This window comes from Salvia splendens, chromosome 4, assembly GCF_004379255.2.
Source record: "Salvia splendens isolate huo1 chromosome 4, SspV2, whole genome shotgun sequence".
NCBI classification, from domain to species: Eukaryota; Viridiplantae; Streptophyta; class Magnoliopsida; order Lamiales; family Lamiaceae; genus Salvia; species Salvia splendens.
The window spans coordinates 33,363,152-33,424,099 of NC_056035.1; the positions used below are offsets into that span (position 1 = coordinate 33,363,152).

The 60,948-nt window shown below is 40.2% G+C and overlaps 5 protein-coding genes across 9 annotated transcripts; 1 reads left to right on the forward strand and 4 right to left on the reverse strand.

The window, feature by feature from the left end:
* The first annotated feature begins 11,099 nt into the window (after positions 1-11,099).
* On the forward strand, positions 11,100-13,942 carry LOC121799532 (phosphatidylglycerophosphate phosphatase PTPMT2-like). The gene is made up of 6 exons (XM_042198928.1): positions 11,100-11,553; positions 12,226-12,348; positions 12,765-12,858; positions 12,975-13,057; positions 13,156-13,245; positions 13,337-13,942. The coding sequence occupies exons 1-6, from the start codon at positions 11,356-11,358 to the stop codon at positions 13,661-13,663; spliced, it is 915 nt and encodes a 304-aa protein (XP_042054862.1). The 5' UTR covers positions 11,100-11,355; the 3' UTR covers positions 13,664-13,942.
* A 217-nt stretch (positions 13,943-14,159) lies between these two features.
* On the reverse strand, positions 14,160-18,044 carry LOC121799531 (palmitoyl-protein thioesterase 1-like). Its single transcript, XM_042198927.1, has 12 exons — positions 17,792-18,044; positions 17,052-17,136; positions 16,661-16,712; positions 16,550-16,570; positions 16,421-16,474; positions 16,240-16,290; positions 15,750-15,812; positions 15,453-15,518; positions 15,148-15,186; positions 14,840-14,956; positions 14,660-14,752; positions 14,160-14,542 (listed from the first exon to the last, which is right to left on the reverse strand). The coding sequence occupies exons 1-12, from the start codon at positions 17,886-17,888 to the stop codon at positions 14,306-14,308; spliced, it is 975 nt and encodes a 324-aa protein (XP_042054861.1). The 5' UTR covers positions 17,889-18,044; the 3' UTR covers positions 14,160-14,305.
* A 1,544-nt stretch (positions 18,045-19,588) lies between these two features.
* On the reverse strand, positions 19,589-22,141 carry LOC121799533. Of its 5 annotated transcripts, XM_042198933.1 has the most exons (5): positions 21,831-22,141; positions 21,697-21,759; positions 21,011-21,124; positions 20,615-20,905; positions 19,589-20,433 (listed from the first exon to the last, which is right to left on the reverse strand). In XM_042198933.1, exons 3-5 carry the CDS (start codon positions 21,116-21,118, stop codon positions 19,891-19,893), a joined length of 942 nt encoding a protein of 313 aa, XP_042054867.1. In that variant the 5' UTR covers positions 21,119-21,124; positions 21,697-21,759; positions 21,831-22,141; the 3' UTR covers positions 19,589-19,890. The 5 variants fall into 5 exon arrangements, with proteins under 5 accessions (XP_042054867.1, XP_042054866.1, XP_042054868.1 ...); XM_042198932.1 differs by lacking the exon at positions 21,697-21,759 and having other exon boundaries at positions 21,970-22,141; XM_042198934.1 differs by lacking the exon at positions 21,697-21,759 and having other exon boundaries at positions 21,917-22,141.
* A 9,995-nt stretch (positions 22,142-32,136) lies between these two features.
* On the reverse strand, positions 32,137-35,070 carry LOC121799534 (heat shock protein 90-2). Its single transcript, XM_042198935.1, has 3 exons — positions 34,851-35,070; positions 34,224-34,365; positions 32,137-34,121 (listed from the first exon to the last, which is right to left on the reverse strand). Exons 1-3 carry the CDS (start codon positions 34,971-34,973, stop codon positions 32,284-32,286), a joined length of 2,103 nt encoding a protein of 700 aa, XP_042054869.1. The 5' UTR covers positions 34,974-35,070; the 3' UTR covers positions 32,137-32,283.
* Positions 35,071-37,497: 2,427 nt separating this feature from the next.
* On the reverse strand, positions 37,498-38,661 carry LOC121801012 (phospholipase A(1) DAD1, chloroplastic-like). Its single transcript, XM_042200489.1, has one exon. It carries the CDS (start codon positions 38,659-38,661, stop codon positions 37,498-37,500), a length of 1,164 nt encoding a protein of 387 aa, XP_042056423.1.
* Positions 38,662-60,948: the final 22,287 nt, after the last annotated feature.

Sequence of the window (60,948 nt, forward strand, 5' to 3'; positions counted from 1 at the left end):
GATCTGAATATGGGTATATCCGATTTGAATTTCGGACATCAAACCACACATCACACATGTAAAGTTTTCGATTTTTGTGGCTTTCCGTTTTTCAGCAGATTTAGTTGAGCGAAAAGGAAAGGTAGAGAGAGAAAAACTGAAGTAGCGTTACATTGCATTTTTTTTTGGGTCGCACACATTTTGCAAGAAAGCTACACTCAACAACCATCGATAGCCCTCTCCTGGAACATGCTCATTGATGGGGTACGAACTAAACCCTAATGGCAAGCCCAATAATAGTGACGGCCCATCAGCCCAGAGCCCAAGAAAGAGTATCTGTTCGGCACCAAAGAGTTCGGCACGACCAAAGAGTTCGGACTCAGCCTACAGCTCGGTAAAAGCCGACCAGTCAAGCTCTCCTCTCAGATCGGCAAGAGCTGATCGGTAAAGTTCAGCAGTTCGGTCTCAGCATTCGACCGAACTAGGAGTTAGTGGACTCATGAAAGGCCTCCACGACCTCCGCTATACCCACGATCTATTTAGTGGTACGAAGCAGTTATTGAGCAGTTATTGCTCACCCACGATCTTGTTAGTGGGGCTGCAAACCACGACCTTAGTTCAATGTATAAATAGAACTTAGATCAGATAGAAAAGGGTTAAGCTCTCTAGAGATAAAATACCATATAGCAAGTCTGTGTTGTAAGCTGTAATCCCAGATCAAGCAATACAATCTTGCCCTCCCTTCTTCCCGTGGACGTAGATTTACCTCAGTAAATCGAACAACGTAAATTCTTTGTGTCGTAATTTTCATTTTCTACCAGCATTTACTAACGTCAGAAATTCGCGGATCCATCACTGGCGCCGTCTGTGGGAAACAGAGAACAAAATTTGTGATAAAGCGAATTTTTGATCCATTTTTTCCACCCAAAAAATGCATACCAGATCGCAGAGTACCCGTATTCCTGCCCGTGAGAACCAGGAGGAAGCCAATCCATCCCACAGGTCTGGAAAACAGCCTAGGGATAAATCCACCACCAGTTCTCATGGCGAAGGAACAAGCCGCTCCAAAAATCGTCCCACTGAGTCTTCCCAGCAGCCCGATTTGAATGAGGCTGTCAAGCAGTTTTTGGAGGCGAAGCAGGAGGAATTCTTAACCTTCCTGCGAAGAAGCCAAAAGCAGCCGGAGACGAAAACGACGGATTCTCCTTCCCCCTCCGCACAAGAAAGTCACTACCGCAGTAGTGTCGCATCTCCCAGGAGAAAGAATCCCCGTCCCCCACATATTCCAGCTCCTCCTCGGTACCGGAATCACAGGAGAACTCAATCTCCTCCATACCGACGAGATATCGGATTCGCCGTGTACGGAGCACTGAAGACTCCGTTCTCGGACGACATCACCCGAACTCCCCTACCACAGAACTACCGAACTCCGTCGATGACTTACGACGGGCTCGTGGACCCTCACGATTTCTTGGGGCGCTATCAATATAACATGGCGAACCAGGGTCTCAACGAGGTCCACATGTGCAAGCTGTTTCCCGAGCTGCTCATCGGGAACGCGAGAAGGTGGTTCGATAGCCTCCCCCAGGGCAGCATCAGATCTTACCGAGATCTAATGGATGCCTTCCACAGGAGGTTCTTTCAGAAAGCGGAAGCCCGAATCACTTCGGCTCAGCTGCTTTCCATTCGTCAAGGTCGCGACGAAAAAATTAGCGACTTTATGACAAGATTCCACAAGGAATGCCTGCAAGTAGACGATCTCAACGATCTGCTTGTCATCTCGGCATTCCAAAATGGAATCCTGCCCGGAGCTCTCTACAGGAAGCTCGTTGAGTGCGGTCCGCAGACAGCTCAGGAAATGTGGGACATTGCGGACCAGTACTCCCGGGCCGATGAGGCAGACCGTCGCAAACGGTCGTTAGACAGCTCATCGTCCCGAGGAGACAGAAGGAAGCCCGATCATAGCGATCAGGGGCATCCTCGCCGGACTCCATTTGAAAGAATTCAAAGGGCTCCGGTGCAAGACAGATTGGGACCTCGTCTCAATCCCGAGAAGCCGCCCGCTCAGTTCGTACCGCTGAACAAGCCGAGAGCGGAAATTTTCGAACTGCACTCTGACCTATTCGAAAAGCCAAAGCGGATGACGAAATCAGCCGCGCGCCGACCACAGGATAACTACTGCTCCTACCATCAAGACCACGGTCACGATACTGAGGAGTGCAGAAACTTGGCTGCAGGTATCGATGTTCTTGTGAAGGCAGGGACATTGAAAAAATACCGAAGTAAGCAGCCAAAGAAGAATAAAAAGCAGAGTGGTGCGAACTGCGCTCCTCAGGATCCGAAAAGGCAGCCGGATCCCGAAGACGATGACGAGCCGCAATATGATGGAGTAATCCAGACTATTGACGCGCTCCCTGCCGGGAAGACCAAGTCGTCCCTAAAGTCAGAACGCAGAGGCTCCAATCGAGAGGAGCCAACGCATAAAAGGCTGAAGCAGGACGAAGTGATTACGTTCTCGGCTGCTGATCCCGTCCCGGCCATCTCTCCTCACCAAGACGCCATTGTCATCCAAGCCGGAGTGGCAAACAAACTGATCCACAGGGTGTTTGTGGATACAGGAGCGTCGGTTAGCATTCTTTTTAAAGAGTGCTTCGACAAACTAGAAGTGGACCCAGCTCGGCTCAGTCCGGCTCCGCTTCCCCTGAAGAGCTTCACTCAGGAGGACACCCGCCCTGAAGGTATTATCAGCCTTCCGATCACGGTGGGGAAAGCGCCTACTAGCTCCAGTACGATGATTGAGTTTTTCGTGGTGAAAGCTCGGTCCCCGTACAACGTCATCCTGGGAAGAGACTGGCTCAACACAGTTCGGGCCGTTTGCTCCACCTATCACCTCACCATCAAGATCCCTACTAAAGGAGGGATAGCGGTCATCCGAGGTGACCAAAAGAGAGCAAAGGAATGTCTGCAAATTGCGCTTAGAAGTGCCGAGCAGTCAGATCGGCACCACCAAGCATAGCAATCACAGCAGCCGGAGTCAGAGGCGATGACCGAAGTCATACCGGAGCCGAACTCGATGACAGTTCAGCTGTACGAAGACGATCCATCCAGAACGGTTAAGATCGGCTTCGCGGGAACGCCCCTACTTCGGGAAAAAACCATCCAGCTCCTCAAGGAGTATAAAGACGTCTTTGCATGGTCTCCGTTGGACATGACCGGAGTGCCCCCCGAGGTAATCACTCATCGGTTAAATATTGATCCTTCAGTCCGGCCGATAAAACAGAAGCAAAGACTCTTTGCGGCAGAACGAAGTCAAGTCATCCATGACGAAGTCCGTCAATTATTGAAGGCGGATGTGTTATTCGAAGTGAAGTATCCTTCGTGGGTGGCCAATCCTGTCATGATCAAGAAAAAGGAAGGAGGATGGCGGATGTGCATAGATTTCACCGATCTAAATAAGCACTGTCCCAAAGATTGCTATCCCCTTCCGAACATAGATAAAAAAGTAGAAGCTTTGATAGGCTTTGAAATTTTTTGTTTTCTTGATCTGTACAAAGGATACCATCAAGTTTTAATGGATGAGATTGACGCTTCAAAAACGGCCTTCATTACTGATTTCGGCATTTTCGCTTATAAAAAGATGCCATTCGGTTTAAAGAATGCCGGAGCCACTTATCAAAGGATGGTAGACAAGCTTTTTCGGCACCTGATTGGAAAGGAGGTCGAAGTGTATGTTGACGATATAGTCGTCAAAAGCAAAAGCACTTCGGAGTACGAGCACAACCTCAAGTCCACTCTCAACGTGCTCAAGAAAGCCAACCTCAAACTTAATCCCCAAAAGTGTACCTTTTTGGTAGATTCGGGAAAGTTTCTGGGTTGTTGGGTTTCAAAGGACGGACTCAAGGCAAACCCCTCAAAAGTTCAAATCGTTCAGAACATGGCAATGCCGAAGTCCATACATGACGTGCAAAGGCTAACCGGATGTCTAGCCGCACTGAATCGATTCCTTTCCCAAGCAGCCGAAAAGCAACTGCCGTTCTTCAAGGTGTTGAAAAAGGCACCAAAGTTCGAGTGGGGAGCCGAGCAGAAAAAGGCCTTTGACGAGCTCAAAAGTTATCTAGCCGAGCTTCCTATTCTCTCTGCTCCAACCGAAGCCGAAGTAATATTCTTATACTTAGCGGCATCGGATCAAACCATCAGCGCGGTGCTTGTACGAGAAGAAGGCCTAAAGCAGCTTCCCATCTATTTTACAAGCCGAGCATTAAGAGGTCCAGAAACCAGGTATCAACCACTGGAAAAGATTGCTCTGGCATTAGTAAATGCAGCAAGGAGACTGCGGCCATACTTCTATGCTCACAAGGTATGCGTCTTAACTGATCTGCCACTTCGGCAAGTGTTGACCAAACCAGAAGCATCAGGCAGAATCGCCAAGTGGGCTATAGAGTTGGGAGAGCACACAATTGAATATCTACCTCGGAAAGCCATCAAGGGACAAGCCTTGGCAGATTTTCTTGCAGAAGCGAAGTTCGATCAAGCAATTCCTGTTATTGCCGAACAGAAGAATTCTGCCAATGCCGAACTAGCACAGCCCTTGGAATCCGAAGTAGAGCCGCCGGACTGCTGGAGCGGGTTCGTAGATGGAGCTTCGAACAAGATGGGAAGTGGAGCTGGTATTTTACTTGTCGCTCCCGACGGACACGAGGTAGCCTACTCACTTCGGTTCTTATTCCCCACTACTAATAATGAAGCCGAGTACGAAGCCCTCCTGGCCGGACTCCAGTTAGCGCAAAGCCTGCTCGTCAAATCTCTCAAAGTCCATTGTGATTCACAAGTCATAGTAAATCACATGTTGGGTACAAGTGAAGCCCGTGACGAGAGAATGAAGAAGTATTTGGACAAAGCGCAAAGCATCAGCCGAAGTTTCTCCTATTTTCGGATAATCCGCATTCCTAGAGCGGAAAATAGCCGAGCAGATGCCTTAAGTAAGTTGGCCTCAGATCCGAGCTCAAAGGCGGAAGAATTAATGCATCGAAGCATTGATGAAGCCGAGGTACATTCAGTATCTAGCTCGCCGAACTGGATGACGCCGATCTTGCAGTATCTGGATCAAGGACAATTGCCCGAGGATAAGAGAGAAGCTCGGAAGATCACGTGCCGAGCACTTCGGTACGAACTTCATGAAGGAGTCCTCTTTAGAAAGTCTTACCTCCAGCCGTTATTGCGGTGCGTAGGACCAGAAGAGACGGACTACATCCTCAGAGAAGTTCATGAAGGATCGTGCGGTAGCCACATCGGAGCCAGAGCTTTAGCTAAAAAAGTTCTGAGATGGGGATATTATTGGCCAACCATGGTACAAGAGGCAGTGCAGCTCGTCAAGAAGTGTACGAAGTGCCAAATTCATGCAAATGTCCCAAGGATGCCGCAGACCGATCTATACACTATGCAAAGCCCTTGGCCTTTCATGCAATGGGGCATAGACATAGTGGGACCACTTCCTCAAGCTCCTCGGCAAATGAAATTCCTTATCGTTGCCGTGGACTACTTCACGAAGTGGGTGGAGGCGGAACCATTAGCTACGATAACGAGCTCAAAGGCATTGGACTTCGTCTGGAAGAACATAGTGTGCCGATTTGGCATACCCCACATCCTCATCTCGGATAATGGGACCCAGTTCACCGACAAGACGTTCAAGAATTGGTGCCAAGAGCTGAACATTCAACAGCGGTTCACTTCGGTCTCCCATCCCCAAGCAAACGGACAAACGGAAGTAACGAACCGGATTCTGGTGAAAGGGTTAAAAGCCCGGTTAGAACAAGCCAAAGGACAATGGGTAGAAAATCTCCCTCAAGTCCTATGGTCCTACCGAACTACGCCCAAAACCTCCAACGGTGAAACTCCGTATAGTCTGGTGTACGGCACTGAAGCCGTAATTCCGGTGGAGATCGGCGTACCCAGTCCCCGAACTCTAAATTTCTCCTCAGAAATGAATGACGACGGACTGAGAGCAGAACTAGATCTCGCCGAAGAAAGAAGAGAATTGGCGTGCATAAAAGCAGCCAAGTATAAGGAGCAAGTAGCCCGGTATTATAACCAAAGGGTGAAAAAGCTTCAATTTCAAGTGGGAGATCTCGTCTTGAGAAACAACGAAGTAAGCCGAGCAGAAAAGCTGGGCAAACTCGAACCCACATGGGAGGGTCCATATCGGGTGTCAGAGGTCCTCGGCAAAGGGTCTTATAAATTGACTCACATGTCAGGAGAACAAGTACCCCGAACATGGCACGTCTCCAACCTCAAGAAGTTCCACTTGTAAGAGACAAAGTCCGGTCAGTCTGTCTTGTGTCTAGTTCGGTCATAGGGGTACATGTTTTTATTTGTTTGTTTTTACTTGTACCTTTTACTTGTCGTTTTATAAAAAGTTTAAAGTTTTTTTCTTTCGTCTTTTTCATTTTTTCTCTATGTGTTTTGTCTCTATGTGCTTGTCGTCTCTTATAAATGGTACCAAGGTATATCGTTCTTTAAAGACTGATCCCCTTTTTAGATCGATTATTAAAGACTATTGTGAGTCCAAGCTTCTAAGGAGGATATAAGACCACAAGTCAGCTTAACAAGCAGTCCGTCTGAAACGAACTGCAATAAGCCAACGATTGTGAGTCCAAGCTTCCAAGGAGGATACAAGACCGCAATTCAGCTTAACAAGCACTTCGTCTGAAACGAACTGCAATAAGGGAAAGTCCGATCCACGCGATAAACCTCGCCGAATTAGGACGACCAAGTTCGGTCAAAGAAGTTTACCTCATAAGACCGGGGACGACCATGTCTGGTCAAAGAGGTTTACTGCATAAGACCACTTCGGTTAACGGGGAAAGTCCGATCCACGCGATAAAACTCGCCGAATTAGGACAAGGGAAAGTTCGATCCCGGCGACAAAAATCGCCAAATTAGAACACAAACCAAGTCTGGTCAAAGATGTTTATTTCATCAGACCAAAGACGAGTCCGGTCAAAGATGTTTATTTCATCAGACCAAAGACGAGTCCGGTCAAAGATGTTTATTTCATCAGACCAAAGACGAGTCCGGTCAAAGATGTTTATTTCATCAGACCAAAGACGAGTCCGGTCAAAGAAGTTTACTTCATAAGACCAAGGACCAAGTTCGGTCAAAGAAGTTTACTTCATAAGACCGAGGACAAGTACGATGAAATTTTTTCGCTAAGCTGTAAATACAGTGTTAGAAGCGAAAACAAAATTTCATTTTTCAAATCTTGTTCGGCATACAACTCAGCTACCCTACAAAATGGCGTTACGCTATTACAAAGGACTATTCTACTGTCCAGGGTTGCTGAAGTTAAGCCACCTATCTGCAAAATCCTCTGGAAGCCGAGTTCGGTTGTTCCGAGCAGATGAAGAATAAGCAGGTCGACGAGATGCTATCCTCGACCCAACGCCTCTTCCCCGAGCCCGAGAAGTCCTAACACCTCGGCGATGAAGAGTCTCTGCAATAATCATCTGCTGATCTTGCTCGCTCATAGTCACAACTCCTCGGCGAATTTCAGTCCGTCCCTGTCTTGACGATTCCGGTTGCTCCTGAGCCCGTTCTCGTCTTGACGTTTCCGGCTGTTCCGGAGTTCGTTGTTGACTGGAAGTAGGATTTTGAACAAGGGAACCAGAGGCTTGATCTGGAGTGCGAGCATCTGTTGGCACGACATGCCGAAGGAATCTTTCTATGGAGGGGCGCCGAGAAAGAACAATGTCGTACCGAGAAGCCCAGCGCCGTAATGATTTCACAACTTGTTGGCAAGCCGAGCTCTCCAGCGCATTGTTCCTCCGGAGTACATGATATTCCTCCCACAGTTCGTCAACTCGACTCTGAACATCTGATATGGTCAATCCCCCGCGCACACGGATGTAATCCTCGTACGCAGTCCTCTCAGCAACGGTCGTATTCAGCTCGGCCTCCAGATCCTTCTTATCGGACTCTAAGTCCTTATTATCGGCCTCCAGCTTCACTAAACGAGCCAGAAGCTCGTCATTCTTCGTCTGATCGGCTATAGCTCTTTGCTCAGCTTCGTCTAAAGCCGAAGAGTACAGCCGTTTCCAGTGAAGTATCTCCATCTCCTTGAGTACAAAGCAGCTATATTAGTTCGGCAGCTGTACCGAGCAGATAGTAAAATACAACAGGAATAAAGGCGAGTACGAAAAGCTATACGAAGACAAGTGTAGAGAATTTTTCATTCACAAGGAAAATTTTTACACTAGGAGGGCTTCAAGGCCATTTTACAAGGAAGAAACTAGACTAAGAGAAGGGAGACGAAATCATACTCCACCAGCTTCGTCTCCGGCTCCTTGGTCTGGTTCAGCTTCTTTCTCCTGAGCTACTTCAGCCTCGGCCTCGCCTCCTGCCGGCCTCGCCTCCGCCTCCTGATCGGCTTCCTTCTCCGGATGCCCGGCCCGCTCGACTTCGGCCTCCAGCTCCAGCGGCTCGGCCTCACCCTCTCCGTTGTAAGTCGAAGCGGGTGAAACGGGTCCCACGGAGGCGAAGATAGCCTCCAGGTTCTCGTCCCGATCAGCTCGACAACTCCGGACTCGGTCTGCAGAAAGCAGGACCGAGGATGAAGCGAGCTCCTCAAGGAGCGGCAGATTCTGAAGCCGAGCTGCTATCTCTCGGCTGTACAGAGGCAGCACGACGTCGGCCCCCTGCTCGCCCTTATCGGCAATTAGCCTTACCAGACTACCGACAAAGGCCGAGAACTGGCTGCTCAAAAAGAGTTTCTCTGTGTAAACACGGAGAGCCTCCCCCTGGGCAGCCACGGCGGCAGCATCCCTCCGTTTCGTCTGCTCTCGCTGGATGACGAGCTGGTTTTTGGCAAACTGAGCTTCATCCTGGGCCGAAATCCTAGCAGCTCTGGCTTTCTCAAAGTTAGCCTCAGCCTGTTCGGCCCGATGACAAGCAGCCGCCAACTTCCTCTGCATCTCAGCATAGTCATTGGACGCTTTGGAGAGTTCGACGGCGACGAGCTTGGAGAGCATATCGTTCCTCTGAAAATGGATAAAGAAAAAAGTCAACAAAGGGGCCACAAAAAATACAGGAAAAAAGCAAGGCCAGAAAATCAAGAAGAGAATTCACCTCGGCGAAGTCCGTGGGCCATAAAAACGGCTCACAGATATGTTCCGAAGGAGGCGCCAAGACCACGTCTTTCTCTGGCGCTCTCGGGGGCTTCTGGGCCTTCCCCCTCCCCTTTGCCGAAGTCGACTCCGGCTTCTTCGGATCCGAAGAGGTTTTTTGCCTTTTCGGAGTCCTCTCGGCATCAGACGCCGAGCTGGTGGTTTTCGGCCTCTCCGGCTCCTTGGACTCCGAAGATTTGCGGCTAGCCTTACTCAGCATGTACACTGCCAAAAAGCAAGAAAGCAAAGTCAGATTTTCTTCGTTAAAGCAGTAGAGCATAAAGATAAAGAGAAATCCTCACCCTCGGCCTCTTCGTCCGAAGACGAGATGTTGAACACGACGTCGCCCTTGACGAGCTCAGACTCCGTGTATTGTTTCCTAACTATGGGAATCTTGTTGAGCTCGCCATCGAGCGCGTCCAACGGTTCAGGCCGAGGGTGACGGATAACGGACTCCGGCCCTCTCCAGGGAAAACTAGGAGCCGCGGTCCTATCATAGTAGAAGAAGCGATTTTGCCACTTCGGCCACTTCGTTTTACAAAAGGCCCTAAAGGGCTGTAAAGGGATCAAGTAAAACCAAGACCCCTTCCTCTTAAATTGAAAAAATTTAAGGATCGCCTTCAAAGACAAATCCCTTCCTAACCTACGGAGTTCGGCAGCGAAGGCCGACAAGTGCCTCCAAGAGTTCGGAGTCACTTGGCCTAAAGGAAGCTGAAAAAAATCTAGTAAATCTATAAAGGCGGAAGGGAGGGGGAAACGAAGCCCGCATTCTAAGCAGGCCTCGTACACGGTGGCGTACCCCTCCGGCGGGGAGTCAGCCCTATGATCACCGTCAGGTACCACCGCCTTCCCCCCAGGAAAAAAGTATTTTTCGGGTAGGGATATCACAGTATCCTTACTCAAAATACTATGGAAATACTCTACGGTCTTCTCCCCGGACTCTTTCCGGCCAGAAGACCCCTTATCCCCTTTCCTACCGCTACCCGACTCCGAAGAAGAAGAAGACATTTTTCTTACTTTTTGAAGGTGAAGAAAGTCTGAAGAAGCTCGTGAAAGCGGAAGAAAATTTCTCGAGAAAGAGAGAGTATAGAAGACGCAACAGCAAAGGGGTTCAAATGAGGAAAAAGGAGCATATTTATCAGATTCGGGAAAGATTTCGAGATCGTTGCGCCGTTTCGAATCCCACCTTTTCAGGATTCAACGGCCGGATTTTACTGTCGCATTTAATGCAGGCACGCGCAAGGCACGTCCCCTGACGTCAGCCTCCCCCTTACCATTATCCAGAATGCCGAAGTGACTCACCTCGCCGAAGTGATTCACTTCGCTTTTCGGGGGGGGGGTAGTGATGGGGTACGAACTAAACCCTAATGGCAAGCCCAATAATAGTGACGGCCCATCAGCCCAGAGCCCAAGAAAGAGTATCTGTTCGGCACCAAAGAGTTCGGCACGACCAAAGAGTTCGGACTCAGCCTACAGCTCGGTAAAAGCCGACCAGTCAAGCTCTCCTCTCAGATCGGCAAGAGCTGATCGGTAAAGTTCAGCAGTTCGGTCTCAGCATTCGACCGAACTAGGAGTTAGTGGACTCATGAAAGGCCTCCACGACCTCCGCTATACCCACGATCTATTTAGTGGTACGAAGCAGTTATTGAGCAGTTATTGCTCACCCACGATCTTGTTAGTGGGGCTGCAAACCACGACCTTAGTTCAATGTATAAATAGAACTTAGATCAGATAGAAAAGGGTTAAGCTCTCTAGAGATAAAATACCATATAGCAAGTCTGTGTTGTAAGCTGTAATCCCAGATCAAGCAATACAATCTTGCCCTCCCTTCTTCCCGTGGACGTAGATTTACCTCAGTAAATCGAACCACGTAAATTCTTTGTGTCGTAATTTTCATTTTCTACCAGCATTTACTAACGTCAGAAATTCGCGGATCCATCACTCATTCTTGATCCCGATTTGCATTCTATTCCTCGGGATTATCTAAATTGGTGTACAATTAAGGGACATAGGAGGTTTTGCTGTTGTTGATATTCGAGGTGATAGGGTGGTGGGTTTTTCTTCTAAATAATTTCTTGTGGTTTTGATCATTCGGTGAAAAGGCTGAATTTTTAATGTAAATTTCTGGGCCTATTGTATTCGATTAGTATTGTGCAGAGCGTTTGTTTTCCATTTTACTTTTGGGTGTGGTTGAATCGGGCTTGTAACTGCAAAGGAGATGTATATTGAGGAATTGAAAGAGGGGGATTCTGAGTGCGGTGAGCAGCAAGTTTGTGAAGGGGCTTTGGTTATTTGGGATCCGAAAAGGCTGTTGGTGGGGGCTGGGGCTCGTGCTCTTTTCTATCCCACATTGTTGTATAATGTTCTCAGGAATAAGATTCAGTCCGAGTTCAGGTGGTGGGATAGGGTTGATGAGGTATATTTTAACCACCCCTTGATTCCACTTCTGTGTATATCTTCTAGCTTTATGGCTCTACTTCTATGTATCTATTTGTCATTGATTTGTAGTATGAGTATTAGTATTAGTATTCCTCTTTGAAGTATGAGTATTAGTATTTGTGTTGTTCTTTAATTAAGACTCATTTTTCATAGAAAAAATAAAACCCTGCCTGGAAATTAATAGAGAGAATGCACTTGGTATGCTTACATAAGCCTCAGGGTCAGCCCATTTAGAGGACATGATTTTCTTGTAAGGGGATATGATTCAATCTGGTGGAGTGTTTAGGTACTTTCCTCATGGAAAAATCAGGTTATAGACGGTTGTAGAGTCTTTATTTGTATTTAGATATCTCTCTTTTGTGTCGTTTAGTTATTCCTTCTTGTTGTCATCACTGGTCTAGATTTATGATTCTGGAAACTTTTCTGCATTTTCCGGTTGTTTTAGATGATTCTTTTTACGAGTGTTGTTGGAATTTTGTAAATTTACGAAAAAATTTTAACCAGCAGCATAAAATTATGTAGGCTCCTGATACATGAAACAAAACATTTGAATTTTCTACATCGTAGTTTTTTATAAAGTAGGAGTATCTTTTATTTGCTTATCTGTTCGTTTTTTTGTCAAGTCTTTATTATTTTTCTGTTATTCCAGTATATTTTGCTAGGAGCTGTTCCATTTCCAACTGATGTGCCGCGCTTGAGAGCTCTAGGCGTGGGTGGGGTTGTTACTTTAAATGAATCATATGAGACTTTAGTTCCGAGTTCACTATATCACGTAAGTTTGTTTTACTCTCACTTAACCATTTTACATTCAACCCTTTAAAAAACTTTAATGTCTCCTATCCGACATTTATGAGATATTTCCTTTGTTATATGATAATGTAATATTTTTATCTAATTTTTCATACTATATCTCATCACAAACGTCATATATTTTCACCTCATGTCAACTTGTTAAGGATTTAACTATTTCATCTAGTTTGGCTGACATGCTGTAGAGGCTTTAAAAGACAAGCGAATATGTATAATTTGACGTCATTGAGTTGATTTTAAATAAAACTGGGAAGTTTTATCTTCTTTAGGCATTTATATTTGGAGCAATAAATAAAATGTTTATGTGATGCTAGTAGGTTTGTTTTCTCATCAGGTTTTTGTTTATGTTGATTAATGTGTTTCGTCTACTGTTTGAAGGATCATGGCATTGAACACTTGTTAATTCCTACAAGAGATTACCTTTTTGCTCCATCACTTGGAGATATATGCCAAGCTGTAGAATTTATCCATGGTAAGTTGTAGTTAGATTCATTTGTCACATAACACAGTTTTCACAGTGTAATTATATGGTCTTACTTTCAACTAGCTTTCACTGCTTTCTCACATATACTCATGCATCCGTTACAGGCAATGCACTCTGTGGCAAAACTACATATGTTCACTGTAAGGCTGGCCGAGGACGAAGCACTACAATAGTTCTCTGTTACCTTGTATACAACCTAACCTGAGAATCTTCACATAATTGCAAAATCCAGTTTTGTTTCAAAGATTTTACTTTCTTTTGAAATTTATCTTTCAATAATAACAGGTTAAACACAAGCACATGACACCTGGAGCTGCATATGAGTATGTGAGATCTATCAGGCCAAGGGTCTTGTTGGCCTCCTCCCAGCGGCAGGTGTGCTTGATTCTACAAGGCATTGAAAATATCTAAAATAGCAATCACATGGAATTAATGTAGCATTTCTCTTTTCCTTGTCAAATCACAGGCTGTTGAAGACTATTACCATAGGCTGAACAAATCTGGGATTGAGAAATGTGTGGTTAATTCTCCAATAACTAGCTTGAGCTTACCTGAGAGATCGGATGTGGAAGAATTTGACGACAACTCATTGGTGTTGATTACTGAGTCGGACCTTGATGGATACGAGGAGAACCAAGAATTAGGGGAAGCAGGCGAGAGTGAAGTGAACCTTGCTTGCAGGGTGCAGGTTGTGAGTCAGGCAGCTATATCGAGGCTGTCGTACCTGTGGGTTCGTTGCCAGACAGGGCAGAAAGTGTCAAGGAGTATGGGAGTGGACATACATGTTTATTGATGGGGAGTGAGAGTTAGGGAATAAAGAAGGGTTTTTTTTCGAGTGGTTGATGGTGGTCCGTCTAAGTGAGAGGGATCTATGTATGAGTACAATTGCCTAAGAAGAGTTGCCAGATTTGGTAAGTGTAGAGTCACAGAGGGTATGGTCGTCCTATGTTTGTTTACCAGGGTTTTATTTTGTCTTGTAACTTTGAGTTGAGCTCACTTCTTGGCTTATCTTTCCCTATGTATAAGCACAACACTTCATCTCATATAATCAGCCTTGCTTGCGTTTTTACAATCTCTCTCCCTCTCTTAGTTTTGAAAGCATTATTTATGATGAATGTGTTTGGACAACAAATCACTAGCAAATTCACTTACTCAACCTAAGTAGAGGGTGTAATGATGATTGAAGATTGCTGGTTAGGCAAAGGACAAATTACATGTTTCTGAACCTGAGGTGTAAGAACAAAGATGGCCATTTGTATATGGTTTCATAACAAATCCAGACAAGAATGTTAGAATCTGAACACAAGGCAGATCTTTATTTAGGACTGAGAATGGATACATTATCTGGTTCATGTTAGTACAACTAAAATCACAGTATCGTCGTGGTAGAGAAGATCTCGACTGATCTGAAATAGGTCTACAAAATTTAGTCTCTTCAATCAGAAGCATACAGCTTGAGCTTCTTTCCTTCATGAGGAGACCAGGCCGAGGCATGGGATGATTTAGACAGTCTTGGTTGTGCAGTGCTGTTTTCGAGCAAGTATGGGAGTATGTAGTCCTTCATTTCGCCATAGGAAACTTCTAGATGGGACCCCGATACGTTGACAAATTTCACTTTCCCAGCCTCATCCAAGGTCTTCAAGCCAATCCAATCTTCAGTGTACAGGGTAGTCTGCAAGATTGGTTTTTGGATATAAATGTAAGGAATCATAGCTAATGACCTTACAATATGTAACAATCAATATGAAAACTATGAAAAAGATGAAATATTTGACATAAATCATAACACCTCTTGTGCTGGCAAAATGGGGTCCCAGGAGCCATCCGGGAAATACCCAAACCAAGAGGTCTCTTTCGGCACTAAAACAATGTCGTTCTCAAACTGAATGAAAGTAAAGAAACAAAATCTTGAGCAATGCTACAAAAATTATAAAAGAAAAAAAAAATTAAGCACTATGTTCCACTTCACCTTGATTAGCACCAAGTTCTCCAAGCTAGAAAACCGCTTCTTGTATGTGGAATTCTTGTGAAACTCGTTGTTAAGCACAGGGAGAAATTTGCATCCGTTTTTATAGGAATCTAAATCCTGATCATGAGAAAGAAGTGTGCCCGATCCAATCAAATAAATTCGACAATGAATGGCAACTTATACACTAACTGAATGTGAAAGAAAGCTTCAATATAAGATAGATAAAAATGATGGGAGTGAGGGCGTATCGAGATAGAAGAAGAATAACTGCAGAACTATAATTGCAAAACAAGATCAAATCGACTCACTGTCGGAATCTTGATGTAGTTTGTAGGCGCTAGATGTTCCTGCAACCACATAAAGATAGACATTCAGAAGGGTGAAGTGTGTGTGATTGAATTGAGTACTTCAGCCAAGAAAATGAAATGAAGCGTGGTTAGAGATTGATCAACATGTTGGTGGCTAATCACTACGAATGAGTTATAATCGGAAGGAATATACGTATAATTAAAGTTGGCCCAGAAAGCAAAGCATAATTTCCTTTATTTGTGTGAATGTGAGCAGCAGAATCTACTAAGTATATGAATCAACCAATGTGTGGAGAATAGTGAACCTGAACGTAGTTGCTGTAAACTGCCAACTCGATCAAAAAGTCCACTAGAATGCAAAACCAAGCTGACTGCAAAATCAAGCACAATACATTATCTTAAACAATTTGTAGTCCATGAGAAACAATTGGTATATAAAACAGAGAATTGGCCCATCTACCATCTGAATTGTTCAGATCTTTCCAGAGGAACTTCGTTAAAACCCGTAATGAAGTATTAAAGCAGTTATTTTTTTAGTGATCACAAGACATTGAATAGCATGATGTCTAAGAAGATTCAACGAGTCTAAAAGGAAAACTTACTTGACAGAGAGGAATGGCAGCTATTCCAGCATGTGGACCTGCCAGAGATACAAAATTTCTGACCTGTTGCCAAGGTGACAAATATGAAGAATTTCTATATAAGTGCAGCTTGCAGATTACAGTTAGAACTTGCACAAGAACACTTCCGTTCTTATTGACAACAGAATATGCAAATAAAGCTGCTGGTTGTTAGTCGAGAATAGAGCATCGAAGCAGTCACAACAGCAATTTAAAGTCTGATTAGTATATGTGAAAGGATTTCAGATACATATACTTGTATACTCTGCAATATTAAGTCTCTTCTATTTGAATAATTTATATATATAATAATTTTAAGTCTCTTCTATTTGAATAATTTGTATATATAATAATTTTAGACACATACTACTAAAATGTCGAAAGGAAGATTTCAAAAATGTAGACTGCAGGAAATAATCCTAAATATATGTACACAAAATAATCTTTCAAAACAAATCCAGTGATAACTTACAGGGGGTGCTCCGTCACAGAGCTCAATGACGCCTCTCCCGACCAAATTACCCTGAAAAGTATAAGATCGAGATTCACATGAGGATGGAAACCGTTTAAAGATGACATTAATCAACAGGGAGGTTTCATGACTGAAAAAGAGAATAATGCTCAGAAGTCGCAAATTGACAATCTGATGTCACCTGTGAGAGCCCGACAATGTTGTATCCTCCACTGAGCTCACTCATGCTCTTGACCTGTAAGTTGAACGCATTCTATCTGAGAAAGAATTCCTTGTCAATGGAGTAACTGCTCGGACAAAGTTACTGTACCTTCTCACAGGCCAAGGCTGTCTACATCACAAAATCAGAATGCATCATTTGCGGTGTTTCAGTTCATAAGAGAGGTGATTATCTGGTCATTTCATGACGAAATAATAATACCTGTTCAAAGAAAGGCATAGTCCATGAATCCAATGCACCATTTCCTATTTCACTAAAAGAAAGGCAAGAAGAAGATAACAAGAAATAATTAGTTCCATTTGCCTCGAAATTAACAAGGATGGTTTGACATTGCAGAGTCAATAACTCTTCTGTTAAAGATATGAAGCAATGTCTACTGCCACGACTTGTTCTAAACTCCTTTGTCCTCAACTAGCAAACTCAACTTTCTGGTGATAGTCACCAAGAATCTTATTCCCTTGCTACATTCAAAATCTTATTCCCAAGAATCATAACAAGTTTGATATAATGCTAGGTCTTAAAATGTACAATGCTTCAACCATGGCAGAAATGAGTAGTGTATAATTAGACAATCGAAACAGCAATAACATACATGCAGTGTCCCTGTGCACCAGACCAATCGCTGAGAAGAGTGGTGAACTGTGAAATCCCTTTGTTATTACAATTGTCCGAGATTCCTGCAACATTAAGCCAAACAGCAAAGCCATATATTACAATGAGGATTCATAATTCAACTACTGAAAATGCAGAAAGTAAATGGTTCAGATTCTAGTTACAAGAACCGGAAACATGCTATTTCCAGAAAGAGAAAGCATGTCCTCACACACACAAAAACACCCTCGGAAATCAAGTTTCAATACTGCTTCAGACTATCATAATTCTCCTCATTAGCAACCATAACCCCATTCCCTTGTTACAGTCAAAATCTTACTAAACAACCTCAGCTTTGACCTCTGTTTACATCAAAGTTTCTAGAAATGCTTCCAAGAAAACGCCCAATGAATAAAAAGTGAAAACTCCATAAAAGAGTAATCTTTATCCTTTCCATATAGAAGTCAAAGCAACTGAAAAACAACAAATCGGCCTTCAACTCTCCCAGTGGTAGTTAAAACAGAGACACTAAAACAAATATTCCAACACTAAAGAAACAAAACGATGATGCACCAGAGGCACAGAAGCTCATAAAATATGCTAATCTGTAACTCCAACACAAATCGATCGGAAAACTCATTGATCAAATATTGCCAACAGCAAACTAAATCAAACCAAAAACAGCAAATATAACTAATACGAAACGCAGAAGTTAATCTATCACAGCAGACGAAAAATCACCATGAAAAACGACAAACGGGATGGAAAGAGAAGTTCTTGGAAGAAACGACAACAAAGCTACAGCAAACATAAGCAAGAAATGGTTGTTAGAGGCCATGGATTGTTGAAATCAGTGGCCTCTAGCTCCAGAAATGCTGGGATGGTTCAGTTAGTTTGTCGAAGATGAGAGGCAGTTGGCAGTTGGCTCTCTCCTCCGTTAATTGTCGAACACGATACTTGACCAAGAATAGTGCGACACCTGAGCCAAGGTCTGGATTTGGGAGTGCATATATTTAAATTTATATTTATTTATCTATAAAAAAATATCGGTCTAACTTAGAAATAAATGTGGATGAGTGGATAACATGGTATTTAAAGTATTTACTTACCTATAAAAATATGGATTTAGTTTAAAGTAAATTTTGTGATGAGTACATAATAACTGACCCTTAAATTTATACTCCTTATTCATTTGCCTATCAAATAACCTAAATTAAATTTTTTTTTCACCACAAAATTTCACTCCTCTATGTAAGAAGGAAAAAATAAAATAGAACTACATATTCAAATTCAAAAACATACTATAATTTTAATTAGAAAATTCATAAAAGAAAAGTATAAATATCAATGTGACCACTTTAATGAATCAACATATATATGAGTAGGGATGTCAATTAAGTCATTCCAGCAGATTTCGAATCAATCCTACTAGAATCTCATATCAATTAGGTTTGAGCTAATCGGATTGTAATTTTTATTAGATTATAAATATCATACCTAATCTTAAAGGTTCAGGTTTCAGATTAGCTCATGTGCTAATGTAGCTGCCATCGATAAAATTAACATATAATCAATCTAATACATAATGATGAAAATTATTCATATTTATATAATGTAAAATATATATTTATGCTAATTTTGAGATATATGCTTAAATTAAAAAATAATTAAGATTTGTATAAATAAAATAAAGCATAACTATTTTGAGAAATTTAAAGTATCTTTTAGAAATTAAAACTTTTTACCGTGAATTTGAATTTTCTAATCTATTTATTAAATTCATAAAAATCTAACATATATGTATATTTAATACACGATCTGTCTGACTATAAGCAACTCCTTTTTGGAATGTCCAACTTTAAATGATACTTCATCCGCCCCATAATAGATGACATACTTGGGGAATGACATGAACTTTTAGGAAATATTGCTTTGTGTGTTAGGTGGAGAGAGAAAATAGTATATTTAATGTGAGAGAGAGCTTTTTCCATAAAAGAAAATGTGATATTTTTTGTGGGATAAACTAAAAAAGAAAATGTGACATCTATTATAAGACAGAAGAATACATTTCTAAAAATAGAAACATTACTCTTTTTACTTTTTTCTTCCTTTCCATTTAATTCAAAAACAACATTACATAAAATTTCGTGCCGGATAAAAAATGATCCAAATAGAATGGGACGGAGAAGAGTATAAAAAATTGAATTTTTTTTTTGTTAATTAGTTACATTATAAAAATTATTAACGAAGGGCATCCCTATATATTTAAAAAACCCTCCGTGTGCACTGACATCCATATATATAAGGGCATTTGCAATTGGTAGGAAACGGGCTCGGTACCCGGTGCAACCCTATTTTGGGGGTAGCAATCCGGCTCCGGACACAGAGGGGGCCACTCGAGAGGTGAGAGACCGTGCATGGCTATGCGGTCCAGCACTTGATGCAGCCAGTGTTGCGGAGCTCCAAGCTGGAACGGTGTGTTTTGCGGGTGGGCAGGCTGCAATTTTTTTTTTAAAATCAAATTTTCAACTCTATAAATGCACAAACATAACACATCTCACCTTCATTTCATCCTTTCCGTATTCTCCATTTACAAATTTTTCAATCAGTGATGCGGATTTCTATCTCGATTCAATCATTCCCTAAATAAGTACTCTTACGCATAAACAGCCAAAAATGACTGGATTCTAATCCGAGATGGCATGCTTATTTCTGCATATACAATGCATATCATCATGCTCAGGTTTTTCCCAGGACATGCACATAGAATCTATCATCAGATGAATAACGATAAACAAAGGTATCAAATCCTTTAAAAACTTCCAACTACTCTCTTGAGCTTAACTAACATCCAAGGCATCAATAATTTCAAAATGCATCTGCATATCAGGGAGTTTACTTGGAAAGTATAGTCTCTCACGAAGATGCAATTTACCAGCATTTCGTCTCGCAGCAAGCTTCACAAGTCGAACAAGGGCGTCCTTCTCTTTACGGATCCAAATCCGCCTTTCATCACACCACTGTCTTGGAGTTCCATGGAACAGAAACCTGATGCCCAGCTGCTTCTGAGCGAGACCTTCCGATATCCTGTCAATCACATCTTTATTGGTGAGATACGCTCCTTCAGAGTTCAAGCCGACATCCACATAATGAATTTCGGATATGCTGTTGAAGAGGCGCTCCTTTGATGTGGGTACAATCCAGTTGTCTTCTTTGACAGCAGATTGAGATTCTGAGAAGAAGGCAAACTCAGTTATGAGCTGATTAAGCACTGTACCGCCCTTGCTGAACCCAAGAAGCGCTGTATGTGGTTTGCATGGGGATGACGAAGAAGCTTCAGTTAGGTATGGCTCTTTTTGTTTTCCCGAAACGACATTTTTTGCCTGCAATGCAGTGGCCAATGTCATACTTAGGTTATCACTTAGCGAGCAGCATAATGTATTTTCCCAAGAAGAAGTCTCAGCTCAAGCAGACAGATGTTTTAAATTTCTCTTTAAAATGACAGGATCAAAACATACAATACAACCCGCACACGTAGATCATAAATTAAGATACGTTCATTACCTCTGCAAGAAACGTAGACAAGAGCAAGACCAGTGATGTAGAAGCTGGGAATCCAGTTGCATCATACGATTTTGGCTCTCCGTACTCATTTACAGAGGGGATGAAATCCTTATAAACAGCAAAAGGTCCATTAAAAATGGCAGCCTCCACAACGAAGGCATTAATGGATCCACCAAATTTTGAAACTAAAATTTCAGCAATCTTCTGAGGATCAGATAATCTCTCGATCACTGGATTTTCCGTTCCTTCCACCCGATCTCCACTAAAGAATATTGCATTTCCAGAAGGTACCTATCTCACGTAAATCATTTAAAAACTTTAAGGTAACTGTTCACAACTATTTTTCTTTTTGGGTTGCTTTTTTCAGATATGCAAGACTGTAACCAAAACACATACTGCAAGCTTTTTCGAAGAAGGGGAAAGGGCAAGGGATGCTGCAATTCGGTAGAAAATAGTGCTATCCGGATGCAACCGGATTTTCAAGATGCCACTCCAACGATCCATGCTTTTCTGATCAAGTAATATTGTAATTATGTTAAAAACTCCATTAGCTTTAACAAATAAAGCTGTATAAAAGATACTTAGTATTTGTTTGGAGAAGTTAAGAGCATCCAATTAGCTAAAAGCAAAGTGTATGACATAAATGTGCATGAGAATAATTGAGACAATTCAAAGAAATATGTTTCCATGATTGAGTCCCCATTCAAACAAAACAACAACTTAGTAGAAAAGCATAACAATCAATGGTGCTAAGGTAAAAAAATCCTTATATTGGTGCTTTACCCTTACGATTGAGAAGTTACACTCTAGTCATGAAGCTACTTCTCATCCCTACCATTGATTAATGCAAAGGATGTGAACAAATCAATGTTCGTTAAGGCTAAAGCTTCTACTGTTGCTCCAGAAAAATTAACAAAAAAGTGGTGTTGAAAATAAAACTCAGTAATTACATTCAGATTTTCCTGAAAAGATGACAATTCATAAAACGTAAGATCAATTAACCGTATGATCACTTCAAGCTACAAGTGAGGGGCGGAAAATCTTAATAAGAAGCGTTCTCCATTCATGAAACAAAAACTTACCTTAGATTTATCTCACCGGTTAAGAAAATGAAAAGTCATAGTTGTAACTTGTGAATGAATAAGCTACAGTATTAAAAACTGAGTTAAAATACCAGTTTCAAATTGAAACTAATTCCATGGCAAAATTAACAGACCAGTAATCAATCCGACAGCAAAACTCGATACCCAACCAAGCCGGAAAAAGATACACCAAAATAAAAGCACGTGAAGTCAGAGAGACATTTTAACAAACAGACGGCGACACAGAGAGAAAACGGTGGAATTCGGTCGAACCCCTGGATTTCAATATGCCTGCCGCTTCATCGCAAATCTGATAGAGACGGGGGAAGAGGGAAATCCGAGTTGGGTGAGAGCCACCTAATTAATTTGAGTAGTGTGGATCGAATCTAGACTCCTGAGTTTTAATTTTCATCTGTGGATTTTAGTTATGGATAGGCGGACTGGATGGAATTAATTTCTTTCTACTCCCTCTAGTAATGGTCCCTCTTATAGTAGACAAAGTTTAAAAAAAATTTAGAAAAACAAATTAGTGTAATATGAGACCTACTTTTTTATATTTGTTTTATAATAAAATGTGAATAAAGTGAATTTGTGGAACGTGAGACTTACTTATCTGGTAAAAATGAAATGTGATAATTATTGTGAGATGGACCAAAATGGAAAAGAGTGACAATTATTATGGGACGGAGAGAATATATAAATTTAGAATAAATATTATCAATAATTATTTTTCTATTAAAATGCTATTAAGATAAATATTCAAATTTAATAAAATAAAATAAAATAAAAAGTGCATTGCAGTCTAGCTCGGACCCTCAATAATGGCGGACACATATGTATCAAACAAGGGGGCTTTAACCCCAAATGAATCTATTAGAGTAGTTAATTTATGCAAATCTATTAAAGTCCCTCCCAACCAGGGGCGGACGCAGAAAATTTTGTTGGTAGGGGCTCTACTATACTACTCGTTTTGTGCTTAAAAAAGTCTCTTTTAGCTATTTTTGGCTAAAGCCAAATACGGAGTATTGTTTTTAACAAATCACAGTTACACATGTCAAAACAATTACTACTAGTTTGTATAGAAAGTGTGTGTGTTAAATGTTTGGCAACAGCACTGCATGTCTGCCAAATAATGAATACTCTATGACTTGTGATAAAGATGCATATCTCTCTCTCTTTATTGCTCAAAACACTCTTCATAAGTGGTTACACACATATAGCCTTAGTGTAGCACATGCTTATATTTAAAGAAGTTATCCACGTACAGGGGCGGAAGCAGAAAATTTTGTTGGTAGGGGCTCTACTATACTACTCGTTTTGTGCTTAAAAAAGTCTCTTTTAGCTATTTTTGGCTAAAGCCAAATACGGAGTATTGTTTTTAACAAATCACAGTTACACATGTCAAAACAATTACTACTAGTTTGTACAGAAAGTGTGTGTGTTAAATGTTTGGCAACAGCACTGCATGTCTGCCAAATAATGAATACTCTATGACTTGTGATAAAGATGCATATCTCTCTCTCTTTATTGCTCAAAACACTCTTCATAAGTGGTTACACACATATAGCCTTAGTGTAGCACATGCTTATATTTAAAGAAGTTATCCACGTACAGGGGCGGAAGCAGAAAAATTTGTTGGTAGGGGCTCTACTATACTACTCGTTTTGTGCTTAAAAAAGTCTCTTTTAGCTATTTTTGGCTAAAGCCAAATACGGAGTATTGTTTTTAACAAATCACAGTTACACATGTCAAAACAATTACTACTAGTTTGTACAGAAAGTGTGTGTGTTAAATGTTTGGCAACAGCACTGCATGTCTGCCAAATAATGAATACTCTATGACTTGTGATAAAGATGCATATCTCTCTCTCTTTATTGCTCAAAACACTCTTCATAAGTGGTTACACACATATAGCCTTAGTGTAGCACATGCTTATATTTAAAGAAGTTATCCACGTACAGGGGCGGACGCAGAAAATTTTGTTGGTAGGGGCTCTACTATACTACTCGTTTTGTGCTTAAAAAAGTCTCTTTTAGCTATTTTTGGCTAAAGCCAAATACGGAGTATTGTTTTTAACAAATCACAGTTACACATGTCAAAACAATTACTACTAGTTTGTACAGAAAGTGTGTGTGTTAAATGTTTGGCAACAGCACTGCATGTCTGCCAAATAATGAATACTCTATGACTTGTGATAAAGATGCATATCTCTCTCTCTTTATTGCTCAAAACACTCTTCATAAGTGGTTACACACATATAGCCTTAGTGTAGCACATGCTTATATTTAAAGAAGTTATCCACGTACAGGGGCGGAAGCAGAAAAATTTGTTGGTAGGGGCTCTACTATACTACTCGTTTTGTGCTTAAAAAAGTCTCTTTTAGCTATTTTTGGCTAAAGCCAAATACGGAGTATTGTTTTTAACAAATCACAGTTACACATGTCAAAACAATTACTACTAGTTTGTACAGAAAGTGTGTGTGTTAAATGTTTGGCAACAGCACTGCATGTCTGCCAAATAATGAATACTCTATGACTTGTGATAAAGATGCATATCTCTCTCTCTTTATTGCTCAAAACACTCTTCATAAGTGGTTACACACATATAGCCTTAGTGTAGCACATGCTTATATTTAAAGAAGTTATCCACGTACAGGGGCGGACGCAGAAAATTTTGTTGGTAGGGGCTCTACTATACTACTCGTTTTGTGCTTAAAAAAGTCTCTTTTAGCTATTTTTGGCTAAAGCCAAATACGGAGTATTGTTTTTAACAAATCACAGTTACACATGTCAAAACAATTACTACTAGTTTGTATAGAAAGTGTGTGTGTTAAATGTTTGGCAACAGCACTGCATGTCTGCCAAATAATGAATACTCTATGACTTGTGATAAAGATGCATATCTCTCTCTCTTTATTGCTCAAAACACTCTTCATAAGTGGTTACACACATATAGCCTTAGTGTAGCACATGCTTATATTTAAAGAAGTTATCCACGTACAGGGGCGGACGCAGAAAATTTTGTTGGTAGGGGCTCTACTATACTACTCGTTTTGTGCTTAAAAAAGTCTCTTTTAGCTATTTTTGGCTAAAGCCAAATACGGAGTATTGTTTTAACAAATCACAGTTACACATGTCAAAACAATTACTACTAGTTTGTACAGAAAGTGTGTGTGTTAAATGTTTGGCAACAGCACTGCATGTCTGCCAAATAATGAATACTCTATGACTTGTGATAAAGATGCATATCTCTCTCTCTTTATTGCTCAAAACACTCTTCATAAGTGGTTACACACATATAGCCTTAGTGTAGCACATGCTTATATTTAAAGAAGTTATCCACGTACAGGGGCGGAAGCAGAAAAATTTGTTGGTAGGGGCTCTACTATACTACTCGTTTTGTGCTTAAAAAAGTCTCTTTTAGCTATTTTTGGCTAAAGCCAAATACGGAGTATTGTTTTTAACAAATCACAGTTACACATGTCAAAACAATTACTACTAGTTTGTACAGAAAGTGTGTGTGTTAAATGTTTGGCAACAGCACTGCATGTCTGCCAAATAATGAATACTCTATGACTTGTGATAAAGATGCATATCTCTCTCTCTTTATTGCTCAAAACACTCTTCATAAGTGGTTACACACATATAGCCTTAGTGTAGCACATGCTTATATTTAAAGAAGTTATCCACGTACAGGGGCGGACGCAGAAAATTTTGTTGGTAGGGGCTCTACTATACTACTCGTTTTGTGCTTAAAAAAGTCTCTTTTAGCTATTTTTGGCTAAAGCCAAATACGGAGTATTGTTTTTAACAAATCACAGTTACACATGTCAAAACAATTACTACTAGTTTGTACAGAAAGTGTGTGTGTTAAATGTTTGGCAACAGCACTGCATGTCTGCCAAATAATGAATACTCTATGACTTGTGATAAAGATGCATATCTCTCTCTCTTTATTGCTCAAAACACTCTTCATAAGTGGTTACACACATATAGCCTTAGTGTAGCACATGCTTATATTTAAAGAAGTTATCCACGTACAGGGGCGGAAGCAGAAAATTTTGTTGGTAGGGGCTCTACTATACTACTCGTTTTGTGCTTAAAAAAGTCTCTTTTAGCTATTTTTGGCTAAAGCCAAATACGGAGTATTGTTTTTAACAAATCACAGTTACACATGTCAAAACAATTACTACTAGTTTGTACAGAAAGTGTGTGTGTTAAATGTTTGGCAACAGCACTGCATGTCTGCCAAATAATGAATACTCTATGACTTGTGATAAAGATGCATATCTCTCTCTCTTTATTGCTCAAAACACTCTTCATAAGTGGTTACACACATATAGCCTTAGTGTAGCACATGCTTATATTTAAAGAAGTTATCCACGTACAGGGGCGGAAGCAGAAAAATTTGTTGGTAGGGGCACTACTATACTACTCGTTTTGTGCTTAAAAAAGTCTCTTTTAGCTATTTTTGGCTAAAGCCAAATACGGAGTATTGTTTTTAACAAATCACAGTTACACATGTCAAAACAATTACTACTAGTTTGTACAGAAAGTGTGTGTGTTAAATGTTTGGCAACAGCACTGCATGTCTGCCAAATAATGAATACTCTATGACTTGTGATAAAGATGCATATCTCTCTCTCTTTATTGCTCAAAACACTCTTCATAAGTGGTTACACACATATAGCCTTAGTGTAGCACATGCTTATATTTAAAGAAGTTATCCACGTACAGGGGCGGACGCAGAAAATTTTGTTGGTAGGGGCTCTACTATACTACTCGTTTTGTGCTTAAAAAAGTCTCTTTTAGCTATTTTTGGCTAAAGCCAAATACGGAGTATTGTTTTTAACAAATCACAGTTACACATGTCAAAACAATTACTACTAGTTTGTATAGAAAGTGTGTGTGTTAAATGTTTGGCAACAGCACTGCATGTCTGCCAAATAATGAATACTCTATGACTTGTGATAAAGATGCATATCTCTCTCTCTTTATTGCTCAAAACACTCTTCATAAGTGGTTACACACATATAGCCTTAGTGTAGCACATGCTTATATTTAAAGAAGTTATCCACGTACAGGGGCGGACGCAGAAAATTTTGTTGGTAGGGGCTCTACTATACTACTCGTTTTGTGCTTAAAAAAGTCTCTTTTAGCTATTTTTGGCTAAAGCCAAATACGGAGTATTGTTTTTAACAAATCACAGTTACACATGTCAAAACAATTACTACTAGTTTGTACAGAAAGTGTGTGTGTTAAATGTTTGGCAACAGCACTGCATGTCTGCCAAATAATGAATACTCTATGACTTGTGATAAAGATGCATATCTCTCTCTCTTTATTGCTCAAAACACTCTTCATAAGTGGTTACACACATATAGCCTTAGTGTAGCACATGCTTATATTTAAAGAAGTTATCCACGTACAGGGGCGGAAGCAGAAAAATTTGTTGGTAAGGGCTCTACTATACTACTCGTTTTGTGCTTAAAAAAGTCTCTTTTAGCTATTTTTGGCTAAAGCCAAATACGGAGTATTGTTTTTAACAAATCACAGTTACACATGTCAAAACAATTACTACTAGTTTGTACAGAAAGTGTGTGTGTTAAATGTTTGGCAACAGCACTGCATGTCTGCCAAATAATGAATACTCTATGACTTGTGATAAAGATGCATATCTCTCTCTCTTTATTGCTCAAAACACTCTTCATAAGTGGTTACACACATATAGCCTTAGTGTAGCACATGCTTATATTTAAAGAAGTTATCCACGTACAGGGGCGGACGCAGAAAATTTTGTTGGTAGGGGCTCTACTATACTACTCGTTTTGTGCTTAAAAAAGTCTCTTTTAGCTATTTTTGGCTAAAGCCAAATACGGAGTATTGTTTTTAACAAATCACAGTTACACATGTCAAAACAATTACTACTAGTTTGTACAGAAAGTGTGTGTGTTAAATGTTTGGCAACAGCACTGCATGTCTGCCAAATAATGAATACTCTATGACTTGTGATAAAGATGCATATCTCTCTCTCTTTATTGCTCAAAACACTCTTCATAAGTGGTTACACACATATAGCCTTAGTGTAGCACATGCTTATATTTAAAGAAGTTATCCACGTACAGGGGCGGACGCAGAAAATTTTGTTGGTAGGGGCTCTACTATACTACTCGTTTTGTGCTTAAAAAAGTCTCTTTTAGCTATTTTTGGCTAAAGCCAAATACGGAGTATTGTTTTTAACAAATCACAGTTACACATGTCAAAACAATTACTACTAGTTTGTACAGAAAGTGTGTGTGTTAAATGTTTGGCAACAGCACTGCATGTCTGCCAAATAATGAATACTCTATGACTTGTGATAAAGATGCATATCTCTCTCTCTTTATTGCTCAAAACACTCTTCATAAGTGGTTACACACATATAGCCTTAGTGTAGCACATGCTTATATTTAAAGAAGTTATCCACGTACAGGGGCGGAAGCAGAAAAATTTGTTGGTAGGGGCTCTACTATACTACTCGTTTTGTGCTTAAAAAAGTCTCTTTTAGCTATTTTTGGCTAAAGCCAAATACGGAGTATTGTTTTTAACAAATCACAGTTACACATGTCAAAACAATTACTACTAGTTTGTACAGAAAGTGTGTGTGTTAAATGTTTGGCAACAGCACTGCATGTCTGCCAAATAATGAATACTCTATGACTTGTGATAAAGATGCATATCTCTCTCTCTTTATTGCTCAAAACACTCTTCATAAGTGGTTACACACATATAGCCTTAGTGTAGCACATGCTTATATTTAAAGAAGTTATCCACGTACAGGGGCGGACGCAGAAAATTTTGTTGGTAGGGGCTCTACTATACTACTCGTTTTGTGCTTAAAAAAGTCTCTTTTAGCTATTTTTGGCTAAAGCCAAATACGGAGTATTGTTTTTAACAAATCACAGTTACACATGTCAAAACAATTACTACTAGTTTGTACAGAAAGTGTGTGTGTTAAATGTTTGGCAACAGCACTGCATGTCTGCCAAATAATGAATACTCTATGACTTGTGATAAAGATGCATATCTCTCTCTCTTTATTGCTCAAAACACTCTTCATAAGTGGTTACACACATATAGCCTTAGTGTAGCACATGCTTATATTTAAAGAAGTTATCCACGTACAGGGGCGGACGCAGAAAATTTTGTTGGTAGGGGCTCTACTATACTACTCGTTTTGTGCTTAAAAAAGTCTCTTTTAGCTATTTTTGGCTAAAGCCAAATACGGAGTATTGTTTTTAACAAATCACAGTTACACATGTCAAAACAATTACTACTAGTTTGTACAGAAAGTGTGTGTGTTAAATGTTTGGCAACAGCACTGCATGTCTGCCAAATAATGAATACTCTATGACTTGTGATAAAGATGCATATCTCTCTCTCTTTATTGCTCAAAACACTCTTCATAAGTGGTTACACACATATAGCCTTAGTGTAGCACATGCTTATATTTAAAGAAGTTATCCACGTACAGGGGCGGACGCAGAAAATTTTGTTGGTAGGGGCTCTACTATACTACTCGTTTTGTGCTTAAAAAAGTCTCTTTTAGCTATTTTTGGCTAAAGCCAAATACGGAGTATTGTTTTTAACAAATCACAGTTACACATGTCAAAACAATTACTACTAGTTTGTACAGAAAGTGTGTGTGTTAAATGTTTGGCAACAGCACTGCATGTCTGCCAAATAATGAATACTCTATGACTTGTGATAAAGATGCATATCTCTCTCTCTTTATTGCTCAAAACACTCTTCATAAGTGGTTACACACATATAGCCTTAGTGTAGCACATGCTTATATTTAAAGAAGTTATCCACGTACAGGGGCGGACGCAGAAAATTTTGTTGGTAGGGGCTCTACTATACTACTCGTTTTGTGCTTAAAAAAGTCTCTTTTAGCTATTTTTGGCTAAAGCCAAATACGGAGTATTGTTTTTAACAAATCACAGTTACACATGTCAAAACAATTACTACTAGTTTGTACAGAAAGTGTGTGTGTTAAATGTTTGGCAACAGCACTGCATGTCTGCCAAATAATGAATACTCTATGACTTGTGATAAAGATGCATATCTCTCTCTCTTTATTGCTCAAAACACTCTTCATAAGTGGTTACACACATATAGCCTTAGTGTAGCAATGCTTATATTTAAAGAAGTTATCCACGTACAGGGGCGGAAGCAGAAAAATTTGTTGGTAGGGGCTCTACTATACTACTCGTTTTGTGCTTAAAAAAGTCTCTTTTAGCTATTTTTGGCTAAAGCCAAATACGGAGTATTGTTTTTAACAAATCACAGTTACACATGTCAAAACAATTACTACTAGTTTGTACAGAAAGTGTGTGTGTTAAATGTTTGGCAACAGCACTGCATGTCTGCCAAATAATGAATACTCTATGACTTGTGATAAAGATGCATATCTCTCTCTCTTTATTGCTCAAAACACTCTTCATAAGTGGTTACACACATATAGCCTTAGTGTAGCACATGCTTATATTTAAAGAAGTTATCCACGTACAGGGGCGGACGCAGAAAATTTTGTTGGTAGGGGCTCTACTATACTACTCGTTTTGTGCTTAAAAAAGTCTCTTTTAGCTATTTTTGGCTAAAGCCAAATACGGAGTATTGTTTTTAACAAATCACAGTTACACATGTCAAAACAATTACTACTAGTTTGTACAGAAAGTGTGTGTGTTAAATGTTTGGCAACAGCACTGCATGTCTGCCAAATAATGAATACTCTATGACTTGTGATAAAGATGCATATCTCTCTCTCTTTATTGCTCAAAACACTCTTCATAAGTGGTTACACACATATAGCCTTAGTGTAGCACATGCTTATATTTAAAGAAGTTATCCACGTACAGGGGCGGACGCAGAAAATTTTGTTGGTAGGGGCTCTACTATACTACTCGTTTTGTGCTTAAAAAAGTCTCTTTTAGCTATTTTTGGCTAAAGCCAAATACGGAGTATTGTTTTTAACAAATCACAGTTACACATGTCAAAACAATTACTACTAGTTTGTACAGAAAGTGTGTGTGTTAAATGTTTGGCAACAGCACTGCATGTCTGCCAAATAATGAATACTCTATGACTTGTGATAAAGATGCATATCTCTCTCTCTTTATTGCTCAAAACACTCTTCATAAGTGGTTACACACATATAGCCTTAGTGTAGCACATGCTTATATTTAAAGAAGTTATCCACGTACAGGGGCGGACGCAGAAAATTTTGTTGGTAGGGGCTCTACTATACTACTCGTTTTGTGCTTAAAAAAGTCTCTTTTAGCTATTTTGGTTGATCGAACAAAATTAGTTCAGTTTGACAGTTAAACCTGTAATGCTCCCAAAATCTATGTATTTAAGAGATAAAAAAGTACTCCATTCGTCGCATTCAAGATGTCCACATTCTTGAGGATATGAGATTTTGGGAAGTATTATTAGGTGGAACAAGTAGAGGGAAAAAGGTAGTTGAATATTTTAATTAGGAAGAAGAGAAAAATAGAAAGATTTATTTCCAAATATAGAAAGTAATCAATTTTAATGGACAAACTGAACAAGAAATAAAGGAAATATAAATATAGAAATATATAATCTCTCTTGTGTCCATTAAAAAGGAAAGAAAAGGTGGAGAACCTATCATTTATTAAAATTTTGTGTCCAACTCCCTAAATACAAAATAATACACGGCGCATATAAAATAAAGAAACGTCTTGTTTTAAGCAAAAAGATTTTAACATTTAAAAAGTACTAAAACAGTTTATAATATGAACCAATAAATGAACAACACCTCATTTCAAGGTGGTCAATGTTCTCACTATTCACACATAAGCATTAAAATATTATTAAACTATTAATACTACACGTTTGTGTTTTAAAAAAGCGGGCCATCGTCTTCCTCAACCACATACAACCATTTTTGCTCCATTTTATCTCTGTATGTTTTGTTTTCTTGATTCAATTCAGCCATTTTTACATTTCTAATTCAGATCATTTAGTTGTCTGGTGCAATAATTTAGTAAGGACTAAAGATCATTTTTAAAAATTCTAGAAATTTTAGAAGTAGAAAAACTAAGAAAATGAAATTTTGGGTGAGGGCTTAAGCCCTCCCCTCATTACACGTGTGTCCGCCTCTGCTCCCAACAATCCACAGCACCTAAATATATGTTTTTGAATTAATTTCAATAGACATAGCTCCCTCCAATCTATTTTTCTGCCTGGATTTTAAAGATTTTTAAACGTGAAGAACCCACTATAAAGGGTGCTCGTCATTGATGTTATTAGACGCGCAAAATTAATAGTTTTGGACCAAGAACCGTGCATCAACTTGGCCCAATAACATAGGCAGACCAGTCGAAAATTACTTGGCTACAAATATTAGTATTATGCAATTAGATTTGCAAAATGATGAATCAACAACTGCAAGTAGACAAACTTTCAAAAGACTAATTAAATACATACTACAAATTCCATCAGTAGCATGTAAGTTTTGTTCAGTTAAAATAGGTAGTAGAGAAAGGAAATGCAAAAGACAACCAAAACTAGAGTAGCGGATTTAGTCTACTTCCTCCATCTTGCTGCCATCGGCATCAGCCTCAGCTTCCTCCAGGGAAGGCATATCAACATCGGCTTCACCAGCATCATCATCATCAATGCTCAGTCCCAGCTTCAACATCCTGTGTATTCTGTTGCCAAAGGTGTTGGGCTCATCCAGACTGAAACCAGAGGTGAGGAGAGCAGTCTCAAACAGCAACATAACCAAGTCTTTCACAGACTTGTCGTTCTTGTCAGCATCAGCCCTCTTTCTCAGCTCCTCCATGATTGGGTTCTCAGGATTTATCTCCATAGTCTTCTTGCTTGACATGTACCCAGCCATGCTCGAGTCCCTCAGAGCTTGTGCCTTCATAATCCTTTCCATGTTAGCAGTCCAACCGTACTCCCCTGTCACCAAACAGCAAGGAGAATCCACAACACGATCGGAGACAATAACCTTTTCAACCTTGTCGCCAAGGACATCTTTGATCACCTTGCAGAGACCCTCAAACTTCTCTTTCAGCTCTTCCTTCTTTTTCTTTTCATCCTCACTCTCATCAAGCTTCAATCCTTCCTTGGTGGCAGACACTAGCTTCTTGCCTTCAAATTCTTTCAGCTGACCGACAGCATACTCATCAATGGCATCCACCATGTAAAGAACCTCATATCCCTTCTTCTTCAACTTCTCAAGGAATGGCGAATTCTCAACAGCCTTCTTGCTCTCACCAGTGATGTAGTAGATGTCATTCTGGCCTTCCTTCATCCTTGTGACGTAGTCCTTCAAACTGGTCATCTCATCGCCACTCTTGGTGGAGTGGTACCTAAGCAGTTCAGCAATCTTTCCCTTGTTCTGGGAGTCCTCGTGGATACCAAGCTTGAGGTTCTTCGAGAAAGCCTCGTAGAACTTGTTGTAGTCCTCCTTGTTCTCAGCTATCTCAAAAAATAGCTCAATACACTTCTTCACCAAGTTCTTGCGGATCACCTTCAAGATTTTGTTCTGCTGCAACATCTCACGGGAGATATTGAGAGGAAGATCCTCCGAGTCCACAATACCTTTCACAAAGCTTAGGTATTCAGGAATCAATTCCTCACAATTGTCCATAATGAACACACGACGGACATACAGCTTGATGTTGTTGGGCTTCTTCTTGTTGTCAAAGAGGTCAAAAGGAGCTCTCTTAGGAACAAACAGAATAGCCTTGAACTCGAGCTGCCCCTCAACCGAAAAGTGTTTGACAGCCAAGTGCTCCTCCCAGTCATTGGTAAGACTTTTATAGAAGGCGGCATACTCTTCCTTAGTGATCTCCTCAGGCTTCCTCATCCAGATGGGCTTCTGCTTGTTCACCAAGTCCCACTCGTGAGAGACCTCCTTGATCTTCTTCTTTTTCTTATCAGCTTTCTCCTTGTCTTCATCAACTTCTTCTACCTTGCCTTCCTCATCCTTCTTGTCCTCCTCCTCATCATCATCAGAGATTTCCTTCTCAGTAGTCTTCTCAACCCAAAGGGAGATGGGATAGCTGATGAATTCAGAGTGCTTCTTAATTAAATCCTTGAGCCTGCGCTCCTCAAGGTACTCGAGCTGGTCCTCCTTGAGGTGGAGAGTGATCTTGGTGCCTCTGCCAAGGACCTCACCAGAAGTGTCTCTGGTGACGGTGAATGAACCACCAGCTTGCGACTCCCAGACGTACTGCTCGTCATCATTGTGCTTTGTTGTCACAATCACCTTGTCTGCTACCAAGTAAGCAGAGTAGAAACCAACACCAAATTGCCCTATCATGCTCACATCAGCACCAGCAGCAAGGGCCTCCATGAATTCCTTAGTTCCCGACCTAGCAATTGTACCAAGATTGTTGACCAAATCTGAAAATCGAAATGAACAGGTAACAAAGTGAGGTCCATAACCATCGGTATAAAACTAAACAGCGACCAAAATACAATGGGAACCAAGAACAAATTACTAACCGGCCTTCGTCATACCAATACCACTATCTATGATAGAAAGTGTGTTATTGGTCTTGTCAGGAATGATATGGATGAACAGCTCTGGCTGACCATCTAGCTTGCTTTTGTCAGTCAAGCTTTCGAAACGGATCTTGTCAAGTGCCTGAATGCATACACACACAAAACAGTCACATGAGATCATAAGCGTAATGTGATGCTAGAACAATCATGTACAAATGCCCTGGAACCTCTTATCTATGACATAATACTAATCAATTATCAAGGCAACGAAAATAACTACCAATAAAAAAATCAGGAACAATCAAATTCGACGAAGCACTATTAACACTGTAACAGAGATTAACTGCAACTATTATAAAATGCTCAGAAAATTCCCACAGTTTCATGATTGTAGATACATACAGCATACGAATTTACCAACTAAAAATGATAAAATTGCTAAATCTATCAACAACTCCATGCTCGACATCAAGTAAATCTAATCTTTTGGTCTAACTTCCCGTGGATAGGGAAGAGGACGCAAATCGGATAACAATCCACATAATTTACGTAAGAACCAGCAAACGAAAACAAATCCACATATATGAACGGCGACGCAGAAAATAACAAAAAAAGACAGAGGCTTACGTCGGAGGAGTTGCTGATCAATTCACGCAGAAAGATCTCCTTATTGCTGTAGAAAGTGTTGATGATGAGGCTTAAAAGCTGATTGATCTCGGCCTGGAAGGCAAACGTCTCGGTTTCGGCCATTATCACGACTCACAATTAAAAAATTGCAGTGACAGAAATATCAATTGCGATTGGAGAAATGTGAAAGAGAGCGCAGGGCAATGAGAAGACACGAGCGAGTATGATTTTATATAGAAAATACCCACTAGGGTTCTAGATCCTTCTGGGGCTTCCTTATTCTTAGAGATCCTAGATCCTTCTGGAGTTTGATTATCATATCTTTTTCTTTTCTCCCGCCGAATTTTACTAGCGGAATTTGTATTTATTGACTTTTTCGCTTTCGTTTTAATATGATTTAAAAATTAAAAAATGAGTAATTAAATGGTGTGATGGAGAAATTCCCTTAAATATAAAATAAATAATAATAATCATAATATATTAGTCCGAACAAAAAACTAAATGGAGTATGTGTGTTGATTTCTTTAGTAATGAATAAAATTCGTCTATTTCGAGCCCGATGAATTATGGATAGTAGCCCAATTAGTCATTATTAGCCCACTTTAAAACTAACAAGCCCAAGTTATAAATTTGATTTCCATTGCAACTGACTAATGTATAATAGTTGCATCCTAGCATTAAACAAAAAAACTAAATGAAGTACGTGTGTTGAGAATCTGAAATAACCAAAACAACTTTTCTAGATTAAATAAAGTCGACCATTGATTGAGCATTTAAACATATAGTTTCCGAAATTGTTTTTCACTAACTTAACTAACAACTTGGACAAAACGTATACTGAGAATTATTGTTTGACCGTAAAATTTTAGAAATTGATGTTTAACGAATAAAGTGGAGAGGAAATAAAGTATGGGATAGAAAGTGAGAATCAACTAGATGAAAGAATAAAGTTTTCTTTTTGCTAAAAAAAAGAAAACGATTCAACTAGCTTGGGACGACCTGAAAAAGTACATGACGAACGTGTAACGGTGACATGAAACACAAGTTTATAAGCGGTGATGATGAAACATGAAACGGAAAACTGAGGCTACACACATAAAACCAAGAGGTGGGCGCCCTAAGTTTCTCTTCTTTTCCTATTTCAAGGAAATGTAGCTAAATAAAGAAACACCATAACAGATCTCCCAATATCCACAGTCTATAAATACCCCCATCACATGTATATATCTCACACACACGCACACACTTCCTCACACGATTTATCCAAGGAAGAAAGATAAAAGAAAAAGAAGTAAGAGAATGAAGGGTGTGGTGGCAATCCTGGCGATGCTGGTGGCGAGGCAGTGCAGTGTCAGTGTGTGGACTTCCTGAGGGGACATGCAACGGAGAGTATGCATGTGTTATATATGCACCAATATTAATCAATAATTAATGCTAGTAGAATAATTAGTGAAATAAGAGAGTGCTGTAATTTACTAGATCTCAACTTAATAGGTATAGATCTTGAATTGACCATGAACGTTTTACTTATAAGACTATCTCACGCGTGTGTACAAATATTTTGATCTAAAAATGTTGATTCATGTGTTTGTTGCTCTATCACAAGCAACTTAATGAAAATATCTCACTTTATAATTAAGTTTATGTTTTTATAAACGGAGGAGTCTGTTTTATAAAAGGAATAATATTCAAATACACCAACAGAATGTTGATTCGAAAATCTAGCTCATAAGACAATCTTTACTTGTATTGTACTCCCTTCGTCCTCCATTATATGTCCCAGTTTTTTTCATTTTGGTCCGTTGTTTTTAATTGTCTCTTCACTTTTACTACTTTTGGTAATAGACCCCACATTCTATTAACTAATTTTCCCTCTCATTATGAGGAGTAATATATATCACTAACTTTTTCAACTCACTTTCTTTTATGCGGGATATTTCTTAAAATTTCGTGTCAGATCAAAGTAGGATACATATTGAGAGAACCGGGGGAAGGAGTATTTTAAGATGTAATGGAAACTATCTCCCATTATTCAGACTATGACTTACGGTCACTATTTACTTTAATAATAATTTAATGGAGTATATAAATTTCATAAAATATGGGACGGTGGCCTTTGAAGGTTGATTATCTTCAGACCGTCAGAAAAATTGGACGCTGGACGGCGGCCCGGTTCGATAGCAGCTGTCCTGAACCGGGTCGGTGGGAGCTTCATTCACTCTACCTTTTTCTAGTAATCATTGATAAGATTTCCTTTCTCATTCTTTTCCCAAATAAGACAAAATAAAACTTTTTTGAGTACCGCCCAAAACTCACCCCCCTATATTTCTACGTGCTACTCCACTTAGTGCGCCATTTTGATTTTTTAATCTGCACTTTTACCAGCCCTAGAAAAGTACCAAGCAAAAAGTTTCAATCTCCAGTCATGCCACACGAAGCTAGTCAAATATAGAAATATCTTGATCGAATTTCTCCTATTCTTGATCTTTTGTACAATGATCACTCCACGTTAACTAGTGGCGAATGACTCATACCTTTACAGATTTTTTGGGGATCTAGGTGAAAGTAAAAATAAAAATAAATTAAATGTATACATTCATCTATCCTAATTGTGGGATTAATTAAATTTAATTAGAGAATGGGGAATTTATTGAGCAAGGGTTTTGTTCATCATTTTTCTAGCGGTTGCGCGGAACGGGCAGTTGGAGCTGACGAAGCCATCGACGAGGTGGAGGTACGTCTTGAGCTCGTGGCAGGCGGCGATGTTGATCCCGCTGAGGTCGGGCGCGTCGCGGCTGCTGAGGCGCAGCTCGCACCCGACGTCGGCGTACACCCACTGCATGTCCTCCACGAGCTTCCTCACCCACCCGGCCGCGGCCGCCGTGTAGCTGCCGGAGAAGTCGTTGCTGTCGATGACGAACCCGGGCACCTTCGTGATGAGGTCGTCGGAGTTCACGATGCGGAGGACCTTCGTCCCCTGCTCCTCGAGGCGGCAGCGGAAACTCCAGTTCCCCACGCGCGGCCCCGCGAAGGAGATCACGGTCACGAGCGGCGCGTGCTTGAACGTCCTCTTGATGTCGTACGCTGCGATGGTGGCGAGAGCAGCGCCGAGGGAGTGCCCCGTGATGGTGAGACTTAACGGCTCGTCGCCGTATTTCTGTAAAATGTTGGATATTTCGTCTCTTAGTAAAGTCTGCAAGCTCGGCTTGTTGCGGGATGCTGACGTGTACAGGCTGAGAAAGCCGCTTTCCACCATTGGCTCGTCGTCGTTGTCGTCGTCATTGGAGAGTGGAGTGAGATTGGTTCTCATGTTCTCTAGCCACTCGAGGCCGGTGGCGGTGCCGCGGAGGGCGATGACGACGTCGCGGCGGCCGAGCCTGGAGATCTCCTTGCGGTCCTGGCAGACGGCGACGTAGCCGATCCAGCTGGACTGCATGGCCATCCAGGTTGGGCCGCGCTCGGCCCAGCCTGGAAGCTGGATTCCGGAGGTGGCCGTGAGGTTCTTGGTGACGCGGTATCCGGTGTTGGGGAAGCCGGAATTGGGGAGGATGTTGGATTTGGAGAAGCGGCAGGAGGCGTAGGAGGAGGAAGAGGAGGAGGAGGAGGTGTCGAAGTTGCAGGAGCAGTAGGCGGCCTCGACGAAGTTGCCGTACCTTATGATCTCGCTGCGGAGGGTGTCGTCGAGGGGGTCGAGGAGGCCTTCCCAGTTGTCAACGCCTTGGTAGTCCTCCCACCTCTGGCTTAGCTTGCTCGCGGGGAGCGGCGATGACCACTTCATTTGCTCCAGCTTATTTGGAGATTGGGGCTTCATGCTGATGTTGCTACGCTTAGTATTAATAGTGGTGGTCACATTTTGGAGTGTGGGGATGGATGCTCGGCTGCATGGCCGTACGCATTTTGTGATTGGGAAACTCATTTTTTCTCTATGATTAGTTATGGAACTTTAGGAATTCCTCTCGAGAGAGAATTGGAGATGTTGAGTTTTTTTCGCTAATTCGCGGGGATGGAGTTTGGATTCTTATAGGGGAGATGGGAGTACTGTGTAGTAAAGTGTTCATGTGGACTATTATTGGTCAACATTGGTGGGGCACCTCAAAATTAAGTACTAGTGTAACTAAAGTCATACATCCATATATGTAAAAATAAATACTACTCGTTATGTGAGATTTTTTTTCTTAAATTTATGAATTTGACATTTTTTACTCCAACACAATTCTCTTACATATATGTCCCACTTTGACAGTAGGTTTTGAAAAATATAAAGAAAAGTGAATTGAAAAAGTTAGTGGTATGTAGGGAGAGACCAATACGCACGATTTGTCACCCCTAGTGGTATGTGAGTCCTACTTTTACATACTAATTTTATAATATAATGTGTAGGAAAATAAGGTAATGGAATATGAGGTGCATTACCAAAAATAGTAAAATTAAAGTAAGACAATTAATAAGGGAGAGATCAAAATGGAAAACTGGGATACATAATGGGGGATGGAGGGAGTATATGAATCCGGCAACAGGGACTGTAAGCATAGTGCGAGAATATATAATATTTCTTGTATTTGCGAAAAATAGTTTTATTTGTATCAGCGTAAGTTTTAATTTGCAATTGGCAAAATGGAAGAGGAAAAACAAAGTAGAAGTGGGGAATAGAAAAAATGGTACTCCCTCCGTCCCATAAATATATGTGAACTTTCTATTTCTGTTTGTCCCATAAAACTATGGACATTTCCATTTGTGGATAATTGTCTCCAACTCATTACACATAGATATTAATTTATTTATAATTATTCACCATTACAACTCATTAAACACTAATAATAATGTGAGTTGTAATATTCAATAACACCATTTTAACTACTTTTCTCCTCATTTAACATTACTTTATCAGTTGTACATTAATTTCTACATTATTTTAAAAGTAAGAAAATTTGTGTTAGGTGAGTTAAGTAAAGAGAGAATAAAGTGGAAAATAAAAAAGGTAGAGAGAATAAAGTAAGCGATGGTAAAGTGGATGTGGAGAAATGTGTTGACTTTTACTGAAAAGAGAAACGACTCTATTACTATGCAACGTAGTAAAATTACAAAATGACTCTATTACTATGGAACGGAGGAATATATTTTGATGAATAGATGGAGTGAAAATTTTCTATATATAGAAAGTAGTGCAGGGACCAAGATGAAAAAAAAAGTGGTCGAAAGAAGTATATGTGTGTGTGACCGTGCGTGTGGGTTAGAAAGAGAGGTAGGAACGCGAACTGTACGTGCGGTACGTGATGTGTGTACACAATAAAAGAGAAGGGAAAAAGAGATAATAATGGTAGGGTTGGTAGGGAGGGACAAAAGATGTATATAACCGGAAAAACAGAAACTGTTGTGATAATTGGTCACAAGGCGGAAGCGAGATCAACGGTGTGTATTCAATCTGCTGGACGGAGAAACGTTGACCCAAGTAAATTTCATTTGACTTTTTTGATTGACGGCAGGAAACTTCTGCCATGCCACGTGACCCTCGTTTTAGTTTGCCAACGCATTTCTTGTCAATGTAGGACAATTAAACTCAGTTGGCATCCATATTAGATTAAATTCGGTTTAATTAGTATTCATCCAGATTCTATAATATAAATTAATATGTGATTTCAAGTTTTTATTTATTTTATATCATTATTCATTCGATAAGATTAAAATCAAAATAAAACTAGTTAAACATCTCTAAAATACGACCTATTGAAGATGACAAAAGTTCTAATGCACAGTTAGTCAAGTAAGAGAGATAGAAAAAAAAAGTCAATTTTAAGTATATATAATAAAAAATGAGTCTTAAAAAGGTACTACCTCAATAGAAAGTTCATAATTTTGAGGAACGGATTAAAATGAAAATCGTTCATTATTTTATAGGACAGATGAAATATTATAAATTATAAAATGACAATTGAGCGAAAAATAAATTAAATTAATTTTTTCCATATTTAAATTTTGTGTTCATAAATTGTGAAATAAATTTTAATTACTTAGATAAATAATTAAATATCAATTAGGGTTTTCACTACCCACCCATACTCCATTAAAAAGAGTTTTTTTTATCTAACTGGCCACCCACCACCTCATGATTGCCTCCACGGAAACGCCTCAATTCCACACACATTTATGGCGTATCTCCAAAAATTCAAGAATCAAACAACAAAAATCTCCAACACATAATTGGTCTACGGATCACCACATCAACAAATTAAACACATAATTTATACTTTATCCGAGTATTTTTAAAAAATTGTCATCTCTAGACATCCTCTTGCAACACTATCTGAATTGTACAATCAAATCAAATATAAAGAAAATAATATAATCATAAATATATTACTGAATACGGATTTAGATTTATTTCTTAATCTATGAGACGTTATGGTTATGGAGGCTGATGTTGGTGGGAGTCGATGCTAATATTATTTATGGGTAAATAAACAGAAATATTGTTGTTTATGGTCGTGTCACAATAAAATCAACCCAAAATCTTTGATCTGAGACATTTACTAATCTGGCTCTAGACATTAACTTAGTTCATCCCAAAGTAACAATTGCATTGCGCTAGCTATTGTTTTTCTATATATTTGTTGATAGTAACAAAATTAAGTGTAATTGATATGCGCATGCAAGATTGGATTTTGTTTAGCTTCTAGATTTTAATTATGTTAATTTGAGTAATTTACTTACGACACGGAAATACTGGTACAGCAAATAACTTAGAAGCGTTCGTGTGTCTAAAAGTCTACCTATTTGTATTTAAAAGTCAAATATCATACGTTTCTAATTGCTAGTATATATTTTTAATTAAACCCCAAATATTGTACGTTTCTAATTCTAGTATATACTTTTATTTTTATTTTACGTGATTAGACAAATCTGTATCTGTTAGGCCATGGTGCACTTTAAGTAATTCAATTGTTTTGTTCTAATAAAACCCGTGGACTATAAAGAGATCGTTATCTAGTGATTTAATGAAGAAACTATTGTCTAAGCTCTTTTTTTCTAATAATCCTGGCGATAGGTTAAATCGTTTATATTATCTTTTCCTTTTCAATTCCATTTATTTTAAATACTCCATCCATCCACAAATAATCGTCCATTTTCTCATTATTATCTGTCCACCAATTAATATCTCATTCTTTTACTACTTTTGGTAATGGGCTACATTCCACTAAGTTTATCTCAATTACTTTTTATTATAAAACTAATATATAAATATGACACACCTTCCAAGCTTCCACTATCTTTTTCCACTCGTTTTTCGTATTTCTTAAAACTCGTACCAAGTCAACTGAATCTATTATTCGTAGACGGATAGAGTAATTTAAAAACATAGTATTACATAATAGTCAGTTGAAATCACCGGTTATTACATGACATTAGATCCGGGAAATATATATATGTAACTAAAAAAGGAATTATTTTTTTACATTTAAAGTAGGTACGATCTTATCCCAAAATATTTAGCGTGGAAATCTTGCAAGAATATCATGATTATGGAGTATAATTTAGTAAATTATTAATTATTTTATTATATTATTATTATCATTATTTCTCATTCATAATTAGAATAATTGGACTATGTAAATAATATAAACGAACCAAGATAAAATTGAAAATTTAGAAATGCTGAATTATTCATAAGAGCACGAGGGTGGTTGGCTCTAACATGGTAAAACATGCCCTTTTGGAGCACTCCCAAATTCACTTTACAAAAAGAGAGCAAAAAATAAATCAATAAACGATTTATGCAAAATGAACGCCACCAATATTGCATGTGACCTTTGGCAAATTTTGTTTAATTGTCGAGGTCCCATTACCCTTTTTTACAAAACACTATATAAAACTTACTTATATTAATCATTTGCTCATGCAGAACATTTCAAAAAATTCCAGTAATTATTTGATGCACCATATTCTAAATGGTATACGAGATTTACAATAATTGAGAAGGTGGCCTACTTCTACATTGCACAAGTTGTGGCTATGCTATTATATATACTCCTATAATTTGGTGTAACAGTAATGGAATGTAAAATAAATTGTCGACCTTTTCTGATATGTGGAACATTCCAGGTTTTACCATTTAACATTTTGCGAATTAGAAGAGATTTTAAACCGCCAGTTTCAAATGTATACCCTTCTTCAAACATTTCGTCATTTCATTCGAGAAAATTCTATAATTATGTTGCCCAAAATCAAAATTTGTGAAATTTGTTGAATTTTGGTGAAAACAAACAACAAAAACTAAACAAAAAGATAATACTGTACTATTAATTAGTACTAATAGTCTGTACTTGCCACTTGGATTATGAATTTAATTTAAAGTTAGCTGTAAAATTAATAATAGCAATTTTTCATGGTAGATAATCAAATCCCTCGTGCACAAATACAGTTTTAATGAATTTAATATGTGTGCACTAATTCGTAGCCACAAATTTTGGGTTTTCAACAAAAAGGGAAGTTGAAACAAACCTTCTTCGTGTATACTGAATCATAATTAAAACAAAATGGCAATGACAAGATGAAGGTTCATCGCTGCACATGAATGTTGTGGCTCAAATTTTGTCACGTGAAATATTTCCGCATGTTTGTTGCTTACATTTTTCATACCCAATTTCGCACTATACACCATTTGCGCAAGCGTGGTGATTACCCAATTAAATTAATTTTTTTGTGGATTTGAAAATTTCCACGTTTTGTTAATCTATCTGCTTTTTAAATGTCACGTTACAATATTTGGTTGTGATAAGAGCTGTATTTTTTTGCCTTTGCTGCCTTGCATTGCATGTACATTTTTATCTCAAGAATGTGGTTCAATCGAATGTGAATAAAATGTCAATATTACTTCAATTTAATATTGTCGGAAAAACTACGAATTTGGTTGAATAGTCGCATGTTACGTAATTTTAAAAACTAACGGAAAATTATGAATTTTTTATTGGTTCACAATTATTCCACAGTAAAAAAATATTTGGTTGCCTACTACTGATATATTGTTGATGTTTTGTAACTAGCGGCATCTTCTTTTATAAATATACACCACCATTTAAATCACATGTAGTGACATCCGTGTGTGATATAATAGGTGTCATATCAAATACAATTTCATCATAGTCGTCATGTCATATATGATTTCACAAAAATATGTCGACATGAAATAACTTGCCAGCAACTCCAAACTCATAGGTTTTCCAAGTAATTATTAAAGTTCCAAAACACACCATAAATTATGACCAAAATTTATAGTTTTTAAATAATTTGACATTTAATTAAACGTAGACACGTGAAACAATTAATTACTATTCCTCAATTTTGGCATTACTATTATAATCAGTAGCATTAATAAACCACGAATTTAACTTAGTAAGACTGCATATCCTTTAATATATAGGTGCATGCATCAAGTAGAATTGTGGATTATATGGCTAATGTATTTGTAATATATCATATGTTGGGTTCTATCAGTAAACCTATGAATCAATATATGTCCAATAACGTAACCAGCTAGCTTTGTCCATTGAATGATTGTAGGCAGGTTGAATCGTTCATTTATTTTGCACACAGTTTTTAAACTATGTCACATAATTTACAGATAGGGGACCAGATCGAATATCCATGTCCATTTAGATGGGCTCCATATATACAAGGCATATGTACATCTACGTATCCAACGTACCCTTTTAATTTTTAAATATGGTTGAAAATGTGAATCATGTTACATTTGCAAAAGTTCCAATATTTGATGTATTTCATAACACAAATAAAAAATTATGTGCAAAACCACAGACCAATGTGCATATTAATGTTTGACTAGTGTAAGTCGATCAACAAAATGTTACTACAGTACTATTTATTAAGTATTCCACAATTTCTTAAAATAAAGTATACATATAATATTGTCGTTAATCTCTTATTTTTCCAATTATGCATTAAAACTCGTGTCGAACCAAACGTTCACTCTTTGGGTAGAGGGAGTAATAATACTAAATTTTTGGGGTACAAAATCATGATATCAATATTGACATTGTACACTATTATATTAACATAACATGGTAGATGTGTTAAGGCCATCCGCAACGCTATCTTTTATCCGTCTCTTAACTGTCTCATCTCTTAACTATTCATAGGCTCCAGTGTACTTTTCACTCCATCTCTTAACTAAGAGACAGCACCTGCAACCCTCCATCTCTTATCCGTCTCTTAATCATCTCATCCCTTAACTATTCATTCAATTTCATTTTTTATTTTTATTTCCAACAAATTCAATTAATAAAAACACACTTCATTAAATAAAATAAAATTACAACTTAAAATTCTAAAAAAATTAAAAACCTCATTAATAAAATCCTAAAAAAATTAAAATACATAATTTAAATAAAAACATATTTTTTATGGTGGATTAATTTGTGGGAATGATTTGATATTTATAGAAGCGATTGGAGGTTTAACAAAAAATTAAAAACTAGCAAAAAAACGCCTATAAACTACTAGTATATTTTTTGGAATTTTTTTTAATTTTTGAATTTTTCCTAAATTTTTAAAAAAACAAAAAAAAATATTTTTTCGGATAAAAACGACGCCCACTCGCTGGCCGGCGAGTGGGCGTCATGGACGAACCGGAGCTCGCCACGTCGCCAACGCGCGTGGCGAGACGTCTCGCGAGCTGTCCCTCCGGGACAGGCGTCTCTCCGAGACGGGATGGAGACGGAAGGCTGCAACGCGTCTCTTATCCGTCTCGTCTCTCCGGGACAAGATAAGATACGGCTAAGGGATGCGTTGCGGATGGCCTAATATTATACTACACCCGTCCATGAAAAATAGGACTATTGTAAATGACACAGGTTTCAATGTAGAATTATAGTAAAGTAAGAGAGAAAAGAAAAAAGTAAGAGAGAAGTAGTGTTAATGGAATTTATGGTCCATATTATTAGTAATAGAGAAAGGAAAAAAATAAGAGAGAAGTTGTTGAAAACTTTCATTTTTTAAATGTGCTCTATTTTTCATGGACAACCAAAAATAGCAAATGTGCTTTATTTTCCGTGGACGGAGGGAGTATTGGTTATAAAAATATATATGAAAAATCATGAAAATATTAGTATTAAATTTTATTATTTGAACATATGCAATTAGGATATCATTAGAATTTTATAAAATTACATTTAAATTAATATATGTTTTACATGAAAATAATGTAAATCAAGCTGGTTTTTTTAATGCATTAACTATACATTATTCTCTCGCTTACTTTAATTTTTCTCCACTTTAACTATTTATTATTTCGAAAAAGAAGTGTGTCTAATATTGTGAGATAGATGGAGTTTTATTTTTTGCTAGAAAGTAAACGGATAATTGTGACATTCCAAATAGGAAAGTGACTCACTTGTGGCGGTACGGATCAATGGAGTAGAAAATGATTTTATTTAGTGAATTGGGTATAAAGGTTATTGCTTTGAAGATAATTTATATAAAAAAGTAATTTGGCCCTTAGACTATATGTATTTGAGATACAAAAAAGTTAATTAACTTTGTTAAAATTATTCATACATGAATACACTTGTCCAAAAGACGAACAATAGGTACAAAATCAAATTTAACAAAAGTCAAACTGTAAGTGCCTCATTTTTAGTATGGATGCTCGATTACACAGACATGATTTGCGTATAAAACGTGTTGAAGTTTAATTTTAACGAATGACAGGAGAATCCAATTAAAAACAAACATGAACATACAAGCAACTAAATGCATTTTTTTCGTTATATGTTAGTAACAAATTTGCAAGTACACCATCCGTATGTCTATCTAATTAGATAAAAGTATAATGTTATATTAACGTAGATCATATCTATTCCAATACTCATATAAAATGCCGTTTCAACATCTTGATTTTTTTTTATCTATTATAGTACTAGTAGCTGAAAATTAGAAGTGTTTGACCCGACTATATCCACGTTTAAACGTAGAATTTAGTTAGGCAATTTAGCAGAAAATGTAGAACATGTTGTGTATATCATACTAATGGTCAAATGTCTCAATTTCAAATAATATCAAAATTTTACAGTTGACTTCCTCACACCTTTTAGGGGCTGTTTGGTATGATAGAATAAATGAGGGAATGAAATGATATTCCTATCTTCATTCCATTTTTTTCTTGTTATTTTTTTTACTTTAGGAATCATCATTCCATTGGGAATCACCATTCAGTTCTTCATGAAAATAGTCATTCCTTCCCTTTTGCTATGGAATAATAATTTTATTCCATTTTATTCTCTTTTCTTCTTATTTTAGATTTTAACAAAATTATAAAACATATTATATTATATTTAAATTTAATATTACTCAATTTTATAATAAAATTAAAATTTTAGAATTTTTAATTATTTAAAAAAATTCACACTACGCACCCATTACACACACTTCACACACTATGCACACTATGTGCAAACACACGCTCCACACATTGCACACACCACGCACACTAAACACCATTCCATTCCCATCCTCATTCATTTCATTCCCTCCTTGTTCCATTTCATTATACCAAGAAGCCTCTCAATGCGATCCAGTTTAGATGAAATCTCTGTTGCGAAAATAGCTGGACTTAACCCGTCAACACGTATGAATCAGCCTGAGTAGCCCAATTTTGTAGTATTACACCATTAATTAAAACAATGAATCCACTTCATTATACATATTGAATATACCACATTATAACAAGGGTTATTTGTATGTAAATACACGAATTTTTAACATTTTTTGTTTTTCTTCTGAATTTTTATTTTTAAATCTAAATGCATGAACTTTTAGTTTTACTGTTTTTCCCAAAAAAATAATTTTTCTTTAAATTGAAGCTGACGTGTACATCGAAGTGCCAATTTGGCAAAAAACGGCGAGAATTGAACCTTAAAAATACACGATCTTTTGAGATTTTCTAGAATATCCCCTAAACTTTGAAAATTTCTTATTTTTTTCCCAACAATAGATTTTTTCTAAATAATTTAATGTCCAACACTTTTTAAATTTAGACATAAATATTAATTTATACTTATTAAAATTTTTGGAGAGTGATTTTTTTATAATTTTCATTAACGTTTTTAAAATTACATCATAATAAAATATAAAATATAAAATATGAGTATATTCAAATATTTATATAATCACTTAAATCGTGAATATAAAGTACTAGTATAGTAGTATGTTATTTTTATCTCCAATGCCTCTGATTTGCCTTACTTATATTTGTGTGTTCGCTCGTTTCGGGCACCTTTGTTACAATCACACTACTTCCCTTTCTGCAGGGATCTTTTGGTTTCTTTTCGAAAAGCAACCTCTGTTATACTTATACATACGCCAGGAACCCTATCTGTTGGTAAGTCATTGCAAAAATCTGCATAACTACGTACTTTGATATGAACTGATGTGTATTATGCATGTAGGATGATGGTTGGGCGAATTTTTGATAGTAGTAAATGCAGGTAATGAATATAGATCACGACACAAGGAATTACGTGGTTCGATTTACTGAGGTAAATCTACGTCCACGGGAAGAAAGGAGGGCAAGATTGTATTGCTTGATCTGGTTTTCCAGCTTACAAATACAGACTTGCTATATGATATTTAATGTCTAGAGACCCCTCTTCTATCTGATCTAAGTTCTATTTATACATTGAACTAAGATCGTGGCTTGCATCACCACTAACTAGGTCGTGGCTTGCATCACCACTAACTAGGTAGTGGATGTCGTGGAGGTCATGAGATCCTGCATGGGTCCACTATCTCTTTGTTTGGTCCGCTATCCTGCATGAGTTGACACCACTAAATAGATCGTGTAGTGGAGGTCGTGGAGGTTCTGCATGAGTCCACTATCTCCCAGTTCGGTCGAATACTGAGACCGAACTTCTGAACTATTGCCGAGCAGCTTTTGCCGATCTGAGAGTAGAGCTTGATTGGTCGGCTTTTACCGAGCTGTAGGCTGGGGCCGAACTCTTTGGTAATGCCGAACTGATTGGTTGGCTTTTACCGAGCTGTAGGCTGGGGCCGAACTCTTTGGTAATGCCGAACTGATACTCTTCCTTGGGCTTTGGGCTGATGGGCCGTCACTGCTATTGGGCTTGTTTAGTACGTACCCCATCACTACCCCCCCCGAAAAGCGAAGTGAATCACTTCGGCGAAGCGAGTCACTTCGGCATTCTGGATAAAGGTACGGGGGAGGCTGACGTCAGGGGACGTGCCTTGCGCGTGACTGCATTAAATGCGACAGTAAAATCCGGCCGTTGAATCCTGAAAAGGTGGGATTCGAAACGGTGCGATGATTTTGAAATCTTCTCCGAATCTGATAAATACGTTCTTTCTTCATCATTTGAACACTTTTGCTATTGCTTCTTCTGCATTCTCTCTCTTTTGCGTAAAAATTTCCTTCCACTTTCAAGAATTTCTTCAGAATTTCTTCAGACTTTCAAAGAGTAAGAACCATGTCTTCTTCTTCTTCTTCTGAGTCAGGTAGCGGTAGGAAAGGGGGTAAGGGGTCTTCTAGCCGGAAAGAATCCGGGGAGAAGACCGTAGAGTATTTTCACAGCATCTTGAGTAAGGATACTGTGATATCCTTACACGAAAAATATTTTTTTCCTGGGGGGAAGGTTGCGATTCCCGACGACCTTCATAGGGCTGACTCGCCGCCGGAGGGTTACGCCACCGTTTATGAAGCCGGCTTGGAATGCGGGCTTCGTTTCCCACTTCCCCCTGCCTTTGTAGAGCTGCTAGATTTTTTTCAACTCCCTTTAGGTCAGGTGACTCCGAACTCTTGGAGGCACTTATCGGCCTTTGCTGCCGAACTGCGTAGGCTAGATAAGGATCTGTCTCTGAGGGCAATCCTTAATTTCTTCCAGTTTAAGAGGAAGGGATCTTGGTTTTACTTGATCCCTTTACAGCCCTTTAGGGCCTTCTGCAAAACCAAGTGGCCAAAGTGGCAACATCGCTTCTTTTTTTATAATAGGACAGCGGCTCCGGGCTTTCCCTGGAGAGGGCCGAAGTCCGTGATTCCTCATCCTCGGTTAGAACCGTTGGACGAGCTCGAGGGCGAGCTCAATAAGATTCCTATGATTAGGAAGCAGTACCTGGAGTCTGAGCTCGTCAAGGGCGACTTCGTGTTCGACTCCTCGTCTTCGGACGAAGAGACTGAGGGTGAGGAATTCTTTTTTATGCATTACTGCCTTGACGACGAAAACTAACCTTGTTTTCTTGCTTTTTGGCAGTGAACTTGCTGAACAAGATTAGTCGCAAATCCTCCGAATCTAAGGAACCGGAGAGGCCGAAAACCACCAGCTCGGCGTCTGATGCCGAGAAGAATCCGAAGAGGCAAAAGACCTCTTCTTCGGATCCAAAAAAGCCGGAGTCCACTTCGGCAAAGGGGAAGGGGAAGACCCAGAAGCCCCCAAGAGCGCCAGAGAAAGACGTGGTCTTGGCGCCTCCTTCGGAGCATATCTGTGAGCCATTTTTATGGCCCACGGACTTCGCCGAGGTGAATTCTCTTCTTGATTTTCTGGCCTTGCTTTTTTCCTGTATTTTTTGTGGTCCCTCGGTTGACTTTTTCCTTTTTCCATTTTCAGAGGAACGATATGCTCTCCAAGCTCGTCGCCGTTGAACTCTCCAAAGCGTCCAACGATTATGCTGAGATGCAGAGGAAGTTGGCGGCTGCTCGTCACCAGGCCGAACAGGCTAAGGCAGACTTTGAGAAGGCCAGAGCTGCTAGGATCTCGGCCCAGGATGAAGCCCAGTTTGCCAAAAACCAGCTCGTCATCCAGCGAGAGCAGACGAAACGGAGGGATGCTGCCGCCGTGGTTGCCCAAGGGGAGGTTCTCCGTGCTTTCGCGGAGAAGAAAACTCTTTCTGAGCAATCAATTTTCGGCCTTTGTCGGTGATCTGCTGAAACTGATGACCGATAATGCCGAGCAGGGGCCCGAAGTCGTTCTGCCGCTGTACGGCCGAGAGATAGCAGCTCGTCTCCAGAGTCTGCCGCTCCTTGAGGAGCTTGCTTCGTCCTCGGTCTTGCTTTCTGCTGACCAAGTTCGTAGTTGCCGAGCTGACCGGGACGAGAATATGGAGGCTATCTTTGCCTCCTTAGGGCCAGTTTCACCCGCTCCAATTTTCCACGGAGAGGGTGAGACCGAGCAGCTTGATCAGCAGACCGGAGACAGGCAGGCCGAGCAAGAGGTGCTGCTGATCGGTGATGGGGGCACCGAGCAGGCTGGGGGGAGCAGGGAGGCCGAGGCTGAAGCCGAGGCAGACAAGGAGAAGGAAGCTGAACCTCACCGAGGAGCCGGAGACGAAGCTGGCGGAGTATGATTTCGTCTCCCTTCTCTTAGTTTAGTTTCTTCCTTCTTGTAAAATGGCCTTGAAGCCCTCCTTGTGTAAAAAAAAATTTTTTCTTATGAATGAAAAAATTCTTCTTTCTACACTTGTGTCTTCGTGTAGCTTTTCGTACTCTCTTTTACTCCTGTTGTGGTTTACTACCTGCTCGGTAAAATGAAATGCCGAACTGACATAGCATCTTTGTATTCTTAACTCTTAAGGAGCTGGAGGTACTTCACTGGAAGCGGCTGTACTCTTCCGCTTTAGACAAAGCTGAGAAAAAAGCCATAGCTGACCAGATGAAGAATGACGAACTCTTGGCTTGTTTAGTGAAGCTGGAGGCCGACAATAAGGACTTAGAGTCCGAAAAGAAAGATCTGGAGGCCGAGCTGAATACTGCCGTCGCTGAGAGGACTGCGTATGAGGATTTCATCTGCGGACGCGGGGGAATGAGCATATCCGAAGTTCAGAATCAAGTTGACGAACTGTGGGAGGAGCTTCATGTACTCCGGAGGAACAATGCGCTGGAGAGCTCGGCTTGCCAACAAGTTGTGAAATCATTGCGGCGCTGGGCTTCTCGGTACGGCATCGTTCTTTCCCGGCGTCCTTCAATCGAGAGATTCCTTAGGCATTTCCCGCCAACAGATGCTCGCACTCCAGCTCAAACCTCTGATTCACTTGCTCAAAATCCTACTCCAAATCAGCAACGAACTCAGGTGCAACCGGAAACGTCAAGACGAGAACGGACTCAGGAGCAACCGGAAACGTCAAGACGAGGACGGACTGAAGTTCGTAGAGGAGCTGTGATTATGAGTGAGCAAGATCAACAAATGCTTCGTGAAGAGACTCTTCGCCGCCGAGGTGCCAGAGCTTCCCGGGCTCAGGGAAGAGGCGGTAGGTCGATTAGAGCATCTCGTCGACCTGCTTATTCTTCAGCTGCCCGGAATGACCGAACTCGGCTTCACGAGGATTTTGTGAATAGATGGCTCAACTTTAGCAACCAGGGACAGTAGAATAGTCCTTTGTAATGGCGTAACGCCTTCTTGTAGGGCAGCAGAATTATATGCCGAACAAGATTTAATAAATGAAATTTTCATTTCGCTTCTATCACTGCGTATTTACAGCTCAGCGAAAAAATTTCATCGTGCTCGTCCTCGGTCTTATGAAGTAAACTTCTTTGACCGGACTTGGTCCTCGGTCTTATGAAATAAACTTCTTTGACCGGACTCGTCTTTGGTCTTATGAAGTAAACTTCTTTGACCGGACTCGTCTTTGGTCTTATGAAGTAAATTTCTTTGACCGGACTAAGCTTGTGTCCTAATTTGGCGAGTTTTATCGCTCGGATCGGACTTTCCCTTGTCCTAATTTGGGGATCGGACTTTCCCTTGTCCTAATTCGGCGAGTTTTATGGCGTGGATCGGACTTTCCCTTGTCCTAATTCGGCGAGTTTTATCGCGTGGATCGGACTTTCCCTTTGTTGCAGTTCGTTTCAGACGAACTGCTTATTTCTTAAGCTGAATTGTGGTCTTGTATCCTCCTTAGAAGCTTGGACTCACAATCGTTGGCTTATACATGTTCTAAAAAGGGGATCAGCCTTCAAAGAACAAGATACCTCAGTAACATTTGTAAGAGACGACACGCATATAGACAGACAAAACGCACATAGACGAACAAAACGCACATAGACAAACATGAAAAACAAGTAAAAAACAAAGAAAGCACATACCCCTAGGACCGAACTAGACACAAGACTGACTGACCGGACTGTCTCTTACAAATGGAACTTCTTGAGGTTGGAAATGTACCATGTTCGGGGTACTTGTTCTCCTGACATGTGAGTCAATTTGTAAGACCCTTTGCCGAGGACTTCTGACACCCGATATGGACCTTCCCATGTGGGTTCGAGTTTGCCCAGCTTTTCTGCTCGGCTTACTTCATTGTTTCTCAAGACGAGATCTCCCACTTGAAATTGTAGCTTTTTCACCCTTTGGTTATAATACCGGGCTACTTGCTCCTTGTACTTGGCTGCTTTTATGCAGGCCAATTCTCTTCTTTCTTCGGCCAGATCTAGTTCGGCTCTTAGTCCGTCATCATTCATTTCTGAGGAGAAATTTAGAGTTCGGGGACTGGGTACGCCGATCTCAACCGGAATCACGGCTTCAGTGCCGTACACCAGACTGTACGGAGTTTCACCGTTGGAGGTTTTGGGTGTAGTTCGGTAGGACCATAGGACTTGAGGGAGATTTTCTACCCATTGTCCTTTGGCTTGTTCTAACCGAGCTTTTAACCCTTTCACCAATATACGGTTTGTTACCTCCGTTTGTCCGTTTGCTTGTGGGTGGGAGACCGAAGTGAACCGCTGTTGAATATTCAGCACTTGGCACCAATTCTTGAATGTCTTGTCGGTGAACTGAGTCCCATTATCCGAAATGAGGATGTGAGGTATGCCAAATCGGCACACTATGTTCTTCCAGACGAAATCCAATGCCTTCGAGCTCGTTATCGTAGCTAATGGTTCAGCCTCCACCCACTTCGTGAAGTAATCCACGACAACGATAAGGAATTTCATTTGCCGAGGAGCTTGTGGTAGTGGTCCTACTATGTCTATGCCCCATTGCATAAAAGGCCAAGGGCTTTGCATAGCACATAGATCGGTCTGCGGCATCCTTGGGATATTTGCATGAATTTGGCACTTCGTACATGTCTTGACGAGCTGCACTGCTTCTTGTACCAAAGTTGGCCAATAATATCCCCATCTCAGAACTTTTTTAGCTAAAGCTCTAGCTCCGATGTGGCTACCGCAAGATCCTTCATGAACTTCTCTAAGGATGTAGTCCGTCTCTTCTGGTCCTACACATCGCAATAACGGTTGAAGGTAGGACTTTCTGTATAGGACTCCTTTATGAAGTTCATACCGAAGTGCTCGGCATGTGATTTTCCGAGCTTCTCTCTTATCCTCGGGCAGTTGTCCTCGATCTAGATACTGTAAGATCGGCGTCATCCAGTTCGGCGAGCTGGTTACTGAATGTACCTCAGCTTCATCAATGCTTCGGTGTAGTAATTCCTCCACCTTTGAGCTCGGATATGAGGCCAACTTACTTAAAGTATCTGCTCGGCTGTTTTCCGCTCTGGGAATACGGATTATCCGAAAATAAGAGAAACTTCGGCTAATGCTTTGCGCTTTGTCCAAGTATTTTTTCATCCTCTCATCTCGGGCTTCACTTGTACCCAGCATGTGATTCACTATGACTTGTGAATCACAATGGATTTTGAGAGATTTGACAAATAGACTTTGCGCTAATTGAAGTCTGGCAAGGAGGGCTTCGTATTCAGCTTCGTTATTAGTAGTTGGGAATAAGAACCGAAGTGAATAAGTTACCTCGTGTCCGTCGGGAGCGATAAGTAGAATACCAGCTCCACTTCCCGTTTTATTCGAAGCTCCATCTACGAATCCGCTCCAGCAATCCGGCGGCTCTACTTCGGATTCCAGGGGCTGTGCTAGTTCGGTATTGGCAGAATTTTTCTGTTCGGCAATAACAGGGATTGCTTGATCGAACTTTACTTCTGCAAGAAAATCTGCCAGGGCTTGTCCCTTGATGGCTTTCCGAGGTAGATATTCTATTGAGTGTTCTCCCAACTCTATGGCCCATTTGGCGATTCTGCCTGATGCTTCTGGCTTGGTCAAAACTTGCCGAAGTGGCAGATCGGTTAAGACGCATACCTTGTGAGCATAGAAGTATGGCCGCAGTCTCCTTGCTGCATTTACTAACGCCAGAGCAATTTTTTCCAGAGGTTGATACCTTGTTTCTGGACCTCTTAATGCTCGGCTTGTAAAGTAGATGGGAAGCTGCTTTAGGCCTTCTTCTCGTACAAGCACCGCGCTAATGGTTTGATCTGATGCCGCTAAGTATAAGAATATCACTTCGGCATCGGTTGGAGCAGAGAGAATTGGAAGCTTGGCTAAATAACTTTTGAGCTCGTCAAAAGCCTTTTTCTGCTCGGCTCCCCACTCAAACTTTGGTGCCTTTTTCAACACTTTGAAGAACGGCAGTTGCTTTTCGGCTGCTTGGGAAAGGAATCTATTCAGTGCGGCTAGACATCCAGTTAGCCTTTGCACATCATGTATGGACTTCGGCATCGCCATGTTCTGAACAACTTGAACTTTTGAGGGATTTGCCTTGAGTCCGTCCTTTGAAACCCAACAACCCAGAAACTTTCCCGAATCTACCAAAAAGGTACATTTTTGGGGATTGAGTTTGAGGTTGGCTTTTTTGAGCACGTCGAGGGTGGATTTGAGGTTGTCTTCGTACTCCGAAGTGCTTCTGCTTTTGACGACTATGTCGTCAACATACACTTCAACCTCTTTTCCTATCAAATGCCGAAAAAGCTTATCTACCATCCTTTGATATGTGGCTCCGGCATTCTTTAAACCGAATGGCATCTTTTTATAAGCAAAGATGCCGAAGTCAGTAATGAAAGCCGTTTTTGAAGCATCATTCTCATCCATTAAAACTTGGTGGTAGCCTTTGTATAAATCAAGAAAACAGAAAATTTCGAAGCCGATCAAAGCTTCTACTTTTTTATCTATGTTCGGAAGGGGATAGCAATCTTTAGGACAGTGCTTGTTTAGATCGGTAAAATCTATGCACATCCGCCATCCTCCTTCTTTTTTCTTGATCATCACAGGATTGGCCACCCAAGAAGGATATTTCACCTCGAATAATACATCCGCTTTCAGTAATTGGCGGACTTCGTCATGGATGACTTGATTTCTTTCTGCTGCAAAGAGTCTTTGCTTCTGTTTTATAGGCCGGACTGAAGGATCAATATTTAACCGATGAGTGATTACCTCAGGGGGCACTCCGGTCATGTCCAACGGAGACCATGCAAAGACATCTTTGTACTCCTTGAGGAGCTGGATGGTCTTTTCCCGGAGTAGGGGCGTTCCCGCGAAACCGATCTTGACCGTTCTGGATGGATCATCTTCGTATAACTGAACGGTCATTGAGTTCGACTCTGGTGTGACTTTGGTCATTTCGCTTGCCTCTGACTCCGGCTGCTGTGATTGCTATGCTTGATGATGCCGATCTGATTGCTCGGCACTTTTAAGCGCAATCTGCAGACACTCTTTTGCTCTCTTTTGATCACCTCGGATGACCGCTATCCCACCTTTAGTGGGAATCTTGATGGTGAGGTGATAAGTAGAGCAAACGGCCCGAACTGCGTTGAGCCAGTCTCTTCCCAAGATGATGTTGTACGGGGACCGAGCTTTTACCACAAAGAACTCGATCATCGTACTGGAGCTTGTAGGCGCTTTTCCCACCGTGATCGGAAGGCTGATAATACCTTCAGGGCGGGTGTCCTCCTGGGCGAAACTTTTCAGAGGAAGTGGAGCCGGACTGAGCCGAGCTGGATCCACTTCTAGTTTATCGAAACATTCTTTAAAAAGAATGCTGACTGACGCTCCGGTATCCACAAACACTCTGTGGATCAGTTTGTTTGTCACTCCGGCTTGGATGACAATAGCGTCTTGATGAGGAGAGATGGCCGGGACGGGATCTGCATCTGAAAATGTAATCACTTCGTCCTGCTTCAGCCTTTTATGCGTTGGCTCCTCTCGATTGAAACCTCTGCGCTCTGACTTCAGGGACGATTTAGTCTTCCCGGCAGGGAGAGCATCAATAGTCAGGATTACTCCATCATATTGCAGCTCGTCATCGTCTTCGGGGTCCTGTTGCTTTTTCAGATCCTGAGGAGCGCAGTTTGCACCTCTCTGCTTTTTGTTCTTTTTCGGCTGCTTGCTTTGGTATTTTTTTAACGTTCCTGCTTTCACAAGAGCGTCAATACCTGCAGCCAAATGTCGGCACTCCTCGGTATCGTGACCGTGGTCTTGATGGAAGGAGCAATATTGATCCTGAGGTCGACGAGCGGCCGATTTCGTCATCCGCTTTGGTTTTTCGAACATATCGGAATGCAGTTCGAAAATTTCCGCTCTCGACTTGTTCAATGGTACGAACTGAGCGGGCGGCTTCTCAGGATTGAGACGTGGCCCCAATCGGTCTTGCACCGGAGCCCTTTGAATCCTTTCAAAAGGAGTTCGGCGAGGATGTCCCTGATCGCCAAAAGGAGTTCGGCGAGGATGTCCCTGATCGCTATGATCGGGCTTCCTCCTGTCTCCTCGGGATGAGCTGTCTAAAGACCGTTTGCGACGGTCTGCCTCATCGGCACGAGAGAACTGGTCCGCAATGTCCCACATCTCTTGAGCTGTTTGCGGACTGCATTCCACGAGCTTTCTGTAGAGAGCTCCGGGCAGGATTCCATTTTGGAATGCCGAAATGACAAGTAGATCATTGAGATCATCTACTTGTAGGCATTCCTTGTGGAATCTCGTCATAAAGTCGCTGATCTTTTCGTCGCGACTTTGACGTATAGAAAGCAGCTGAGCCGAAGTGATTCGGGCTTCCGCTTTCTGAAAGAACCTCCTGTGGAAAGCATCCATTAGATCTCGGTAAGATCTAATGCTGCCTTGGGGGAGGCTATCGAACCACCTTCTTGTGTTCCCGATAAGCAGCTCGGGGAACAGCTTGCACATATGGACCTCATTGAGACCCTGGTTCGCCATGTTATACTGATAGCGTCCCAGGAAGTCATGAGGATTCTCTAACCCGTCATAAGTCATCGACGGAGTTCGGTAGTTCTGTGGCAAGGGAGTTCGGGTGATATCGTCCGAGAACGGAGTCTTCAATGCTCCGTACATGGCGAACCCGACATCTCTTCGGTATGGAGGAGATGGAGTTCTCCTGTGATTCCGGTACCGAGGAGGAACAGGAACATGTCGGGGTTGAGGATTCTTCTTCCTGGAAGACACAGCACTACTGTGGTAGTGACTTTCATGTCTGGATGAGGAGGGAGAATCCACCGTTTTCGTCTCCGGCTTTTGGCTCTTTTGCAGGAAAATTAAGAACTCTTCCTGCTTCTCGGCCAAAAACAATTTGACAGCCTCGTTCAAATCGGGCTGCTGGGAAGACTCGGTGCGATGAGTCTTTGAGCGGCTTGTTCCTTCTCCGTGAGAACTGGAAGTAGATTTCTCCCGAGGCTGTTTTCCAGACCTGCGGGCTGGACTAGCTTCCTCAGGGTTATCACGAACGGTATTATGGGTGTTATGCGATCTGGTATGCATTTTTTTTTTTTTTTTGGGGTGGAAAAAGGGTCAAAAATTCGCTTTATCACAAATTTGGTTCTCTGTTTCCCACAGACGGCGCCAGTGATGGTTGGGCGAATTTTTGATAGTAGTAAATGCAGGTAATGAATATAGATCACGACACAAGGAATTACGTGGTTCGATTTACTGAGGTAAATCTACGTCCACGGGAAGAAAGGAGGGCAAGATTGTATTGCTTGATCTGGTTTTCCAGCTTACAAATACAGACTTGCTATATGATATTTAATGTCTAGAGACCCCTCTTCTATCTGATCTAAGTTCTATTTATACATTGAACTAAGATCGTGGCTTGCATCACCACTAACTAGGTCGTGGCTTGCATCACCACTAACTAGGTAGTGGATGTCGTGGAGGTCATGAGATCCTGCATGGGTCCACTATCTCTTTGTTTGGTCCGCTATCCTGCATGAGTTGACACCACTAAATAGATCGTGTAGTGGAGGTCGTGGAGGTTCTGCATGAGTCCACTATCTCCCAGTTCGGTCGAATACTGAGACCGAACTTCTGAACTATTGCCGAGCAGCTTTTGCCGATCTGAGAGTAGAGCTTGATTGGTCGGCTTTTACCGAGCTGTAGGCTGGGGCCGAACTCTTTGGTAATGCCGAACTGATTGGTTGGCTTTTACCGAGCTGTAGGCTGGGGCCGAACTCTTTGGTAATGCCGAACTGATACTCTTCCTTGGGCTTTGGGCTGATGGGCCGTCACTGCTATTGGGCTTGTTTAGTACGTACCCCATCATAGGAGTATATGTTATTTTTACACAAGGAGTCCCTCTGCATTATTTTCAATAATTAAAATTGAAACTATGCTCTAGAGATGATTTTGTTCAATGGTCATCCTTCTCTTATTGGTGTGACAGTTCCTCTGGCTTACTATGCCCATTTGGCTGCTTTCCGAGCAAGATTCTATATGGAGCCGGACGTACAGGAACGCACACGCGTAGCTGGAGAGTCAGGTGTTCGTCCCCTACTGGCCCTCAAAGAAAATGTAAAGAGAGTCATGTTTTACTGCTGAAAGAGAAGTAACAGCCAGGTTCAGCGATTAGGGGTCTGCATAACAAGCCATTTCCTTGTAAATGTTTAATTGTAAAAATGCTTGCAGCTTTTTCCCCCTCAAATCTGAGATGTGAAAAATGGACAGTTGTAGTTTCTGATAATAATGGTAGTAGGGAGTCCTTTTGTTTCTTTGCACTTCAATGTATAGAGTTGTGACAAAAAAAAATAACTAAATCTAAATAAAGATGAAATCCAATCTATTGGATCAATAGATCAACTGTAGAATATATATATATATATAGGGTCATGATCTATAGCAAGTGCCCCTTAAACCTATAACTAGAGAACAAATCACAACCACAAGATCAAGAAAATCAATGGCTATTATTAATACATGTAATTTTTGAATTTAAGGAGAAATTAGCTCCCTCAATCACAAATTTACTCCATAATAACAAGGCATGGGTATAATGGTCATTGCATAGCCAAAAAATAGGTTACGACGGCAAATTGAATTTCGAAGTAAACAAGAGCGTTGATCGGCGGAGGAATCGCGGTTGATCACCTGTATCTCCTTGGATACGGCTGGCCTCGGGTCTCTTACCGAGCGGCGGAGCTTTCCTTTGGTACCGGAGCTGCGGCGGCGGCGGCTGCGGCGGCGGCGAAAGGCGGGGACGCAGGAGGAAGAGAATGAGCAAAATCACTGCTTCGATTACAAATTCCGATCACCATCCATAGCTGCAGCCCGAAGATCGATGTCCTGTTAGAGAGCTTCATTTCCCAAGCACCACTCTTACTTCACTCTTTGAAATTTTTATTCAGTTTCCTCATATTCTCATACTGTTGAAATTTTTTCTCAGCAGTAGGCTTCGACGACCTCAAATTCCCATGGGTTAGCAATTACCCTGGCCTCGATACACAATGCGCATCTATAAAACTTACTACTATATTTAATTCTCCTCCAATTGCTATTTATTGTCTAGTTTTTTATTAATGAATTGTTTAACTTTATAAAAATAAATGGAAGAAAGTAGTTAGTGGAACACAAATCTTATTTTATATATGGATTTTATAATGTGTTTTGTAAGAGTAAGAGTGATGTGTTTTGTAAACAAGAGTTAAGTAAAATCATAGTAAGAGTGATGTGTTTTGTGAACAAGAGTGAAGTAAAATCAGAGTAAGAGTTATGTGTTTTGAGAACAAGAGTGAAGTAAAATCAGAGTAAGAGTGATGTGTTTTGTGAACATGAGTGAATAAGAGTGATGTGTTTTGTGAACAAGAGTGAAGTAAAATCAAAGTAAGAGTGACGTGTTTTGTGAACAATAGTGAAGTAAAATCAGAGCAAGAGTGATGTATTTTGTGAACAAGAGTGAAGTAAAATCAGAGCAAGAGTGATGTGTTTTGTGAACAAGAGTGAAGTAAAATCAGAGTAAGAGTGATGTGTTTTGTGAACAAGAGTGAAGTAAAATCAGAGTAAGAGTGATGTGTTTTGTGAACAAGAGTGAAGTAAAAT

Coding starts and splice junctions, on each gene's coding strand:
- LOC121799534 (XM_042198935.1), bottom strand. CDS start 34,973: ATGGCCGAAACCGAGACGTTTGCCTTCCAGGCCGAGATCAATCAGCTT. Junction 34,366..34,850: donor TGATCAGCAACTCCTCCGAC/GTAAGCCTCTGT, acceptor GTATGCATTCAG/GCACTTGACAAGATCCGTTT. Junction 34,122..34,223: donor TATTGGTATGACGAAGGCCG/GTTAGTAATTTG, acceptor TTCGATTTTCAG/ATTTGGTCAACAATCTTGGT.
- LOC121799533 (XM_042198932.1), bottom strand. CDS start 21,118: ATGGATCGTTGGAGTGGCATCTTGAAAATCCGGTTGCATCCGGATAGC. Junction 20,906..21,010: donor CTTCTTCGAAAAAGCTTGCA/GTATGTGTTTTG, acceptor TACGTGAGATAG/GTACCTTCTGGAAATGCAAT. Junction 20,434..20,614: donor TGTCTACGTTTCTTGCAGAG/GTAATGAACGTA, acceptor ACTGCATTGCAG/GCAAAAAATGTCGTTTCGGG.
- LOC121801012 (XM_042200489.1), bottom strand. CDS start 38,661: ATGAAGCCCCAATCTCCAAATAAGCTGGAGCAAATGAAGTGGTCATCG.
- LOC121799531 (XM_042198927.1), bottom strand. CDS start 17,888: ATGGCCTCTAACAACCATTTCTTGCTTATGTTTGCTGTAGCTTTGTTG. Junction 16,475..16,549: donor CAGCCTTGGCCTGTGAGAAG/GTACAGTAACTT, acceptor TTCAACTTACAG/GTCAAGAGCATGAGTGAGCT. Junction 15,813..16,239: donor TCTGTGACGGAGCACCCCCT/GTAAGTTATCAC, acceptor CCTTGGCAACAG/GTCAGAAATTTTGTATCTCT.
- LOC121799532 (XM_042198928.1), top strand. CDS start 11,356: ATGTATATTGAGGAATTGAAAGAGGGGGATTCTGAGTGCGGTGAGCAG. Junction 11,554..12,225: donor GGTGGGATAGGGTTGATGAG/GTATATTTTAAC, acceptor CTGTTATTCCAG/TATATTTTGCTAGGAGCTGT. Junction 13,246..13,336: donor TGGCCTCCTCCCAGCGGCAG/GTGTGCTTGATT, acceptor GTCAAATCACAG/GCTGTTGAAGACTATTACCA.